Here is a 67,997-nt window from a genome sequence, read left to right as displayed (position 1 = left end):
GCTCTTGGCTAGTTCAGTCAGTAGAGCATGCGACTCTTGATCTCGAGGTCATGAGTTCAAGCCCCATGCTGGGCATAGAGTTTAATTAAAAAAAAAAAAAAAGGTAAAAGTAGGGGCGCCTGGGTGGCTCAGTCGTTAAGCGTCTGCCTTCAGCTCAGGTCATGGTCCCAGGGTCCTGGGTTCCAGCCCCGCATCGGGCTCCCCGCTCAGTGGAAAGCCTGCTTCTCCCTCTCCCGCTCCCCCTGCTTGTGTTCCCTCCCTCGCTGTCTCTCTCTCTCAAATAAATAAAATCTTAAAAAAAAAAAAAAGGTAGATACATGACATATTTCCACCCTCCTAACAACATACCATTTTATTTTGTAAAAATTACTAAAAAGTGAAAAGTAAGTAGTTGAGATATTCTAGGCACTATACTAAGCATTTTATATTCTTTATTAATATAATCCTTACATCAACTTTATCTTTTGTTTTATAGGAGAAACTGATAGCTAGAGAGATGAACTGTTTGCCTATAGTTACAGAGCTATTATGTGTAACAGCCAGGATTCAGAGTGATGTGCCTGACTCCATGGTCTGCCCCTGTGAGGTAATTTAAATGCTGTAAACAAAAAGTTTATTCCATATAATTCAGAACACTTAGAAGTGCCAAATAAACTAGGGTAAAAACCAGCTTACCATAAAGAATTACAATCTCCAGTGCCCAGAGAGAACTGAAAAGGAAACTAAAAACCCATATGGTACACCTAACTTTGGGGCTCAGAAAATAACTCACTGGCGAATAGCCAGGACCCTTATAAGGGCTGCACTCTGTGCCACAAAATGAACTAGAAAAACATTCTGCCTCCTCAGGAAGGAAAGGGGAAAACTTACCTAATCTGGCCAGGGCCCTGGATTGGAAGAGGGAGCTCTTCTCTTGAAAATGTTTAACTAGGAGCTTCTATTCATCTAGATTTGGATTTTGAATTTATACTATTTCTGAGGCCTGGAAAACATAAGCTCCTAAGTTAATATCAAGAATCTCCTTGGACTGGCTCTGCCTCTTGAGCACCTGGAAGAAGTAAGTTCTTTATGGAGATGACATCTCAACATAGGCAGCATAAATTGCTGAAAGTGAGCTCAACTCCCCCAAAGTACAAACCAGAGGAGGGAACAGTCTACCTGCCACAAATGATTCCAGGTGACACAAAAGCTAGAAAGATCATTAGACTCTCGGGAACTTAAGAAACAGGAAGTATGAGTATTAAGTGGAGACAAAAGAATAAACAAGTGTAAACACAGTACCAGAAATCGCAAGTTGGAAAAAATTTTTCTAGAAATGAAGAACAGCCACTCAAGTAAATATTTCAAATGAGAAGCACTACTTATGACAATAAAGTATTTGAAATAATGCAATGTGGAATTACAAAGACCATCAAAATAAACTATCCTACATCTATACAATTAGAATGTTACACAGCTATAAAGAAGGAATGAGGATGCACTACTAATTTGGAAAGGATTCAGAATACATTATTGATGGAAAAATAGTGTAAAAAACTAAAAGGGGTACAGGAAATAAGACCTATATTTGACTTGGTTAGAATTTACATTTTAAAAACCAAAATGCTAGAAGGACATTAAAAATCCAATGAAAGTGGTTATAGAGCATGAATGGGGAAGGAATGCAGTGGGTAAAGACTGGAGAGGAATAAGCCTGCCCTGGGTATCCTTTTTTTGTTCTTCAGATTTTTTATTGTGGTAAAATATAACAAAATTTTACCATTTTAACCATTTTAAGTATATAGTTCAGGAGCATTAAGTATATTCACATTCCTGTGCAACCATCACCATCCTCCATCTCCAGACTTCATCAGTTTCTCTGAGTGAAACCCCATACTCCTTATTGTTCAGATCTTTAATTGTGTTATGACCTCCACAGAATATTTAAATGGATAAGTTAGCTGTATTGGACACAACAGAATTGGTTTGAAATGGTGTGTGAAAGCTCTGGGGAATTTACTCAGGAAAAATCCCAGTAAGGAAAAGGAAGGGTAAGAAACTAGAAAAATAAAATTAAGAGGTCCAAAATAAAGCTAATGGAAGTTGCAGAAGGAGAGAACAGAATGAGAGAGAAGCAACGTTTGAGGATAAAATGGCTGAAATTTTTCCAGACTTCAGGAAGGGTAAGAAACCTCAGATTCAGGAAGCAAAATGAGTTACTAACAGGATAAACTACCTACCTAATGAGACATTCCATGATAGAGAGCACAACTGACCACCATAGAAAAAGATAATAATAGCAGCTAGGAAGAGCCTACTTAAACTGTCATATGCAGTACACTTAAAAAGAATGCCAGAGTCAGAATAATAGAATAATACCAGTTGTAGAGAAAATGGCAATTTGAAACTTTCTATATAGGCAAACTCATTTAAAAGAAGGGCAAAAGAAAACCATTTTTTAAAGATTTTATGTATGTATTTGAGAGAGCGAGCATGAGCAGGGGTGGGTCAGTGGGGAGAGGGGCAAAGGGAGAGGGAGAAGCAGACTCCCCACTGAGCAGGGAGACCCCACACAGGGTTTGATTTCAGGACCCTGAGATCATGACTTGAGCCGAAGGCAGATGCTTAACTGACTGGGCCACCCAGACGCCCCAATAGAAAACCATTTATAAGTAAGTAGAAAGTTTATAAGGAAGAGTGTACTGACAGAACCTTTAAAAGATGTTCTTTCAGAGGAAGGAAAAGGATCCAGAGAAGCATTGATTGCATAAAACTAATCCTAATTTGGGAGCTGAAACACTAGATAAAAATGCAAAAGTACATGCAAAAGAATATAAAATATATAAGAAAATATCAAATATAAAAGAATATAAAATTGTATCTTATATACCAGCAATATTTATAATTGCTCAACACAAAAAAGAAATACTTACGTGTAAATCTAACAAATCATGGACAAGATTTGGAGGTTGAAAACTACAAAAGGCTGATGAAAGGCATCAAAGGAGATCTAAATAAATGGGAATCTATATCATGTCCGTGGATTAAAGGACTTAACATAGTGAAGATGTTAATTCTCCCCAAATTGATAGTTTGACGCAATTCCTATTAGAAACCCAGCAAGATTGTTATAGCTGTACACAAGATTATTCTAAAATTGATATGGAAAGGCCAAGGAGCTAGAATACTTAAACTATTGAAAAAGAAAGTGGGAGGGGAGCCTGGATGGCTCAGTTGTTTGAGTGTCCGACTCTTGGTTTCGGCTCAGGTCATGATCTCATGGGTCTTGAGATCAAGCCCTGCTTAGGGCTCTGCGCTCAGTGGGGAGCCTGCTTGAGATTCTCTTTCTCTGGCCCTGCGCCTGCTTGCTCTCTCACTTTCTCTCTCTAAAAATAAATAAATAAATAAATCTCTTTAAAGAGAAAAGAAAGTGGGAGAAATCTATCAGATTTCAAGACATTATATAGTAATAAAACTATGTAGTATTGGCAGAGAGATAGACACAAGATGAACTGAACAAAATAAAGCAGAAATAGCCCCACACGAGAGCAGCCAAGTGATTTTTGACAGAGGTACAAAAGCAACTCAATAGAGGAATGATAATCTTTTAACAAATCGTACTGGAGCAATTGGATATCCATAGACCAAAAAAGTGAACCTAAATCTCATACCATATACAGAAGTAACTCTGTATAATGAATTAAGGATTTAAATGTCAAATATAAAACTATAAAAACTCTAGAAGAAAACACAGGAGAAAATATTGGGATGTAGGGCTCGAAATATTTCTAAATAAGACACCAAAGTAAAGACAACTAAAAGAAAAAAATTTACTTGGACTTCATCAAAATTTAAAACATTTTTGCTCTTTCAAAGCCCCTATTAAGAGGATGAAAAGACAAGCTAAGACTGGGAGAAAGTATCTCCAAACCACAAATCCACATGCCCAGTTTGTAGAATACATAAAAGAACTCTCAAAACTCAACTGCAGCCATCAAAAGGAATGAGATCTTGCCATTTGCAACGACGTGGATGGAACTGGAGGGTATTATGCTGAGCGAAATAAGTCAAACAGAGAAAGACATGTATCATATGACCTCACTGATATGAGGAATTCTTAATCTCAGGAAACAAACAGGGTTGCTGGAGTGGGGGGTGGGGTGGGAGGGATGGGATGGCTGGGTGATAGACACTGGGGAGGGTATGTGCTCGTAAGTGCTGTGAATTGTGCAAGACTGTTGAATCTCAGATCTGTACCTCTGAAACAAATAATGCAATGTATGTTAAGAAAAAAAAAAAAAGCAGGAGGGGAAGAATGAAGGGGGGGAAATCGGAGGGGGAGACGAACCATGAGAGACGATGGACTCTGATAAACAAACTAAGGGTTCTAGACGGGTGGGGGTTGGGAGGATGGGTTAGCCTGGTGACGGGTATTAAGGAGGGCACGTTCTGCATGGAGCACTGGGTGTTATACGCAAACAATGAATCATGGAACACTACATCTAAAACTAATGATGTAATGTATGGTGATTAACATAACAATAAAAAATTAAAAAACAACAACAACAATTAGAAAATAGGCAAAAAACACGAAGAGATATTGAAGATGCTACATAGATGGCAAACAAGCACATGAAATATATTCAACATTACTAAGCCATTAAGGAAATGAAAAATTAAAACCACAACGAGATTATCACTATATACCTATTAGAACAGCTAAAATTAAAAATGGCAATGCCAAATGCCTGTGATGCAGAGAACTCAGATCTCTCATATGTGGCTGGTGGGAACGTAAAATGGCATAGACACCTTGAAAAAGTTTGGTAGTTTCTTTAAAATCTAAATATAACAGCTATCATATGACCCAGTAGTTGTACTCTTGGGCATTTATGCCAGAGAAAGAAAAACTTACATCCACACAAAAACCCATACATGATTATTTATAACAATTTTATTCATAATAGCCAAAAAGTAGAAACAAAATTATGGTGCAACCATACCATTGAATACTACTTGGCAATAAAAAGGAATGAATTACTGATGTACACAACAATTTTGCTGGATCTCAATGGCATTATGCTGAGTAAAAATGGCTAATCTCCAAAGTTCACATATGGTCTGATTTTTTATATAACTTTGTCAAAATGACAAAATTATCTAAATGGAAAACAGATTAGTGGGTGCCAGGGGTTAGAGATGGCTGGGGAGAAGGTAGTAGGTGTGACTATAAAAGGACATCATGAATGAGATCTTTGTGGTGATGGAATACTTCTGTATCTTGATTATGGTGGTAGTTATATGAATTTATACGTGTGATAAAATGAGAGGACTATGCACACAAAAGCATCAATTTCTGGGTTTTGATATTGTATTATAATTATGAAAGATGTAACTATCTCTACAATTTCCTTTCAACTGTGAATGTTTCAAAAGAAGTTGTTTTTAAATGTACAATGGGAGGGATGATAGAATTTGAGATATTCTATGGTTCTTCTATTTTCTGAGAGTAGATAAGAAATATTTATTCCTTTTAGATTAGATATTCACAATGTAAAGCTAACTAAAAAAAAAAAAAACAACCCCCCCCCCCAAAAAAACCCCAAAACAAACGTATGTAACTTCCAAACCAGTGGGGATGGGGATGAAATAAAGAAAGCTCAATTTAAAAGACAAGGTAGGAGGAAACATGTAAAATGTAGAACAAGATATTTCATGGTATGATAGATATAAATCCAAAAATAATAGTAATTACAATTGTGAATGGACTAAATTTGCCAGTAAAATGATGGAAGTTATCATATTGGACAAAAGAATCACATGAAGCTACATCGTAGTTACAAGAGATTTTGTTTAATTACAGAAATATTGAAAGTAAAGGGATGGGAAAATATAAGCAAATATTCCCTAAAGTAAGCTGGCTTATCCTATATTAGTATGGTGTAAAGTAAGTTTTAAGGCAATGAACACAAGTCCACACAAACATGGATGTTCATAGCATTATTATTCATAATACCCAAAATGTGGAAAGACCCTAGATGTCTGTAACTGATGAATGGGTAAATAAAATGGGCATATCCTTACAATAGAGTAGTATGCAGCAATAAAAAAGAGTGTTATAACACGGATGAATCCTGAAAACATACTGCTAAGTGATAGAAACTAGTACGAATGACTTCATACTGTATGATTTCTTTCATATGAAAAAATAGAATAGGCAAAGCTGTTTTTAAAAATAGACTTTAATGCAAAGGGTATTATTAGAGATAAAAATGATCACTACATCACGATAAAAAAGGTAATTCTCCAGGAAGATATGCTAATTTTTAACATGTATGTACGCAATACAGTCTCAAAGCAGGTAAAACAAAAATGATGGTGACATCAGTGAAAGAGGTGGGGTAGGGAATTCCAAAGTCCTATGCTTCCAAACAAATACCAAAAACAAAACAAAACAAAACAACACTGGCCCAAACTGTCAGAATCAGCTTTATGGATCTCTGGAAAATCGTCAAAGGTTTCCAGTAACCAAGTGAATGCTTAAGAAAAACTTGATTAAAACCCCATACAAAAGTTTTGCATCATTTTAACTTACTTTTGCTTAGTCCCCAACTTCTAGGTCTTGAAGATGGAAGTCCATATTCCCAACGTAGGTTCCAGATATTGGAGAAAGCAAAGCAGATTTTTGTTTCCAAAAAATTGTGGTTGACTCTTAGGTGGCTCCTTGAAGGACTAACACAAAGGCCTCCCATCCCCCTTTATTTTTCTTTAGAATTTTTTTCTGGCCTAACTCAGAATTCTCAGGTTGGAGAAATAGCTACAAGAAGGTGATTCCTCAAAAAAATATTTAAATGCAAAGGAACCATCCACTGCCACCTGGGGAAAAGGATGTAAGTTGGGGCAAAAATAGATACACTGAAAAGCCTGGGAAGAAAAGGGTAGGGAATGAGATGCCTTGGGTAATAAAGGCTTTGAAAAGCTTGCACACATTCTGGTAAGTCTAGAAGGCCATGTGCATGTATGGGCAGCGTGCATGCTTAAAAAGACCTGAGAATGCTCTATGCGCTCAGCTCTGGCTGATCTTGAAGCCCTTGGCAAGCAAGATATGAAAGTAAAGGCAAAGTTGTAAGCTTCCCAGCTGAATATTATAGGCATGCCCCAACATACATGGAGCCCAGATGCAAACACTGGGAGTTGCTGCTGTCTTGTCTCCAGGCATTGAAGGAAATCTCTGAAATCACTAGGTGGACAGTAAGCCAACAGAGACTTAGGGATCACACATGACAATAAATTTAGTCTTTACTAAAAAGAGCTTAGAAAAGTCACTAAATCAAACACAACAACTAAACAAAAACTATAACCCACAACCAACAACAACTCTGATTTCCAAAGTTACATTATAATATTCAAAATGTTAAGTTTTCAACAAGAAACAAAGCATGCAAAGAAACAAGAAATTCTAGCCCATTCACATATAAAATAAAAGAATATTAACATAAACTGCCTCTGAAGAAGCTGAAATGTTGGAGTCACTAGACAAACACCTTAAGTCAACTGTCTTAAATATGTTCAAAGAACTAAAGTAAATATTGGACAAAGAATTAAAAGAAACCAAGGTGGGTGGGGGGATGGGGTAACTGGGTGATGGACATTAAGGAGGGCACTTGATGTAATGAGCCCTGGGTATTATAGGCAACTGATGAATCATGAAACTCTACCTCTGAAACTAACAATACACTATTTGTTAATTAGTTGAATTTAAATAAAAGAAAAAAATTAAAAAATAAAGAAATCAGGAGAGGGGAGGAGTTAAGATGGCAGAGGAATAGGGGCCCTAAGTTCATCTGGTCCCTGGAATTCAGCTAGTTAGTTATCAAATCATTCTAAACATGTACAAAATAAATCAGAGATCTGAGAAAAGAAATGCTGCAATTCTACAAATAGAAAAGCTATCACTTTTTGGAAGGTAGGAGGTGCAGAGAGAGAGATGTGAGTCCGAGGCAATATATTGGAGGATACCATATGGGGAGGAGCCTGCTTAAGGAGGCTACCACGAAGTATTATATACAGTGAAGCCCAAAATCAACTTTTAGAAGTCTACTGTGGTAGGGACCTTCCTGGCTTAAAGGCATTCAGGTGGCAAAGTGGGGCAGAATCCCAGGTGGGACAGCATGGTCTCAGGATACCTGAGGTCACAAGAAGAATGGGGGTGCCTGAGTGCAGCAGAGTTCCCAGGCATTGGAGCAGGGAAGCCAGCTGAAAATAGTCTAGGCACCAGTTTTCTTTTCAATGTTGCCATAAATTGCGAACAACTGCACAGTTGGCGACCGCTCTCTGGGCAGGGGCCCAGCAAAAGGTAGAAGAGTGGTGAGACCAACTTCCTCCCCCAGGAGGAGGGCGAGAGTTCACACCACAGGAGTCTGTAAAATTTGGAGCCTGGAAACTGGGTTGCATGCCAGAGATAAAAATGCTTGGTCACAGGCTGGGTGAACAGAGAGTTTGGATGCAAATCAGGGAGACAAGAGTGATTGACTGCTTTTCTGTAAGGGCTCACTGAAGAGTGGGGGGCACAAACTTTCAGCTCTGGGGCTAGACATGGGGCGCTTCCATTTTCATCCCTCCCATTGGTGCTAAAAAACCTCAGGGAGCAAAACAGCGCCACATAGTGTAATCCTGAGCCATTTACACTGACCTCTGGCAAGGGGAGTGCAATTCCCCAGGGCAAAGACACCTGAGAATCAGCACAACAGGCCCCTCCCCAAGAAGACCAGCAGGAACATCTGGCTAATACCAACTTTACTGATCACACAAAACTGCAAAACTCCAGGGCTAGGGGAAAACAGAATATAGCATTCATGTTTTTTTGTTTGTTTTTTGTTTTAGCATTCATTTTTTTAATTATTCTTTAGTCTTTAAGTTTTATTTTTTTTCAGCTATCACTTTTTTCAAATCTTTTTTAATTCTTTTTAAATTTTTATATAGTGTTACATATATATGTACTTTATATATGTATATTTTATAATATAAATACACATATTTTATGCATTATAAAATTATTGTTTATATGTATTATAAAATACATGTATTTATAAATTATATTCTACAAATATATATAAATATAAATACATATAAATATATAAAATATATTTTATATATGTATTTTATAATATATATATTAGTTTTTATTTCCATTCATTGTATTTTATTGTATTTTTGTATATACATGTTTTTATTTCTTCCCTCTTTTGAGATCTAGTCTCTTTAACAAACAGACCAAAATATACCGAGGATCTAGTTTATTGTTTCGTTCTGTTTTACTTCTTGTTTGATTTTTTTCTTATTTTGTTTTGTTTCTCTTTTCTTCTGTTTTGTTTTTTTTTTTTCTGGTGCTGTTATTTTTGTCTTTTCTCTCAATTTCTTCTATTCTTTTCTGGGCATAATGACAAGACAGAGAAACTCACCCTAAAAGAAAGAACAGGAAGAAGTACTCCCTGCCAGGGATTTAATCAATATGGATATAAGTAAGATATTGGAACTAGAATTCAAAACAACGATTATAAAGATACTAGCTGGGCTTAAAAAAAAGCATAGAAGACACTAGAGAAACCTTTATTGTAGAAATAAAAGAACTAAAATCTAATCAGGCGGAAGTTAAAAAATGCCATTACTGAGATGCAAAAAGAAATGGAGGCTCTAACAGCTAGGATTAATGAGGCAGAAGAGAGAGTCAGTGATATAGAAGACAAAATGATGGCGAATAAGGAAGGTGAGAAAAAGAGAGAAAAACAACTACTGGATCATGAAGGGAGACTTCAAAATCAGTGATATCATAAAGCAAAATAAAATTTGAGTAATAGGGGTCCCAGAAGGTGAACAGAGAGAGGGGCAGAAGGTTTATTTGAACAAATTATAGCTGAGAACTTCCCTAATCTGGGGAAGGAAACAGGCATTCAAGTCCAGGAGGCACAGAGAATCCCCCTCAAAATCAATAAAAATAGGTCAATGCCTCAATATATAATAGTGAAGCTTGCAAATTTCAGAGATAAAGAGAAAATCTGAAAGCAGCTCAGGACAAGAGGTCCTTAAACTACAAGGATAGAAACATAAGGTTGGCAGCAGACTTGTCCACAGAGACCTGGCAGGCCAGAAAGGACTGGCAGGATATAGTCAACGTGCTAAATGGGAAAAATATGGAGCCAAGAATACTTTATCCAGCAAGGCTGTCATTCAGAATAGAAGAAGAGATAAAGACTTTCCAGGACAAACAAAAGCTAAAGGAACTCATGAACACTAAACCAGCCCTGCAAGAAATATTAAAGGAGATCCTTTGAGGGAAGAGACAGCCCCAATGTAACAAAGATCAGAAAGTAACAGAGACAATCTACAGGAACAGTGACTTTTTAAAAAAATCTTATGTGTTTGAGAGAGAGTGAGGGAGAACGAGATAGCACAAGCAGGGGGAGAGGCAGAGGGAGAAGCAGGCTTCCCGCTGAGCAGGGAGCCTGATGTGGGGCTCAATCCCAGGACCCCAGAATCATGACCTGAGCCAAAGGCAGATGCTTAACCAACTGAGCCACCCAGCAGCCCCAGGAACAGTGACTTTACAGGTAGTACAATGGCATTAAATTCATATCTTTCAATAATTACTCTGAATGTCAATGGACTAAATGCCCCAATCAAAAGACACAGGGTGTATCAAATTGGATAAAAAAAAAAACAAAAACAAGACCCATTGATATACTGCTTACAAGAGACTCATTTTAGATTGAAAGACACCTCCAGATTGAAAGCGAAGGGGTGGAGAACCATTTATCATGCTAATGGATATCAGTAGAAAGCTGGGGTAGCAATCCTTCTCTCAGACAAACTAGATTTTAAACCAAAGACTGTAATAAGAGATGAAGAAGGACACTATACCACAATAAAGTGGTCTATCTGACAAGAAGATCTAACAATTGTAAATATTTATGCCCCTAACTTGGGAGCAGCCAATTATATAAACCAATAAATAACAAAAATAAAGAAACACATTGATAATAGTACAATAATAGGGGAATTTAACACCCCACTCACAACAGTGGACATCATCTAAGCAGAAGGTCAATAAGGAAACAAGAGCTTTAAAGGACACACTGGACCAGATGGACTTAACAGATTTATTCAGAGCATTTCATCCTACAGCAGTAGAGTACACATTCTTCTCAAGTGTACACAGAACATTCTCCAGAATAGATCACATACTGGGTTACAAATCAGGTCTCAACTGGTACAAAAAGACTGAGATTATACCATGTATATTTTCAGACCATGATGCTTTAAAACTTGAACTCAATCACAAGAGAAAATTTGGAAGGAACACAAATACATGGAGGTTAAAGAGCATCCCACTAAAGAATGAATGGGTCAACCAGGAAATTAAAGAAGAATTTTAAAAATACATGGAAGCAAAAGAAAATGAAAACAATAGTTCAGAACCTCAGGGATGTGGCAATGGCAGTCCTAAGAGGGGAGGGACGTACATAGCAATACAGGCCTTTCTTAAGAAACAAAGGTCTCATACACAACTTAAACTTACACCTAAAGGAGCTGGAAAAAGAATAGTAAATAAAGCCTAAATCCAGCAGGAGAAGAAAAATAAAGATAGAGTTTAGAGCAGAAATCAATGATATAGAAATCAGAAAAACAGGAGAAGAGATCAACAAAACTAGGAACCGGTTCTTTGAAAGAATAAGATCAATAAACCCCTAGCCAGACATATCAGAGAGAGAGAGAGAGAGAGAGAGAGAGAGAGAGAAAGGACCCAAATGAATATAATCCTGAATGAAAGAGGAGAGATCACAACCAACACTGAAGAAATACAAATAATTATAAGAGAATATTATGAGCAATTATATGCCAACAAATTAGGCATATAATCTTTCTGGAAGAAATGGATAAATTCCTAGAAACAACTAACTACCAAAACTCACACAGGAAGAAATAGAAAACCTGAACAGACCCATAACCAGCAAAGAAATTGAAGCAGTAATCAAAAATCACCCAACAGGGGCACCTGGGCGGCTCAGTTGGTTAGGTGTCTGTCTTTGGCTCAAATCATGATCTCAGGGTCCTGGGATCAGGCCCCACATCAGGCTCCCTGCTCAGCGGGGTGTCTGCTTCTCCCTCTCCCTCTGCTTCACCCTGCTCATGCTCTCTCTGTCTCTCTCTCTCTGTCAAATAAATAAATAAAATCTTTAAAAATTTTTTCCCAAAAAACAGGAGTCCAGAGCCAGATGGCCTCCCAGTAGAATTTTACCAAACATTTAAAGAAGAATTAATACCTATTCTTCTGAAACTGTTTTTAAAAATAGAAATGGAAAGAAAACTTCCAAAATCATTCTATGAGGCCAGCATAATCTTGATCCCCAAACCAGACAAATATCCCACCAAAATGGAGAATTACAGACTGATATCCCTGATGAACATGGATGCAAAAATTCTCATCAAGATACTATTAGAATCCAACAGTACATTGAAAGGATTATTCACCATGATCAAGTGGGATTTATTCCTGGGCTGTACGTGTGGTTCAATATCCACAAATCAGTTGATGTGATATACCAGATTAATAAAAGAAAGGAGAAGAACCATATGATCCTCTCAATAGATGCAGAAAAAAAATTTGACAAAGTACAGCATCCTTTCTTGATAAAAACTCTGCAGTATAGGGCTAGAAGGAACATACCTCTATATCATAAAAGCCATATATGAAAAAGCCACAGTGAATATCATCCTCAAAGGTGAAAAACTGAGAGTCTGTCCTCTAAGGTCAGGAATACAACAGGGATGTCCACTCTCACCACTGTTGTTCAACAGAGTACTGGAAGTCTTAGCCTCAGCAATCAGACAACAAAAAGAAATAAAAGGCATCCGAATTGGCACTCTTTACAGATGACATGATACTCTATGTAGAACGCCCAAAAGACTCCACCCCGAAATTGGTAGGACTCATACAGGAATTCAGCAAAGTGGCAGGACATAAAATCAATGCACAGAAGTCAGTTGCATTTCTATACACTAACAATAAGGCAGAAGAAAGAGAAATCAGGGAATTGATCCCATTTATAATTGCACCAAAAACCATAAGATACCTAGGAATAAACCTAACCAAAGACATAAAGCATCTGTACTCTGAAAAGTACAGTATACTTATGAAAAGAATTGAAGAAGACACAAAGAAATGGAAAAACACTCCATGTTCATGGATTGGAAGAACAAATATTGTTAAAATGTCTATGCTACCCAAAGTAATCTTCACATTCAATGCAATCCCTATCAAAATGCCATCAGCATTTTTCACAGAGGTGGAACAAACAATCCTAAAATCTGTATGGAACCACAAAGGACACCAAATAGCAAAAGTAAAGTTGAAAAAGAAAACAAAACTGGAGGTATCACCATTCTGGACTTCCAGCTGGATTACAGAGCTTTAATCATCAAGACAGTATGGTACTGGCAGAAAAACAGACACACAGATCAATGGAACAGAATAGAGAGACCAGAAATGGACCCTCAACTCTACGGTCAACTATTCTTCGACAAAGCAGGGAAGAATGTCCAACAGAAAAAAGACAGTCTCTTCAACAAATGGTGTTGGGGAAATTGGACAGCCACATGCAGAAGAATGAAACTGGACCAATTTCTTACACCATACACAAAAATAAACTCAAAATGGATGAAAGACCTAAATGTGAGATAGAAATCCATCAAAATCCTTGAGTAGAACACAGGCAACAGCCTCTTTGACCTCAGCCACAGTAACTTCTTACTAGACACATCTCCAAAGACTAAGGAAACAAAAGCAAACATGAACTATTAGGACTTCATCAGAACAAAAAGCTTTTCCACAGCAAAGGAAATAGTCAACAAAACTAAAAGGTAACCTACAGAATGGGAGGAGATATTTGCAAATGTCTTATCAAATAAAGGGCTGGTATCCAAAATCTTTAAAGAACTTATCAAACTCAACACCCAAAAAACAAAAAAATCTAGTCAAGAAATGGGCAGAAGACATGAACAGACATTTCTCCAAGAAAGACATCCAAATGGCCAACAGCTACATGAAAAAAATGCTCAACATCACTCATCATCAAGGAAATACAAATCAAAACCACAATGAGATACCACCTCACACCAGTTAGCATGGCTAAAATTAACAACTCAGGAAACAACAGAGTTGGCGAGGATGTGGGGGAAGGAGAACCCTCTTACACTGTTGGTGAGAATGCAAACTGGTGCAGCCACTCTGGAAAACAGTGTGGAGGTTCCTCAAAAAGTTAAAAATGGAGCTACCGTATGACACAGCAATTGCACTACTAGATATTTATCCAAAAGATACAAACATAGTGATTCGAAGGGACACATGCACCCCAATGTTTATAGCAGCAATGTCCACAATAGCCAAACTGTGGAAAGAGCCCAGATGTTCCTTGACAGATGAATGGATAAAGAAGATGTGTTATGGGCACCTGGGTGGCTCAGTGGTTGAGCAACTGCCTTTGGTGCAGGTCATGATCCTGCAGTCCTGGGATCGAGTCCCGCATCAGGCTCCCTGCTCAGCGGGGAGTCTGCTTCTCCCTCTTACCCTCCCCCCTCTTGTGCTCTCTCTCTCTCTTTCTCTCTCTCAAATAAATAAATAAAAATCTTTAAAAAAAAAAAAGATTTGTTATATATATACAATGGAATATTACTCAACCATCCAAAAGAATGAAATCTTGCCATTTTTAAAGATGTGGATGGAACTAGAGGGTATTATGCTAAGTGAAATAAGTCAGTCAGAGAAAGAGAAATAAAGATTTCACTCATATGTGGAATTTGAGAAATAAAACAGGTGGACATAGGGGAAAGGAAGGAAAAATGAACTAATATGAAAACAGAGAGGGAGACAGACCACAAGAGACTCTTAACTATAGAAAAGAAACAGGGTTGCTGGAGGGGAGGTAGGTGGGGGGATGGGATAACTGGGTGATACACATTAAGGAGTGCACTTGATGGAATGAGCACTGGGTGTTATATGCAACTGATGAATCACTAAACTCTATCTTTGAAACTAATAATACACTATATGTTAATTAAATTTAAATAAAAAATTTAAAAAAAGAAACCAGGAGAACAATATCTCAATATGAATAGAGAGTGTCAACAATAAAGAGATAAAAATTATGAAAAGTTACCAAATAGATATCTGGAGCTGAAAGAACAATAATTGAAATGAAAATTCACTAGAGGGAATCTACAGCAAATTGGAGCGGTCAGAAGAATCGGTAGACTTGAATTTAGGACAATTGAAATTAGCCAGTCTGAGGAGCAGAAAAAAGAATGAAAAAAAAGAAACAGAGCCTAAGTAATTTGTGGAAAACCATAAGTGTACCAACATACACATGATGGGAGTCCTAGAAGGAGAAAAGAGAGTCAGAAAGAATCCATGAAGGAATGAATGGCAACTTCCTCCACCCCTGACACCCACCAAATTTAATGGAAGTTATGAATCTGCACATCCAAGAAGCTTATTGAACTCCAAGTAGAATAAACTCAAAACATATACACACTCAGCCAACTGAAATCAAACTGTCAAAAGACAGAATTTTGAACACATCAAGAATGAAGCAACTCATCATGTCCAAGTTTCCTCAATAAGAATAACAGCCAATTTCTCAGCATAAATTATGGAGGCTAGAAAGCAGTAGGATGTTATATTTAAAGTGTTGAAAGAAAAAAATTTCAATGAACAATTCTATCTAGCAAAACCATTCTTCAAAAATGGAGAAATAATAACATTCACATAAACAAAAGGTAAGGGAGTTCAATGCCAGTATACTTGCCATTAGAGAAATCCTAAAGGAAGTCTTTCAGGCTGGAATGACATTAGACAGTAACTTGAAGCCATATGAAGAAATAAAGGAATAAAGAAATAAAGAAATAAAGATACTTACTTGGGTTAATATAAATGCCTGTATTATTGTATTTTTGGCTTGTGACTTCTTTCTTTTCTACCTCATGTAAAAGACATGCATAAAATATTAATTATAAGTCTATGTTACTGGGCATGAATTTTGTAAAGATTTAATTTGTGACAACAACTCCATAAAGGGGGAAGGACAGAGTTGTATAGTAGCAAAGCATTTGTATACTACTGAAGCTGAATTGGGGTTATTAAAACGAGAATGCTATAATTTTAAAATGTTAATTGTACTTTCAGAGATTATGAACTTGGGCAGATCCTGGCCAGGCTGAGGATATCGGATCTCATTGTCCTCTTAGCCCTTTGACCCTTCCCTGAAGCAGAAAAGGAAGTGAGAATGGAGTAAAAATGGTATACTGGAAGAAATCAATCACAGAAGAAGGCTGGAATGGAGAAACTGAGGAACAAAAAAGGTATAAAGTATAGGAAAAAAGTAGCAAAATGGCAGAAGTATGTTCTTAACTAATAATTACCTTAAAAGGATTAAATTATTCAATTTATGAATAATTGAATTTAATAATAATTTAACAATAATTTAAATAAAAAATTTTTAAATAAGAAATCAGGAGAACAATATCTCAATATCAATAGAGATTATCAACAATAAAGAGATAACAATTATAAAAAGTTACCAAAATAGATATCTGGAGCTGAAAGAACAGTAACTGAAATGAAAATTCACTGTAGTTGAATTACTCCATTCTCACTTCCTTCTTTGCATATTTTAAGTTATTTTCTTAGTGGTTACTCTGGGGATTACAATTAACTTTATCAACCCATTTTATTGAGGGGCTTCAGGTAAGGGTTGAAGGATTACACTCCATGACCAAATGAGACTTATGTCAGGAATTCAAGAATGGTTCATCATAAGTAAATCACACAATGTAATCCACTATGTTAATGCAATGAGGGAACACTTTGATGTGATCGTGTCAATTGACACAAAAAAACCTTTGACAAAATTTAATAACTATTCAAGATAGAAATGCTCAACAAACTAGGACTAAGGAAACTTCCTCAACATGATAAAAACCACCTATGAAAACACCACAGCTAACATCATACTCAATGTTGAAAGACTGAAAGCTTTCCTTCTAAGATCAGGAACAAGAGAATGATTTCTGCTTTCACTATTCTATTCAACATTGTATTGGAAGTTTTGTCAGAGGAACTAAGTGAGAAAAAGAAGTAGGGGTACCTGGCTGGATCAGTCAGTAGAGCATGCAACTCTTGATTTTAGGGTCATGAGTTCAAGCCCCATGTTGGGGATGGAGCTTACTAAAAAAAAAAAGAAAGAAAGAAAAAGAAATTTAAAAAAGCATGAAAATTGGAAAGGAAGAAGTAAATGGCTTTCCCAGATGAAGTAATTTTATTATGTAGAAAATCCTAAAGAATTAAAAAAAAATTAGAGCTAATAAACCCAGCCAATTTGCAGGATACAAAATCAACATACAAAAATATATTGTATTTATAAACACTAGCAATGAACAATTTGAAAAGGAAATTCAGAAAACAATTCCATTTTCAGTAGCATTCTAAAGAATAAAATATCTAGGAATAAATTTAACCAAGGTAAAAGATTTGTACACTAAAATCTACAAAATATTGTGAAAGGCACTTAAAGTAGATCTAATTTAGGAAAGACATTCCATTTTTTAAACGATTTTTAAATTTTTTTTTATTTTTAAGTAATCTCTACACCCATCATGGGGCCTAACTCTGGGGGCTGCCCCTGTGGCTCGGTCTAAGTCACAAACCTAAGCCTGCACTAAAGGGAAACACCTGTCAGGGAAACCTAACACACACCAATCACAATTCTCCAACTCAGCTTTAGCTAGCCTAATTTACCCTAGAAAACAGGACCTGCTATGTTTATAAGGAAATTCCCTGCCTCCTAGCCAATGGTGCCTTGTTCCCTCTTTGTCTCTTCATTGCTCCATAAATCTCGCTCTTGCCCCAAATCCCTCATGATTGGTGCTCCACTGCTTGTGAGTTATTGTACTCCCCCAATCCAGAATTGTTTTCACTAGGATAAAGGATATCAAACTCGTTACTAAATTGTTTTAGTTTTGTCATTGGATAACATGCGTATTTAACACAGTAAAACAAACAAACAGGGGCGCCTGGGTGGCTCAGCGGATTAAGTGACTGACTCTTGATATTGGGTCAGGTTATGATCTCAGGGTCCTGAGATAGAACCCCATTTGGAACTCAGGTTCCAAGCTGAGTATGGAGCCTGCTTAAGATTCTCTCTCTCTCTGCCTCTCCCCTGCTTGCGCACTCTCTCTTTAAAACAAGCAAAACAAACTGATTCTTTGGGGGAAGAGAACAAAAATCACAATTATTAGAGTAAATGTACACATCCATAATCATAAAGCAAGATTTTTACACACTCATTAATAGAACGCAACAAAGTGAGATATTAAGTGTTTGAACAATAAAATTAATTTGTGGCTAATGAGCCTATATGGAACCTCCTATCTGCTATTACAGAGTACAAATTATTTATTTATTTTTTAATAAGATTTATTCATTTGAGAGAGAGAACAAGCGTGCGGGGGGGGGGGGGTTGACAGAGGGAGAGGGAGAGAGAGAATCCCAAGCAGACCTCCCACCCAACCCAGAGTCATGAGGGACTCCAACCCGGGACCCCTGAGATCATGACCTCGGCGGAAACCAAGAGTCAGAAGCTCAGCCGACTGACACACTCAGGCGCCCCTAGAATACAAGTTCTTTTTCAGTACACTAGTATATTTATAAAAATTGACAAAACAGATCTCAACAACTACCTTAGAACCAGTTACTTCCCAATCATACAGTCTCACTGTAAGTTGGGAATCAATAATAAAAAGATAATTTAAAAATGAAACAAAATACATGAAATAAAGAGAAGGGGAAAAGGACAAAATTCCTCTTCCTCCCAAATAACTGACTAAAAGTAGGAAAAATTTGTCATCTTAGTACAGAAAAAACATTATTAGGTGGTGAATTTTGATTAATGATAGCTAAATATGGTGTGGGGATATGTTCGCAAATAGCATGGGATATGTCTGCAAACAGCATGAGTTGGTAGTAAAATGTATAATTGGGCAAAGACCTATTGAAGGAGACTATACTCTCCAGTATTAATAATACAGCTATTTCAATTTTCTACTTTGGCTTAGGCACAACCCTTAAATTAAAGATGTCAACTTCCTCACTGGTCTTCAGAAGCAGTTGAGGTGCTTATTTCTTTGTTGAGAACGTTTCTCTCAACTATTACTCAACTGTATTCAAATACTGTGTTCAACATTCTGAGTCAGGAAACAAACCAGATTGAGTCTTGGTTCTCGAGGAGCTTACAAACGATTTGACTTTTAAAAAAGGCACGCTTAAAGCCATCGAATCCATATTATATGCACTATTTAAGGGGGAGTGGGTGGTGCTGGTTTTCACGGTAGCCGCCTCCCACGGAAAAAAGTCTCGGGTTTTGACTGCCTTTAAAAACCGCCAGTGTTTCGCTCTCCGAACACCCCTCGATTCAGAGCTCGGTGGGTCTCTGAGGATGTAAAACTCACCCTGGGCAGAGACTGGGCCGGAGGCGCACGCGCGGCAAAACTCGGCCCCGCCTCCTACAGACTTACAACCGCCTGGCGGGAAGCCGGGCCGCCCAGTTTGCGTGTCAACTCATTGACAGCGCCTCGGTCGACGCCCGTCTGGCGGGCGCCTTGGCGCGCGGTTTCCCAGCGATCCGCTGTCGATTGGCAGTGCCTGCACGGTGCGCGCGAAGCTCGATTGGCGCTGCCTGTGGGGGCGGAGTCGCTGTCGCAGCCGCCGCCGCTGCTGCGGGCTTGGTTGTGAGGAAGGGCCTAGGCCCGGGCCTGCTGTGGTGGGCTAGTCCAGCGCTTGGCTCTCGGCCTGCCGTCCCCTCAGCTCCAGCTTCGCCCACTTCCCGACCCAAACGGGCTGGGCGCGGGGAAGACCTGCGGGAGCCATGGAGGACGAGGTGGTCCGCATTGCCAAGAAGATGGACAAGATGGTGCAGAAGAAGAACGCGGTGAGCGCGGCCGGCGACGCGGGCCGGGAGGGAGGCTGGGCGACCGGCCGGGGCCGTACGCGGCTGGCTTCGGGCCGGGCCCTCGCGGGCTCCCGGCCCGCCCACGCCAGCCTTCCCTGCGCGGGAAGCCGGCGTGGACCGTGCCCGCGTCCTGGGGAAGGCGTCCGGGAGGAGGTAGCGCGGCCCCACGGCCGCCGGCGTCAGTACCCGTTCTTGGTACTCCAAGTCTCTCTCGTTAGTACAGCGTAGTAAACCTGATCGGGACATTCTCTTTATTTTAAACTTGAGGAATAGATTTACTCGCTAATTACCTCTTCAGTTTAGCTTAAGAATTGAAGAGTGTAGAAAGCCCTTCACAGTTTGAAAGAATTCGTTCTCTTTTCCGTGATCGCTAGCTAACAACTAGAAATAACATCACATAGAGGTTTGTGATAGTTTTAGACATCAAACTGGTACGTTAAAATTTTTGGATTTTTTTTGAAGAGTGCTAAACATTCACTTGATCTCGTCTACGCTACAGGTTTGTTTAGCAATTAAAAAGGTAGAGTATGCTACTGTACTTGGCAAGTCGCTAAACGTTTTTTAGAAAGTGGATATTGTCAGGTGGTAGTGTGTAAAGAGCTATGATTAAAACGCACACACTGAGGTGTGCTGGTAGACGCGTTTGACCAGATGTCATTGCTGGGTACTCTTAAGTGGTTTACAGTTAATACCAGTGGCATTATCTTGTTACTGATAAAGTGTTTATATAAACATGTTTTCTTTGTGGTTTGTATGAAGTCTTCCAATTTCTGCATTTTTGTCCACCAGTGTGTGCTACTTTCAGTCCTCTGATTCAGTCAGCTGTTTTCAGCTTCAGCTCCATGACTGTCTTCACCTGAATTTGTTCCACCCTGCTCAGTACATTTTCAGTATCAGTGTACCTGAAATAACTTATTCATATCTATGAAATAAATTCCGTGTCAAACTAATGTGAAGGAGAAAAGGGATGTTCTGATTTGTACAGCACTTTAGAGTTAAAAAGCATCTGTGTAAAATTCCTTTGAGACTCAACACAGCTATTGTGTACCTATTTTGCAGAATAAGAAGCTGAGAGAGATTAAGTAGTTCACCCACTTAAATTAAGTACTGAGCAATTTGGGTTAAGCCAGGACCCAGGTTTTCTACTGGACAGCATTCTAGAACAGAAAATAGTGTTAAAACAGTGAATTCTTAAGACTTCGTACATAGTCTGTTCCTCTTTCCTTTAACAGGTGCGTTGCCTAGCCTGTAATTTCATACCCTGTTAACCCGTATTTGCAATTTTGGCCTTTTAAAGTATTTCCTGTTTGTTTTCTGGTCCAGACATTACCTTTGCCATTTATTTTTCTCATTGATACAGCCCAGTGCAAGTGATGAGATCTGATTATTTGATAGGCTGAACATTTCTGTTATTTTGTTTAAACTGGAAAGTTTTTTCTTTACCTGGAGATATCCCTAGATTCGCACAGTAGATGCTCTGAGGGAAAAAGGCCTTTTGTTGGGTAATTTTTTTTCTCTAACTCAGGCTATAATGTGTATCCATTAATCATGTAATACATTAGCGACTTGTTTCCTTTCCTTGTAATAGATGTTTCCTAAAAATGAGTAATTCCTTAGTGGATAAAGATGGAGAAGACCAGTTTGTATTTACCTGTAGTTCTCAAGGTATAAAGGAATAATGATGAGTCTGGGGGAGAATGAGTATAAACTCCTTAGATACTCCTCAAATCTCATTTTTCTGATAGTTCAAAACTTGACCAATATGGAAACTTGCTCCTCAAAAAGAAAGATAAAATTGACTGGCTCTTTTATGTTTTTTCCTTCTCCCTTTTCCTGTATATCTTTCAGAAATTCAAATTGGCAAATGAAATAAAGAGAAAGGGAAGTGGTCTGAATGACTCTCCCTCTTTGCCCTCCAAAGCACATCAACCCACAGATAGCTTTTTAAGAGGTCAGTAATTTCACAGAAGTTGTTCTGGGGGTTGTAGGATTATGGTAGATTTGTTTCTCCCTCTCTCTCTCTCTCTCTCTCTCTCTCTCTCTGTGTGCATGTGTGTGGTTTCCAGATTTTCTCTGTGAGCTTTTTAAAAATACTATTTTTATACTATGAAAAAGTAAACTTTACTTGAAAAATAGTAGTTTTCCTCTTAAATTGGCAAGTTTAAGTGTTGTTATTGGATATTTAGTTTAATAAAGCGTAGGTGTCACATTTAAGTAATAATAATAACAGCTACCATTTATTGAACTATTACTCTGAGCCAGGCATTCGGCTAAGTACTTATCCCTGGGACAGTTTTGCATGATAAGTAATATCCCCATTCTAAAATAAGGAAACTATTTGGAAGGTTAAGTGAATTGTCCTAAGCCAAATAGCTAGAAAGTGGGCAGATGAAGACATGAATCTAAATGTTTTGCTCAAAGTCTGTACTACTCTCTTAAGGTGCAACATCTCTCTAAAAGACCCCTTTTTTGAACCTTGTGTGGGTACAGTTAGGTGAATATAAGACCAAGAAGTAAGGGTATTTGCTCTTCTGGGGGAGGCAGGTTTCCCTAATATCCAGTCAATATCCTGACCCTAGTACTATCCAAAATGCTGCGCCATGTGTGTACTTGATCTTAAACAATATTAGCAGTTTTACAAGTGTATACTTTGAGTCCTTGGTGAACCACATAAGTTAGTTCCAAATTTTCAGGTATTAGCTGTTTTTTATGTCATTTTAACTTTTTTTTTTTGAAATGTCATTTTGACTTGATGTCAATAAGCAAGTCTGACTCCTAATCTGAGTTTAAATCTTGGCTCTTCTGAACTTTAGCGTTGTGATCTTAGGTAAGATCCTTAACATCTCTAAAACCATTTTAGGTGTTTTTTTTTTTTTTTTGGTGGTAAATTGGAGGTAATATAGTAAAAATTAGATGAATTAAAAATCTTGGCAGTCCCTAAGATATGGTAAGGGCTAAAAAACCTGTGTATTCTTTTTTTTTTTTTTTTAAAGATTTTATTTATTTTTCATGAGAGAGAGAGAGAGAGGCAGAGGGAGAAGCGGGCTGAGCCGGGAACCCTACACGGGACTCGATCCCAGCACCCTGGGATCATGACCTGAGCCAAAGGCAGACGCTTAACCATCTGAGCCACCCAGGTGCCCTGTGTATTCTTTTTGTAAAGGATTTATTACATGACTCTAGAAGAAGGAGTGAGGTAACTTAGAATTTTCAAATTCATAGATTTTGTCAGTGGTGGTGAGCTTTGTTTAGTATTTCTTCATTGAAGGCTCAGGGCTGAGTAGAATTAAATTGTTGGGAGAGAAATTGAAATTAGATGTTAGAATATCCTAGGAACTGCGATACTTGGAATGTGTAAATTTCTAAGTTTTATACCTGGGTTGAAGAAAAAAACTTTGGTTTTCATATCAGGGTTAGATTAATTAATATAAATTGAAATTTAGAATGACTACACAATTTTTTATAGCAGCCTTATTGAAATACACAATACAGTTCTCCCTTTTAAAGTGTACAATTCATTCACAGATTTGTACAGCTGTCACCACACTATCTAATTTAAGAGCACTTTCATCACTCCAAAGAAGCCACCTGTGCCCATTAAGTAGTCATCATATATCTCCCCCCGCCCCCAATATGTTTTCTGTCTCTATGGATTTGCTATTCTGGACATTTCATATAAATGGAATTACACAACATGTGTTTGTATAAGTGGAATCATACAATATGTGTTCTTCTGTGATGGGCCTCTCACTTAGTGTTTTCAGGATTCATCTATGTTACAGCAGGTATCAGTACTTCATTCCTTTGTATTACTGAATAGCACTACTGTACTGGTGGATATACTGCATTTTGTTTTTTCATCATTTGATGCCCATTTTTGGCTGTTTCCACTTTTTGGTTATTAATAATGCTGCTAAGAATATTCTTGTGCAGGTGTTTGTGTGGACATATTTTTTTTTTTCTCTTTTGGGTATATACCTAGGAGTAGAATTGCTAGGTCATATGATAGCTGTGTTTAACTTTTTGAGGAATTGCCAAACTGTTTTCCAAAGTTGCTGCACCATTTTACATTCTTACCAGCAATGGATGAGGGTTCCAATTTTACCACGTCTTCATCAACACTTGTTATTTTGTCTTTTTTGATTATAGCCATCACAGTGGATGTGAAGAGGTATCTCGTGATTTTGATTTGCATTTCTCTGATGACTGATGATGGTGAACATTTTTCATTGTTTGCTGGCTATTTATTTTTGGAGAAATGTTCAGATCCTTTGCCCATTTTTTAACTGAGTATTTGTATTATTGAATTGTAAGAATTCTTTACATTCTGAATACTAGACTCTTATCAGAGACAGGATTTGTATATATTGTCTCCCATTCTCTGGGTTATCTTTTTACTCTCTTGATCGTGTCTTTTGAAGTTCAAAACCTTTCGTTTTTTATGAGGTCAAATTTATGTATTTTTCCTCTCATTGCTTGTGCATTTGGTTGAGAATAACTACAAATTTGAGATGACACAGTAAAATTATAATCCTAGTATATTGTGATGTTGCTGAGCCATAATGTAAATATTTACAGTGTTTCCTTTTTTTTTTTTTTTTAAGATTTTATTCATTTATTTGACAGCATGGGCACAAACAGAGGGAGGGGGAAGGAGAGGGAGAAGCTGGCTCCCCACTGAGCAGAGAGCCCAACATGGGGCTTGATCCCAGGACTCTGAGCCAAAGGCAGACGCTTAACCAACTGAGCCACCGAGGTGTCCCTGGAGCTTTTATTTTAAAAACACATCCATACAGGGCGCCTGGGTGGCTCAGTCAGTCGTTAAGCGTCTGCCTTCGGCTCAGGTCATGATCCCAGGGTCCTGGGATCGAGTCCCACATCGGGCTACCTGCTCGGTGGGAAGCCTGCTTCTCCCTCTCCCACTCCCCCTGCTTGTGTTCCTGCTCTCGCTGTCTCTTTCTCTGTCAAATAAATAAATAAAAAAATATTTAAAAAAAATTAAAAAAATAAAAACACATCCATACAAAAAAAAAAATACACAGGTACCCCTCCTTTTTTTTTTTAAAGATTTCATTTATTTGAGAGAGAGAGACAGCAGAAGAGGGAGGGTCAGAGAGAGAAGCCAACTCCCCGCTGAGTGGGGAGCCTAATCTAGGATTCGATCCTGGGACCTTGGGATCATGACCTGAGCCAAAGGCAGTCGCTTAACCGACTGAGCCACACAGGTGCCCCAGTGTTTCCTTTTTTTTAAATAGCACCTTAATTTTTTAAACCTTGGGATCTCATAATTCTAAGAGGTGTTTGAGTTGATTGAGCTTAAATAATACTTAAAATGCTGGCTTATGGCTCTTTGAGAATATTGTTATGATGGAAGTAGATAAATTTTTTTATTTCTTTGTACCCCTTATCAACCATCTTCTATGTGTCAGGCACTCTATTTCAACACCTCTTAGTGTTATATTACTCCATTTGACCATTTTAACTGTTTTAGGTCAGTGTATTGTGCTCTCCTACATATAAAGAAGCTGAAGTTTGAAAAGGACAAATAACATTCCTAGGATCTTATAATTAGGAAATGGCAGTGCATGGATTTGAATTTAGATCTGTTATATATATAGCCCATGTTCTTCATTGTATATTCTGTGTTGCTTCCTCCTCCTTACATCTCCTTGAGGAGAAGGATGTTTGTATCCTATACAAGCTCATATATGCTGGGTGCTCAATACAAATTTGAATACCATATTTTGTAAAAGTACTTGTTTCTGATGACAGTACCAGCCATGTAATAAAGTCATGTGATAGCTGTTATTTATTATTCAGCCAGTAATGTGAACTAGATTTGACTCTGAAAGATAAGGTAGAATCTTTCTTTCTCTTGCATCATTATCTGTAGGAGATGCTGCAATCTAATAGACCTGACCTTTAGAGGCAGGTGATGATTGGGGAAGGATGGAATATAGTTTCTTGTTTGGCAGTGCTATTCACCCCAGTTCACTGATTAGAACTGCTACCAGTGGACCTATGAAATGGAGAGAACAGTGGTGTGAGGGTCAGGAGATTATAGTTCTTGTCCTTTTATATTACTTATCAATTGGCCAAGTCACTTTCCTTTTCTGAGTTTGTTTCTTTGTATAATTGAGGGTTTGAAGTAGATGTTCAAAGATTTATGTTTATTTTTAAATTCCCTGTAGTCAGAAAGGATTTCTGTCTTGCTCATTGCTGGATTCCTCAGAGTTTCGTACACAGTTAACAAGTATTTGTTGAGAAGTCTAAGTGTAATTTGACAGAACTGGGTAGGTCTCACCTGTTTTAGTTAGTAATAATCATATGACAGCACAAGTTCCTAAATTATCTGGGTTTTCAATTCCTTTTATGTAAAATGGGGATAAAAAGATTACCTGCTTCTATAGGGTTTATTGTGAAGATGAAATAATACATATATATTTAACAAAGTTCTTGGCACATAGTAATATTCAAAGAAGCTTTTGTCACTGAATTAATATATGATCATTTGTTTTCACCTTTTTGCTCATTCAGATCATCATAGTTGTTTATTTCTTAAAGAACTTTAATTGAAATATTCATCTTATTTGGCTAGAGCATAGTATAATTATGAGAAAGGTCATAGTTTCATCCCATGAATGGTATTTAGCTTTTTCTTCTTCCATAGCTTGTATCTCTGACTCCAGTCTCACCAAAGAGATCTGAGTAAAAAAGGAGAGTGTGGTGAAATTAATGCAAATCTGTCTATTGCTTCTACTTGGAAAACAGCTTATGCCACATTGCTGATGTGTTAGAAGAATCAACTTTATATGTGACAGCACTGTGTAAGTCTAAGGACTCCTAGAAGTGTGATTCCTTCTCTTCCTTTCTAATTGATCCTAGGTCAGAAATGGATCAGAAAGTCCATGGAGACATGGGTAGAAGAAAAATGTCTATGGTAGTTATAAAAGTCCACAATCTCTTAATGAAAACCTTTTAGAGTCTGATATATTTGAGAATTCCTCAATTTTCAGATTTTATTAAGATAATATGATACACACATCATATATCCTCAGCAGATCTGGGCAGTTCCCATTAATCAGACATTAACATTTCTGTAGTGAAATGTAGTACTCTCACATGAAGTGGGATATATAGAACATAAATGGCTTTACATATGTTGAGATTAGGTGTTGCTGGCAAATGAGTTTATTGAAAATCTTTAAGAAATCTTGATTTTTTTTTTTTTAAAGATTTTATTTATTTATTTGAAAGAGAGAGTAAGCACGCACAAGCAGAGTGGGAGAGGGAGAAGCAGGCTCCCCGCTGAGCAGGAGCCTGAGGCGGGGCTTGATCCCAAGACCCTGAGATCATGACCTGAGCTGAAGGCAGATGTTTAACCGACTGAGCCACCCAGGTGCCCCATGAAATCTTGATTTTCAAAGGGTTTTGGTTTTGGGATTTGCAGATGAGGGATTGAAGACCCCATTTGCTCACAGAGATGTCATTCCTGTAAAAATTCCTGATTACTTGTAAATTTAAAGTCAATGTTAGTTTTCTTACCTAACAACTATAATGTGCACTGTTTTTGGTTACCTTTAAATGAAAAGAATTTATAGAATCTTAAAATCAGAAGGGATCTTTAAGCAGTAAATCATTAAAATCCTTCATAATAACCTGTTTCATAGTTGCTGTTGAACTTTTTATTGATGAGGTATTGGGTGAAATTAAAATGATATATATGTTTGTTACCAGAAGAAAACTTAATACTTTTTTATTCTCCACAGCCAAGTCTGATGTCTCAACTTTAAATGGAAAAATTACATGACTGGAAGCCTTTACTCAATTTTATATTTAAGAAATGTGACACCATAAGGTTCCATGCTTGTTTTTTCCTTTGGGGTGCATAATGAGGGACATGCTCTAGGGTTTTCTATTTTCCTGGAATATGCTGTGTTTCATTGATTCATAGGGTGCCTAGTTTTCATATTTTAACATTTGAGAAAGCAGAATGAGTTACACATATATTGTCAACCAGATGGCTGTTGGGATGTAGTTTCACAGGCAGAATATCAAACCCAGTATCAACATTTGCAGAGTGGGTGTCAGTGGCTTGGAAGAAACTCTGAAAAACATTAGTAGAGTGCTCTTTGAACCTCAAGGAACCAAATGGTTGAAGAGCAGTGGGGATGAAAAACATCTAGCTCTACACACTACAAAGCCAGCTAAGAGCTAAAGGCTTTAGCTCTTTGATGGATTCTTTTATGAAATGCTGTATTACTAGTGTTTTTTTTTTTTTTTTAAGATTTTATTTATTTGACACAGAGAGACCTAGCGAGAGAGGGAACACAAGCAGGGGGAGTGGGAGAGGGAGAAGCAGGCTTCCCGCGGAGCAGGGAGCCCGATGCAGGGCTCGATCCCAGGACCCTGGGATCATGACCTGACCCGAAGGCAGATGCCTAACGACTGAGCCACCCAGGCGCCCCTATTACTAGTGTTTTTGACACAACTTTTTGTGGGATAAAAAAAAGATTTTATTGAATCTGAGTCAATAAGTTATTCATAAGCATTGGGGACTCTGAATGTGACATAGTTTTAGAAACACCTTAGCCAATTTATTTTGCTTATATTTTTCTTTTATATATGTAAAGGGTGATACATGATAAAAATTTCAAGTCTAAAAGAGTTACAAAAATAAAACAAATGATAAGGAAATACTATGCCATAGTTTAATATTTTTTCTTTATTAGTGGCATATAGACTAATGATGTGTCTAAATATAGTACAGTAAGTGAATATTAAACTAAATATGACTAAGTGAATGTATCATATGAAATATGATACATTAAATGAGTATCAAATTGAAATATATGGCCATAAGGTGTAGGTGGTGCTGTTGCTTCTCATCTTATTTCATTCCTTTTTTAACCTTAGGTGGTTTATGTAATTCTTCCAGGAGCCTTATTTTGTTCCCTCTTCATTATCAACATGCGAGCCTTTGATTCTAGATGGCAGTGGACAGGTCTATGAGCTTAACATCTTAATTCTGAGTTTTCTCTCAGAATTTGCTTTTTCCTACTTTGTAAGAATCAGGTAGACTGCAGTTTTTGTGACAGACCAGGAAGATACAGAGAGACCTCAAAAGAATTCTAGTAAAGATATGCCCTTTCCCACTCTTCCTGTGTGTGAGTGAATGCTAGAGGTGCTGAAGCATTTTCTGACCCCCATTCCCACTTTCTCAGGGTTGGCTCCTTAATCAGATAGATGTTCTCTATGGAAATCTGGGGTGTGTTATGCCACCACAGTAAGAAACACATTTCACATTTCTAATTGGGACACATAAACAAATACTATATTTAAAATGAACTTTAACAAAGCAGGACTTAATAAGTGCTGGTCATAACCCAGTAAATGGATTTTATATTTCTTTAATGAGTTGCAGCCATAATTTGGGAAACTCTTTCCCTTTCCCCCTTTTATATATATACTATTTCCACACAAATAAATGAGCCATAGTGAGTTGTGGATAGGAAGACATAAATTTAAATCTCTAGTTAGTCCTTGCTTTATCATTTGGGAAGTTCAATATGCAATTATTTTATTTTATAGGCTGGAGCATTGGATTTACTGAAGGAGCTTAAGAATATTCCTATGACCCTGGAATTATTACAGGTATGTGCTAATATGTCATGATTTGAATAGATAATTGTCATGAAATACCAAAACATTTTTAATACTATTAAGTTTTTTGTATTGTCCTGTTATGGAGTAAACCATTATTAACTTCTGGGATTTTTTTAAGATGGTAACATAAATCAATACTCAGTTACCATTATAGAAAAATGTTGCCTTCCTCAAGAAGAATAAAACCTGAATCTCCAAGTTTGAAATCTGTGAAAGGAAAAGAAGTTGGACTTTTGGCCCTGATTTGATCTCCCTAGATCTCACTTTCTTGGTCTGGCATTGACAGCTGCTGCCAGCATGAAGCTAGCCTCTGGGGTACCTTTTAGTTGTCATTCCTTATTTCTCCCCAGTTGAACCACCTCTTCTGCCCTAGGCAAGCACTAATCAACGTACCTTCTGTCTCTTTAGATTTACCTATTCCAGATATTTCATATAAATGAAGTCATACAGGGCGCCTGGGTGGCTCAGTTGGTTAGGCAACTGCCTTCGGCTCAGGTCATGATCCTGGAGTCTCGGGATCGAGTCCCGCATCGGGCTCCCTGCTCGGCAGGGAGTCTGCTTCTCCCTCTGACCCTCCTCCCTCTCATGCTCTCTGTCTCTCATTCTCTCTCTCTCAAATAAATAAATAAAATCTTAAAATAAATAAATAAATAAATGAAGTCATACAATACCTGACCTTTTGGTTCTGGCTGCCTTTTTTTTTAGATTTTTTTTTTTTAGTTTTAAATACAGTCTGCCCCTCAACGTGGGGCTTAAACTCATGACTCCCAGGATCAAGACTCACAAGCTCTACCAACTGAGTTAGCCAGGTGCCTCTCTGGCTTCTTTTACTTAGCATAATCTTCAAGGTTCATCCATGTTGTAGCATGTATCAGTACTTCATTCCTTTTAAGGCTGAATAATACCACATTTTGTTTATTCATTTGTCAGTTGATGGACATTTGGGTTATTTCTACTTTTTTGGTTGTTATGACTCCTGCCTTACACATTCATGTATAGGTTTGTGTGTTTTTGTTTTGCTTGGGTAGAGATCTGAAAGAATGGAAATGATGAGTCATAGGTAACCTTATGTTGAGTATTTGAGGACCTGCCAGAGTGTTTTCCCAAGTGACTTTACCATTTTACATTTCCAACAGCAAGTAAACAAAGGTTCCAGTTTATCCACATTCTTGCCAACACTTGTTATTATCTTTGATTATAGCCATCTTAGTGGGTGTGAAGTGATACCTCATTGTATTGATTTCCATTTCCCTAATGACTAATTATGTTGAACATCTTTTCATGTACTTCTTAACCATTCATATGTTTTCTTTGGAGAAATGTCATTTCAGATCTTTTGCCTGTTTTTAAGTTGGATAGTTTTTTTTTTTTTTATTAACATATAAACATATTTGTATTAGGGGTACAGATCTGTGATTCATCAGTCTTAACACAATTCACAGTGCTCACCATAGTACATACCCTCCCCAGTGTCCATCACCCAGCCACCCCATCCCTCCTGGATAGTTTGTTTTTTATTACTAATTTGTAATAGTTCTTTATATATTCTAGATATAAGTCCCTTAATCATATACAGGGTTATCTCCCATTCTGTGGGTTATTTTTACTTTCTTAGTGGTGTTCTTTTGTTGTAGTCTGATTTATCTCTTTTTCTTTGGTTGCTTGTGCTTTAGGTGTCAAATCTCGGTTACCTAATTCAAGGTTATGAAAATTTATTCTTTTTTTTTTTTTTTTGGCTCTTTTATTTAGTTCTGTGATTCATTTTGAGTTAATTTTCATGTGTGGTATAAAGAAGAGGTCCAATTTCATTCTTTTATATGTGGATATCTACTTGTTTACTTTTTAATATTCTCTCTAATGAATATCTTGACATCCTTATTGAAAATGACAAAAAAATGTAGGAGTTTATTTCTGGATTCTTAAGTCTATTCCATTAATCTACATGTCTCTCCTTATATAGGACCATATTGTCTTGATTATTGTAGTTTTGTAGTAAGTTTTGAATTTGGGACTTTTGAGTCCTTCAACTTTATTCTTCTTTTTTAAGATTGTTTTGGCTATTCTTGTATTTCCATATGAACTTTAGGATAAGTTTATCAGTTTCTGTACAAAAGGCAGCTGGGATTTTAATAGGGACTGCATTGAATCTGTAGCTCGATTTTATTAGTGTTGCAATCTTTAACATTTAAGTCTTATGATCCATGAATATGGGGTGCCTTTCTATTTATTTAGGTCTTTAGTTTCTTTCAACAGTGTTTTTAGTAGCTTTATATTTTTTACTTTAAGATTTAGTGGCTATCTTAAATTATCTTGGCAAAAACTCATGAGTGATCATAAACGTGATTTTTCTTCTAGAACATACAAGTCTGCTTAGTTCCTTTGATGCTGACAGTGTCTCTTAATCTCACTACTCATTCCTTTCTGCCTTACCATCAATGCGCAGTTGATTCCCTAAGTCTGCTTAATGCCCTCCCCATCTTTCCAAGGTAGTGTCTTTCTTATTGCATAGCTGGTATTCTATAGAAACCAGATGGCCAGACATGGGCAAAGGCATACATTTTCTGTCTAGAATTTCACAATGTATAGTGGATCTCAAAAACCTTCATTAGTTCTGCAGTCAAGAAGCCTGTTTAACTCTCCAGTCCTTTTTTAAAAAACTTATTTATTTATTTTTAAAGATTTTATTTATTTGAGAGAAAGAGAGAGCATGGGGGAGGGGCAGAGGGAGAGTGAGAAGCAGACTCTCTGCTGAGCAGGAAGCCCAGTGCGGGGGCTCAATCCCAGGACCTGAGCTGAAGGCAGACACTTAACCTACTGAGCTACCCAGGCGCCCCTAACTCTACAATTCTTAATGTTATTTGAGCACACAACACTTTTTTTATAGACCACCTGTTATATCTTGTAAATTATAGTGTACTGGTTTTAGGAAAAATCCAGAGTCTAGAGAATTCTTAGAGGTACATCTAGACTTGGTTATCAAAGTAAAATAGCTTCATAATCCTTTCCTCTGTCTAGTTTTACTCTTCCCCAAATATCCTTTTTAAAAAAGAGGGAAAAAACCTCCCCAGGTCTTTGTCAGTCTACCTTAGCAACCTCATTTCTTACTTTTGACTAGACAGTCTCTTCCTTAAGTAAGCATATTACAGATGCCTAATCTCCATAGGGGTTTTCGTGGGTTTTAAGCAGGTAATTATTGACTCTTTAGTGATGAAAACATCCTATGGTAATTAAAAAGCAATCACCCATAGCACACGATTTGTTCATGCTCTCCTTGTATCTTTGCTTGCCTCTGACTACTTCCTAAAATTCCATTTTCTTTTCCAGTCTGTGTCAGTTGTATTTTCAGAACTATACTAGTAACTCAGTGATTTCCACCACCCATTCCAAAAGTAGGTTTTCTTCTAGGTTGGTGGGGTGGGTTGTGGGGTGGTAGTGAGGAAGAGCTGTGAATGGGTGCTGAAGAAGGAGTGCTGAAGGCATCGGGATAAGGAAGTCAGACTTGACACTTGGTATGGTGGCTGCAAGTGCAAGCCTGGCTTCTAAGCAGTTAGCTACATCCAGTCGGACAGCTCTGGGTCCACACGGTTGTAGGCTATGCCATCCAGCCCAGGCACTTGCTTCTGGAAAATTTTCTATATTCAAGTGTTTTAGAAAAGTTCTAAAAAGTTTTAAAGTTCTCAGAGTATTTTCTTCTCTAAAAAAAATTCTGAGGGGGCACCTGGCTGGCTTAGCTGGTTAAGCGTCTGCCTTCGGCTCAGGTTATGATCCCAGGGTCCTGGGATCGAGCCCTGCATCGGGCTCACTGCTCAGCGGGGAGCCTGCTTCTCCCTCTGCCTATGCCTGCCTCTCTGCCTATTCTCTCTCTCTCTCTCTCTCTCTCTCTCTCTGTCAAATAAATAAATAAAATCTTTAAAAAAAAAAAATTTCTGAGAGCATTTTATTAAAGCAATAAACTTCTTTCTTTGGGGGAAAACCCTCCCAAAACATAAATCTCAAAATATTTTTGGATTTTAGAATTGTGGACTCCCCTTTATCTTTCTGCTATGGAACCTTACCTGCCTTGCATAGCCTTCCATAGGTAAGCCATTCCAGCCAAACCCATATTCTAAATTCTTGAACCAAATTTCTCTCCTGAATCTGTTTGTTGAGAAGATTAAATAATTTAGCAGGAAAAACCATAAGTACCCATTTATTATTCTGCCTTAAAGTTTACAGCAGGGGTTCACCTCTTTTTTTTGCCACTAACAATTCCTTTTGTTGTTTTTTTTCTTCCATTGACCGTATGTTTTGAAAGATTGTCTACTAACAACTTGAACTTACTAAATAATTTACCATTTTTTTATTTATCTTCCTTAATTGGCTTGTCATAGCTTTTGTGTTCTTTGAGCACAATTTGAAAACCATTGATGTGCTGGAAAGAGCATGGACTTTGGAGGTGGGCAGACCTGCATTAAAATCCCAGTTTTGCCAATTAGGAATGGTGTATTGCTGGACAAATAGGGATAATGATCTCAACTTTATTTATTTTTAAGATTTTATTTATTTGACAGAGAGAGACACAGCGAGAGAGGGAACACAAGCAGGGGGAGTGGGAGAGAGAGAGAAGCAGGCTTCCTGCCGAGCAGGGAGCCTAATGCGGAGCTCAGGCCCAGGACCCTGGGATCATGACCTGAGCTGAAGGCAGATGCTTAACAACTGAGCCACCCAGACGCCCCTGATCTCAACTTTAAAGTGTTTTTAGGAAGATTAATGAATGTGGATGCTTCCAGCATAATCCTGGGCATAATAATATTATTACTACATGATATATTACATGTATATTACATATATTATATGTAACATATAATATATGCACGTATCTTAATTCTATAGTATACTATTATAAGAATTCAAATAACTGAGATTTTTTTCTTTTCTACAGTAGAAACAGGAAAATGGGAAAGAAGAAAATGAAACACTAAAATGTCTGAAATAAAACAGCTTGTACAAATTTTTTTTGTCATTGCCTTGCAGTCCACAAGAATTGGAATGTCAGTAAATGCTATTCGGAAGCAGAGTACAGATGAAGAAGTTACATCTTTAGCAAAGTCTCTCATCAAATCGTGGAAAAAGTTATTAGGTATATTGATCTTCCCTTATATATATTTATGATCTGGTTTATTCAAACGTTTGGTGTTTGCATTTTTTCTGTTTACAATTATAAATGTATTGAAATCAATGTCTTATATTAAGAGGGAGTGGCATTAGTTTGACCTCCTTGAAGGTTTTGCTTTTTAAGTTAGTCAAATTTAGCTTTTTTTGTCTTTCAGCACTTATAACTGGACTGCCTCTTTAAAAAGAAATTTTCCCCCCATGGGGAAGTTGTCATACTTTTTAAAAAGGTTTTTGAAATAATTTTCTAACTTACAGAAAGTTTACAAGAATGATAAAAATAACTCATGTATCTTTTTCTAGATCATTAATTTTTAATATTTGCCATATTTGTTTTGTCATTTTTCTGTCTTCTCGTATGTTTATACTCATAAAAGCACAAGTTATCTTTGCTGAACCATTTGAGAATAGTTGTATCTATCGTGCTTTACCCTTTAATACCTTTAAGTGTGTATTTCCTTGGAACAAGTTTATTTTCTTATGTAATCATAATATAGGGAATTCAGGAAATTTAACATTGGTATAGTACTGTAATCTGCAGTGCAGGTTCCTGTTTTGTCAGGCGTCCCAGTGATGTTCTCTATAGCTTTTTTTTCCCTCTCAGAACAAGATCTAGTCTAGGATCACAGACATAATCTTCTGATCTGGAATAGTTCTTAAGCCTTCGTACGTTATTTATGACATTGACAATTTGAAGAATATAAGCACTCATCTTTGTTTTTATTTTATTTATTTATCCATCTATTTTTCATCTTTGTTTTTAATAGCAGATTAAAATAGTCCTGATTTGGACTTTATCTGTTATTTTCTCATGATTAGATGTGAATCTGTAGTTGGAATACTACTTAAGTGTGTTGTGTCCTGAGGTTATCGCATCCAGAGGCATTGATGATGTTGTTAATTTTGATAACCAAGTCAAGGCATACACTGTATAGTTTATCATTTTTCTTCTTGTATCTAATAGGCATTCTGTGAGAGACACTTTAAGACCCTGAAACTATCTTGCTTCTCATCAGACCTCCCCCCGCCCCACATTTAGTATCCACCAATTCTTGCCCAAACCGCCCTATAAAGGCAGTTTTGGTAGTTGCAAAATTGTGATTCTCTAACTCTTCCACTTTTTCAGTATTTATAAATCATTCTACTACTACAAGAAAGAACCCTCCTTTTACTTCCCAGCTATTTTTCTATTAGTGGATTCCTATTTTTTTTAAGATTTTTTTTTTTTATTTATTTATTTGAGAGAGAGAGAGAGAGAGAGAGCACAAGAGGGGGTAGGGTTAGAGGGAGAAGCAGACTCCCCGCCAAGCAGGGAGCCCGATGTGGGACTCGATCCCAGGACTCCGGGATTATGACCTGAGCCGAAGGCAGTTGCTTAACCAACTGAGCCACCCAGGCGCCCGTGGATTCCTATTTTATAACATGGATTATAATCCATTACTGTTAATATTAATTTGATATTTATATTATCCCAGATTTGACCAGTGGGCGCCCATTCAAACTGGCTCTTGTGTCTGCTTGACAAACTCCTTCAGTTTTATCTCTTTTATATCCTGGAACCAAAAAATGTGTTGGGTTCTTCTCTCTTCCCTTCCCCAGCCTGGAATCAGCCATTTCTCTAAGCAGTTATTAGCCTTACAGGGAAGAGAAAAACCGAAAAAGTTGAACCTTTTAAAATTTCAAAGGAAACAGGAATAATAACAAAAAACCTATTACTTCCAAGAGCTTGGAAACTAGGAACTAAAAATTGTAAGGCCCCTAAAATTTAAAAAGTTTAGTCTTAAGAAAATGAAATCAGATCTTCCTGTATTGGATTCTGGACCAGAAAAGAAAAATTGCTATAAAGATCATTATTGGGAAAATTGACAGAATTTTTGTAAGGGCTGTAGGTAAGTAAACAGTATCGTATCATTGTTAAATTTACTAAGTATTTACTGTGGTTATATAAGTGAATTTCTTTTTTCTTGGGGAATACATAGTGAAGTATTTTGGAATTAAGGAGCCTGATATTTGCTGCTGATTTTCAAATGGTTCAAAAGAAATATGTGTGCACACAATAGTGTACGTGTTTGTGTACATGCAGCACACATGTATGTGTATAGTAGGGGGCAATGAATGAATGAGGAAACAAGTATACCACACATTAACACTTGGGGAATCTGAGTGAAGGTTTTTTTTAAAGTTTTATTTATTAGAGTGCAGGGGGAGGGACAGAGGGAGAGGAGAGAGAAACTCAAGCTGACCCCACGCTGAGCATAGAGCCCGATGTGGGTCTCAGTCCCAGGACCTGGAGATCACTACCTGAGCCAAAACCAAGAGTCGGACTGTTAACCAACTGCTCCACCGAGGCGCCCCTGAGTAAAGTTTTTTGCACCATTCTAAAACATTTGTGCAAGCTTCAGATTATTTCAAAATAAAAAGCTTTTAAAAAAAATCTAGTCTTTAAAGATAAACTGAAACTTTATGTTTATAATTCATTTAAATTTTAAATCTAGGGGTGCCTGGGTGGCTCAGTCATTAAGCGTCTGCCTTCAGCTCAGGTCATGATCCCAGGGTCCTGGGATCGAGCCCCGCATCGGGCTCCCTGCTCCGTGGGAAGCCTGCTTCTCCCTCTCCCACTCCCCCGCTTATGTTCCATCTCTCACTGTGTCTCTCTCTGTCAAATAAATAAAATCTTAAAAATTTTTTTTTTTAAGATCTAATTCCATATTCTAAAGTAATTAGAATTTGCCATAGAAACTTGACTGAGGGAGGGAGGAGCAAGATGGTGGAGGCATAGGAGACCTAAATTTCTTCTGACCCCAGGAATTCAGCTAGATAGGGATCAGACCATTCAGAACACCTACAAATCAACAGGAGATTGAAGAAAAGAATAGCAGCAACTCTCTGAACAGAAAAGCGACCACTTTCTGAAAGGTAGGACATGCGGAGAAGTGAATCTGAGGCGATATTCGGGAAGACGGACTGCAGAGGAGGGAGCCTCTATCACCGGCTACCGGCAAGTGACAGAGCACCGGAGCACAAAATTGGAACTTTTAGAAGTTTGCTCCGGTGAGGGACGTCACTCCAGTGGCTAAGTGGGGGGTGAAACCCTCGGTGGGACAGTGTGGTCTCAGGACCCCCGGAGTCACAGAAAGACTGGGGGTGCCTGAGTGTGGCAGAGCTCCCAGGTATCAGAGCAGAGAAGCTGGTTCCAAAGACAGAGCTGAGGAGTGAGTTCGCAGCTTGGGGTTGCCATAAACCATGATCTGAGCAGGATCCTGCTCTTTGAGCAGGAACCCAACAAGCAGCAGATCCGGGGAGACCCCGTCCTCCTCCCCCTGGAGGAGCGGCACGGGACCGCACCGCAGGGATCTGCTGGGTTTGGAGACTCCAAACGGGGTTGTGTGCCAGAGATAGAAATGCTCGGTCACAGGCTGGGTGAGTACGGAGTGCAGCCAGAGACCAGGAAGACAGGAGTGACTGACTGCTTTTCACTGAGGTCGCACTGAGGAGTGAGGCCCTGAGTTCTCGGCTCCTCTGGGACCAGAGATTGGGAGGCTGCCATTTTCACTCTCATCCTCCAAAGCTGTATGGAAGGCTTTCAGGGAACTAAAGCTACCAAGAGCAAATCTGAGCAGATGACTTAGCCTGGCCCCTGGCAAGGGTGTTGCAATTCCGCCTCAGGCAAAGACATTTGAGAATCACTGCAACAGGCCCCTCCCCCAGAAGATCAGCAAGAACATCCAGCCAAGACCAAATTTACCAATCAATGAGAACGGCAAAACCCCAACACTAGGGGAATACAGCACATAGAATTTACGGCTTTTTTCCCATGATGCTTTAGACTTTCAAAGTTAATTTTTAAAATTTTCTTTATTTTTTTCTTTTTCTATTTTTTAGTTGAATTTTTCTTCTTTTTCAACCAACATCTTATCAATTCCTTTTTTAAGTCTTTTTAAATTTTTCATTTTTACAGTCATATTCTATCTCTTCATTGTATTTAACCTTATTTTTTGTATATATAGAAGTTTTTCTTTAAAATTTTGGGATACAGTTTCTTCTAACAGACCAAAATATACCCTAAATCTAGTGTATGACATTCTCCTAGTCTCCCACCTGATCACATTCTCTCTTTTTTAAAAATTTTTTTCCTTTCTTTTTTCAACCAACTTCTTATCATCAATTCCTTTTTAAAGATCTTTTTTTTTTTTTAGAGATTTTATTTATTTGACAGAGAGAGCATAAGCAGAGGGAGGGAGAGGGAGAAGCAGGCTCCCTGCTGAGCAAGGAGTCCGATGTGGGACTCAATCCCAGGACCCTGGGATCATGACCCAGGCTGAAGGTAGCCGCTTAACTGACTGAGCCACCCAGGCGTCCCTAAAAATCTTTTTTAATTGTCATCTTTACAGTCATATTTCATCCCTTTATCGTATTTACCCTTATTTTTGTATATATATGTTTTCTTTTCTTTAAAATTTTGGGAGGCAATTTCTTCTAACAAACCAAAATACACCAGAAATCTAGTGTGCGGCTCTGTTCTACTCACCAGCCTGATCATATTGCCCCCCCCCCCCCCCCCCGGTTTCGGGTCTCTTCTATTTACTGTATATTTTTCTGGGGTCGGTGTTAACATTTTAGCATTTTTTTTTAGCATTTTGTTCTCTCATTCATCTATTCTCCTCTGGACAAAATGACAACATGGAAGCACTCACCTCAAAAAAAAGAACAAGAGGCAGTACCGACTGCCAGGGACCTAATCAATACAGACATTAGTAAGATGTCAGAACTAGAGTTCAGAATGAGGACTATAAAGATACTAGCTGGGCTTGAAAAAAGTATAGAAGATACTAGAGAATCCCTTTCTGGAGAAATAAAAGAACTAAAATCTAACCAAGTCAAAATCAAGAAGGCTATTAATGAGGTGTAATCATAATGGAGGCTCTAACTGCTAGGATAAATGAGGCAGAAGAGAGAATCAGTGATACAGAAGACCAAATGATGGAGAATAAAGAGGCTGAGAAAAAGAGAGATAAACAACTACTGGATCACGAGGGCAGAATTAGATAAGTGATACCATAAAGCGAAACAACATTAGAATAATTGGAATCCCAGAAGAAGAAAGAGAGAGAGAGGCAGAATGTATATTGGAGCAAATTATAGCAGAGAACTTCCAGAATTTGGGGAAGGAAATAGGCATCAAAATCCAGGAGGCACAGAGAACCCCCCCTCAAAATCAATAAAAATAGGTCAACACCCCAACATCTAATAGTAAAACTTACGAGTCTCAGAGACAAAGAGGAAATCCTGAAAGCAGCTCGGAACAAGAGGTCTATAACTTACAACAATCGAAACATTAGATTTGCAGCAGACCTATCCACAAGAGACATGGCAGCCCAGAAAGGACTGGCATGATATATTCAGAGTACTAAACGAGAAAAATATGCAGCCAAGAATACTATAACCAGCTAGGCTGTCATTGAAAATAGAAGGAGAGATAAAAAGCTTCCAGGACAAACAAAAACTAAAGGAATTTGCAAACACCAAACCAGCCCTACAAGAAATACTGAAAGGGGTCCTCTAAGCAAGAGAGAGCCTAAAAGTAACATAGACCAGAAAGGAACAGAGACAATATACAGTAACAGTCACCTTACAGGCAACACAATGGCACTAAATTCATATCTTTCAATAGTTACCCTGAATGTAAATGGGCTAAATGCCCCAATCAAAAGGCACAGAGTATCAGATTGGACAAAAAAGCAAGACCTGTCAGTATGCTGCCTGCAGGAGACTCATTTTAGACCCGAAGAGACCTCCACATTTGAAGTGAGAGGATAGAACACTGCTTACCATGCTAATGGTCATCAAAAGAAAGCTGGGGTGGCAATCCTTATATCAGATAAATTAGATTTTAAACCAAAGACTATAATAAGAGATGAGGAAGGACACTATATCTTACTTAAAGGGTCTATCCAACAAGAAGAGGTAACAATTTTAAATATCTATGCCCCTAACATGGGAGCAGCCAATTATATAAGCCAATTAATAACAAAATCGGACAGACACATCGACAATAATACAATAGTAGTAGGGGACGTTAACACACCGCTCACTGAAATGGACAGATCATCTAAGCAAAAGATCAACAAGGAAATAAAGGCTTTAAATGACACACTGAACCAGATGGACTTCACAGATATATTCAGAACATTCCATCCCAAAGCAACAGAATACACGTTATTCTCTAGTGCCCATGGAACATTCTCCAGAATAGATCACATCCTAGATCACAAATCAGTTCTGAACTGGTACCAAAAGATTGGGATCATTCCCTGCATATTTTCATACCACAGTGCTTTGAAACTAGAACTCAATCACAAGAGGAAAGTTGGAAAGAACTCAAATACATGGAGGCTAAAGAGCATCCTACTAAAGAATAAATGGGTCAACCAGGAAATTAAAGAAGAATTTGAAAAATGCATGGAAACAAATGAAAATGAAAACACAACTGTTCAGAATCTCAGGGATGCAGCAAAGACGGTCCTACGAGGAAAGTATATAGCAATACAAGCCCTTCTGAAGAAACAAGAAAGGTCTCAAATATACAACCTAACCCTACACCTAAAGGAGCTGGAGAAAGAACAGCTTAATAAAGCCTAAATGCAGTAGGAGAAGAGAAATATTAAAGATCAGAGCAGAAATCAATGAAATAGAAACCAAAAGAACAGTAGAATAGATCAACGAAACTAGGAGCTGGTTCTTTGAAAGAATAAATAAGATTGGTAAACCCCTGGCCAGACTTATCCAAAAGAAAAGAGAAAGGATCCAAATAAATAAAATCATGAATGAAAGAGGAGAGATCACAACCAACAGCAAAGAAGTACAAACAATTATAAGAACATATTATGAGCAACTTTATGCCAGCAATTAGACAATCTGGAAGAAATGGATGCATTCCTAGAGACGTATAAAGTGCCAAGAGTGAACCAGGAAGAAATAGAAAGCCTGAATAGACCCATAACCACTAAGGAAATTGAAGCAGTCATCAAAAATCTCCCAAAAACAAGAGCTCATGGCCACATGGCTTCCCAGGGGAATTCTGCCAAACATTTAAAGAAGAATTAATACCTATTCTTCTGAAGCTGTTTCAAAGAATAGAAATGGAAGGAAAACTTCCAAACTCGTTTTATGAGGCCAGCATTACCTTGGTTCCCAAATGAGACAAAGACCGCATCAAAAAGAACCAAAAGATCAATATCCCTGATGAACATGGATGCAAAAATTCTCACCAAAATCCTAGCCAATAGGATCCAACAGTACATTAAAAGGATTATTCACCACGACCAAGTGGGATTTATCCCTGGCCTGCAAGATTGGTTCACCATCTGCAAATCAATATGATACAATACATTAGTAAAAGAAAGAACAAGAATCATATGATCCTCTCAATAGATGCAGAAAAAAGCATTTGAGAAAGTACAGCATCCTTTCTTGATTAAAATGTTTCAGAGTGTAGGGATAGAGAATACATACCTCAATATCATAAAAGCCATTTATGAAAAACCCACAGCAAATATCATAGTCAATGGGGAAAAACTGAGAGCTTTTCCCCTAAGGTCAGGAACATGACAGGCACGTCCACTGTCACCACTGCTGCTCAACATAGTACTAGAAGTCCTAGCCTCAGCAATAAGACAACAAAAAGAAATAAAATGCATCCGAATCAGCAAAGAAGAAGTTAAACTCTCACTTTTTGCCAATGATATGATATTTTATGTGGAAAACCCAAAAGACTCCACCCCAAAACTGCTAGAACTCATGCAGGAATTCAGTAAAGTGGCCGGATATAAAATCAATGCACAGAAATCAGTTGCATTTCTATACACCAACAACAAGACAGAAGAAAGAGAAATTAAGGAGTCAATCCCATTTACAGTTGTACCCAAAACCGTAAGATACCTAGGAATAAATCTAACCAAGGAAGCAAAGGATCTGTACTCCGAAAATTATAGAATACTCCTGAAAGAAATTGAGGAAGACAAAGAAATGGAAAAACGTTCCATGCTCTTGGATTGGAAGAACAAATATTGTGAAAATGTCAATGCTCCCTAGAGCAGTCTACACATTTAATGCAATCCCCATCAAAATACCATCTGCTTTTTTCAAAGAAATGGAACAAATAATCCTAAAATCAATCAATGTGATACAATACATTAACAAAAGAAAGAACAAGAATCATATGATCCTCTCAATAGATGCAGAAAAAGCTTTTGACAAAGTACAGCATCCTTTCTTGATCAAAACTCTTCAGAGTATAGGGATAGAGGGTACATACCTCAATATCATAAAAGCCATCTATGAAAAACCTACAGCAAATATTATTCTCAATGGGGAAAAGCTGAGAGCTTTCCCCCTAAGATCAGGAACGCGGCAGGGATGTCCACTAGCACCACTGCTCTTCAACAGTATTGGAAGTCCTAGCCACAGGAATCAGACAACAAAAAGAAATCAAAGGCATCCAAATTGGCAAAGAAGAAGTCAAACTCTCACTCTTTGCAGATGATATGATACTTTATGTGGAAAACCCAAAAGACTCCACCCCAAAACTGCTAGAACTCATACAGGAATTCAGTAAAGTGGCAGGATATAAAATCAATGCACAGAAGTCAGTGGCATTCCTATACACCAACAACAAGACAGAAGAAAGAGAAATTAAGGAGTCGATCCCATTTACAATTGCACCCAGAACCATAAGATACCTAGGAATAAATCTAACCAAAGAGACAAAGGTTCTGTACTCAGAAAACTATAAAATACTCATGAAAGAAATTGAGGAAGACACAAAGAAATGGAAAAACGTTCCATGCTCATGGATTGGAAGAACAAATATTGTGAAGATGTCCATGCTACCTAGAGCGATCTACACATTCAATGCAATCCCCATCAAAATACCATCCACTTTTTTCAAAGAAATGGAACAAATAATCCTAAAATTTGTATGGAACCAGAAAAGACCCCGAATAGCCAGAGGAATGTTGAAAAAGAAAAGCAAAGCTGGTGGCATCACAATTCCGGACTTCAAGCTCTGTTACAAAACCGTAATTAATCATGAAGACAGTATGGTAATGGCACAGAAACAGACACATCAATCAATGTAACAGAATAGAGAGCCCAGAAATGGACCCTCAACTCTATGGTCAGCTAATCTTCGACAAGGCAGGAAAGAATGTCCAGTGGAAAAAAGACAGTCTCTTTAACAAATGGTGTTGGGAAAATTGGACAGCCACATGCAGAAGAATGAAACCGGACCATTTCCTTACACCACACACAAAAATAGACTCAAAGTGGATGGAAGATCTCATTGTGAGACAGGAATCCATCAAAAGTCTTGAGAACACAGGCAGCAACCTCTTCGACCTCAGCCACACCAACTTCTTCCTAGACACATTGCCAAAGGGAGGCAAAGCAAGGGCAAAAATGAAGTTTTGGGACTTCATCAAGATAAAAACCTTTTGCTCAGCAAAGGAAACAGTCAACAAAACCAAAAGACAACTGACAGAATGGGAGAAGATATTTGCAAATGACATATCAGATAAAGAGCTAGTATCCAAAATCTATAAAGATCTTACCAAACTCAACACCCAAAGAACAAAGAATCCAATCAAGAAATGGGCAGAAGACATAAACAGACATTTCTGCAAAGAAGACATCCATATGGCCAACAGACACATGAAAAAGTGCTCAACATCACTTGGCATCAGGGAAATAAAAATCAAAACCTCAATGAGATACTAGTCAGAATGGCTAAAATTTACAAGTCATGAAACGAGGGATGTTGGTGAGGATTCGGAGAAAGGGGAACCCTCCTACACTGTTGGTGGGAATGCACGCTGGTGCAGCTACTCTGGAATACAGTATGGAGATTCCTCAAAAAGTTGAAAATGACCCAGCAATTCCACTACTGGGTATTTACCTGAAGGATACAAATGTAGTGATCCGATTGGGCACATGCATCCTAATGTTTATAACAGTAATGTCCACAATAGCCAAACTATGGAAAGAGCCTAGATGTCCATCAACAGATGAATGTAGAATGTGTTGAATATATATATATAATGGAATATAATGCAGCCATCAAAAAGATCAATTCTTGCCATTTGCAATGATGTGGATGGAACTAGAGGGTATTATGCTATGCGAAATAAGTCAGAGAAAGACAAGTATCATATGATCTCACTGATATGAGGAATTTGAGAAACAAGACAGGATCATAGGGGAAGGGAGGGAAAAATGAAACGAGGAAACCAGAGGGCGAGAGAAACCATAAGAGACTCTTAATCTCAAGAAACAAACTGAGGGTTGCTGGTGGGGAGAGGGGTGGGAGGCATGGCATGACTGGGTGATGGACATTGGGGAGGGTATGTACTGTGGTGAGCACTGTGACTTGTGTAAGACTGATGAATCACAGACCTGTACCCCTGAAACAAATAATACATTATATGTTAATTAAAAAAATTAAAAAGTTGACTGAGAACCATATATATATGTGTTTTTATTTCTGGAAAGATGGTTTACATTTTGTCGGACATTGTAGTTATGTTTATTTAATCTTAAATTTAAAGAAGTACTCTTTTATACTTACTGGAGGTATCTGATCTCATTATAAGTTCTTTAAAAACTTTTTTTTAATATTGACAGGTTTCCATGTTCATTAAATATGGAGAATTCGAAGAGGAAAAGAAATAATTCTTAAGTCTTTCTTCAAATACAACTATCAGTTAATATCTTGTTGCATTTCTTGTCTTTTTTTCTTTGTGTATGGATTTTGTTTCAACTGTAATTCTTTTTAATGCTGTATGTATATTTACTTATATTGCCTTTTTTAATGAAAAAATTTTTGTATTTTTATATCATCATTAACTCACTTTTATTGGCTTCAGAATAATCCACTGGGTGATTATGCCATAATTTAATCACTTACCTGTTAGATGTGTTTTTTCTTAACTTTGTAGCTATTATAAAGAATATCTTGATGACTATCTCTCTGCCTAAAGATTTTTCTTTAGATTATTAGCTAGATTTCCAGATTTACTACTACTGCTACACTGGAGCATAGTTTTGAATACTTAACATATGAATGTATTTAACCCTCCCAGGAGCCCAGTGTGCTAGGTGTCATTATATTTCCCATTTTCTTTCTTTTTTTTTTTTTTAAAGATTTTATTTATTTATTTGAGAGAGAGAGAATGAGAGAGAGCACGTGAGAGAGGGGAGGGTCAGAGGGAGAAGCAGACTCCCTGCCGAGCAGGAAGCCCGATATGGGACTCGATCCAGGGACTCCAGGATCATGACCTGAGCCGAAGGCAGTCGCTTAATCAACTGAGCCACCCAGGCGCCCTATATTTCCCATTTTCTAATGCGAATGGAGACACTGAGAAATTAAGCATCTTGTGCACAGTTGGATTGGTTATGGAGTGTGATCTGCAGATAGTCTCAGTCCAGAGCTGGATCACTTCTCTGTGGGTCTGCTGTATTGCCCATGACACTATGTTCATATAGTAGGAATGCTTTTAAGGCTGTTTACGCCTCTTACTGCTCTGCTTCCTCAAAGGATTGCACCAGTTCACACTGCTAGAGCAGTATGTGGGATCCGTATGATGCGTTGGATCCTGGTTAGATAGTATTGCATTGTTAGATCACCTTTCACATGCTTTCTACCCTCTTAATTTTGGAGTATTTCCTAGTCCTTGTTATATTCTTTAATGTCATTATTAATCTTTGTTTTCTACCATCTTTATGCTTTGGGGCCTTCCAAATGAATTGTAGAGAATAAAAGGGGGCAATAAAATTAGTATGTGAAGACTTAACACATTATCATAGGGGACTTGAATTGTATTTTGGATTTGGTAACCCTAACATTTACAAGATGAGTTCTAGAATTGTGATTTAGACCATTCTCTATCAGTTAGCCTCATCCAGATTAGCATATTAGAGTCATCTGGGGAACTTTTAAAGATTCTGATGCTCATGCTTCACTGACAGAGATTTGGATTGAATGGATCAGAATAGGAGCTTGAGCATAAGGATGTGCTTAAAATTACCTAGGTGGTCCTGATGAACAGTCAAATATATATACGTTCTTTTATATGCTATACAGAGGGATATGGAGAAGTAAAGTATTTATGTAGCTCTTATTACTTATGTAAGGATCAAAATATAGATAAGTGGGATAATTTGTGCAGTAGATCCAAACATTTTCTGAACCCGGCTTCAGAAGGCTGTTCTGGTTGATTTAAACACGTATGTTTCTTTTCATTGTTAAACAATTGCATTGGACCAATCTATTTTACACCTCCTTACCTCTTAAATTTAAGCTTGTGCACTCTATATTACTTTACAGATTATTTAAGATAGAGGAGGTGTTAGGCCTTACTAATCCTGAAGTCTTTTCTATGAAAATGTTCTTTGTTTACTATCCCTGAAATATTTATATACATTTTGAATACTACCTTAAATTTTTTTTTGACTTCGTGAAAAATTGTTAAAATAATATATATGCTTTGCACTTTCATTTTTAAAATGACAGTACTGATATTATTTCCGCATTCTTTCCTTTGTTCTATAGATTTTTCTCCGTTTCATTTATTTATTATTTTTTTAAAGATTTTTATTTTTTAAAGATTTTATTTATTATTTATTTGAGAGAGAATGAGATAGAGAGAGCATGAGAGGGTCAGAGGGAGAAGCAGACTCCCTGCTGAGCAGGGAGCCCAATGTGGGACTCGATCCCAGGACTCCAGGATCATGACCTGAGCCGAAGGCAGTCGCATAACCAACTGAGCCACCCAGGCGCCCCTAAAGATTGTATTTTTAAACATATTTTTCGCCATTTTAGCTTCTCACTGGCGTACGACTTTGTGCTTCCCACTAAATGAGGGAGTTTATTTGGGAATGCTAAGCATGCATTGTGAAAAATACCCAAGTACATATGCTAATAGGATAGATTATATAAACTTCATTTACTGTTGAAAATTTAGGATTTTTGTTTTTTTGTTGTTGCATCAATAGCCTGATAACATGCAGTAGTTCCATTTTGTAATTTTTTTAACAAATGCTAACAACTGAGGGATTTCATAATTTTCAGATGGACCATCAACAGATAAAGACCCTGAAGAAAAGAAAAAAGATACTGCAATTACATCACAGAATAGCCCTGAAGCAAGAGAAGAAAGGTATGTCACTTTATGGAAATTCATTTCTGTTGGAAGTCATAGTTGTATTTGACTGTCACTTCCTCCATGGTCTTATTTATGGTCTCCTATCTCCTATCTGTACTCCTTTTTCTATTTTCTAACCAGACAGAATTAGTAAATGTATATAGCCCAATAGAATATTCTAAGGTTTCTTTTTTTTTTTTTTTTAAAGATTTTATTTATTTATTTGAGAGAGAGAGAATGAGAGAGAGCACATGAGAGGGGGGAGGGTCAGAGGGAGAAGCAGACTCCCCACTGAGCAGGGAGCCCGATGCGGGACTCGATCCAGGGACTCCAGGATCATGACCTGAGCCGAAGGCAGTCGCTTAACCAACTGAGCCACCCAGGCGCCCTATTCTAAGGTTTCTTACAGGATTTTCGTGGAAATTTAAAAGAGACTTAGAAGACACTACATAAATAAGGAGAAATTACTTACACTGTATTCAACAAGCTTAATTGAATGGAATCCCTGGGATAGCACTAATAGAATTGATAAGGAAGATACTGATTAAGGATTCAAGTGGTTACTTCCCTTATTTACCACGTTTCTTTTTTAGATTTTTTTTTTTTTGGCCCTGTATCTGTTTCCCTTTTTATGCAAATTTTTTCCTTCTCAATTTAGCTATCTTTCATAAGAACTTAAAATGTGAAGTTCAGTAATGAAGGGTTCAAATTGTTCCTCAGCTTTCGTGAGGCCTTTGCATTTATTCTTTCCTGTCACGTATAATGAGTGAACTGTGTAATATCCAGCATGTTGATGTGGTAGGTGACATGCCTAGTAGGTTAAATACAGTTCCTCTGTTCTTGGGAAGCTTGTATTTTAACACTTGACTCTGATGTAGAGCAATAGTTCTCAAAGTGTGGTCCCTTTAAGAGCAGAGAACCTGGCAACTTGCTAGCAAAAGCAAATTCTTGGGCTCCACCCTCGAACTACTGAATCAGGAATTATGATGGTGGGGCCCCTAAATAGGTTTTAACGAGCTTTTTAAGTGATTCTGATGTGATAATGATGTGATAATGCACTCAAGTTTTAGGCTACCTATTTTAACTTCATTTATTTCTTAGTATTTTCCCCAAAGTGATAATGTACCCCTCATTGGTTCAGTAACAGTAATTAATATCCCATACACTATTGTCTTACGCATTAGAACTAACTAAACTTGATGATAAAAGAGGTAAGCTAAAGAAAGGGTAAACATCAGTTGTTAATAAAATGTATTCAGTGTTTTCTAACTCTTCTGAGATAGTTTTAGACTTTTAGAAAATTATAAGAACAGAACAGAGAACTCCCAGTTGCCACTATGTGTGTATATGCGTATATATATGTGTGTGTACATACTCAGACACATGAATAATTTTATTGTGAACCAAATGAGAGTCCTTTATATCCGTAAATACATCAGTGTGTATTTTCTGAGAGCAAGGACGCTTTCTCACATCTAAGCACAATACGGATACCAATGTCCAGAAGTTAGGATTAATACAGTACTTTTTTCCTAATCTGTAGGGCTTATTCATATGTTAGCAGTTTTTCCAATAGAGTATTTTATTGCAGAGGAAAAAGATTTTTCCATAATACCATCCAGGATCACATACTGCGTTTAGCTATCATCTCTGGTTTCCTTTAATCTGGAGTAATTCTTCAATCTGTCACGACCATAATATTTTTGAAAAGTATAGGCTATAATTTATGACTTTTTTTTTTTTAAAGATTTTATTTATTTATTTGACAGAGACACAGTGAGAGAGGGAACACAAGCAGGGGGAGAGGGAGAGTCTCGGAGAAGCAGGGAGCTGAGCAGGGAGCCCGATGCGGGGCTCGATCCCAGGACCCTGGGACCATGACCTGAGGCAAAGGCAGACGCTTAACGACTGAGCCACCCAGGTGCCCCAGTTTATGACATTTTTAACAAATGCTTTCAGTTGTGTTATATTCAAAGTCGCTGACTTTGTGCCTTGAATATAAAATATAAAAGTATAGGCAGATATTTTAAGTAGATACTGGAGTAGGAAGAAGTTCCTAGTATATTTTTATCTGTTTTATGTAATTGAAGTTTAGGGAGCGAGCCTATTGACAAATGCATAGAATTATCACATATGAAGTCTGACAAAGTGGTTGGTATCTATCCATACACACGCACAGTTACACTCTCTCTCTGAAGAAGACAAGGCTTCAGGAAGCAGGTGATTAAAGTAGAAGGTAAACAGAAGGACTGTTCTGTCCTTGGGGATCTTTTTGTGCAGTTTGATAGTGGGTTATGTGGAGGGAGAGGAGGAGGTATCTCCTTGGAGCAGTTCAGCAAGTTACTCCGTGGAGGGTGAATGGTGTCTTTGGAAAGGTTTGTGGCAGATATCTTCAATGTGATAAACATTAATTGAAACCCTGCAGAAAATATTTTGGTGAGACTCTAAGAAGTTAGAAGCAATTGAAATGATTAGGTTGACTGGAAAACTGTTAAGCTGTCCTGGTTGAGTTGATGTTTCTAGGGAGGAATTAGACATTTTCATATTCTTAGAACTCATTTCTCACTACACATGTTTTTTATCCAGAAGGGAGTGTTTTAAATATAAACGTCATTGGTTGTCTAATTGGAACAAGGTTTTTCAAACACTGTTTTTCCCCCTCTGGTCTTGGTTGAGAGTTGTCATATTCTCTGGTATCATCTCCTCGCCCTTCTCATAACCAAGATCCTTGTTTTCATTTATTGTATTGAGCTGTGATGTGTATTGTATTTATCAAAAATATTATTTAATGTTTAAAAGGATAATCAAGGTGTTTAATTGGTTAAAAAAACATGAAATGTGTCTCAGATTTCCTAAAATTTTAACTTTTTAAAAATCTATATGCATGCAATTTCTTTTTTCATTTAAGAGTCACTGAACATGATCCCATTTATTTAGTCCAAAAATTTTTGTTTTTAGAGAGTGATAGTAATGATGTAACTTTAAGAGAACTTTTCCTGTTTTCTTTTTGGTGTGTGTGTGTGTGTATGTGTATTTTAGTAGTTCCAGTGGCAACGTAAGCAGCAGAAAGGATGAGACAAATGCTCGAGATACTTATGTTTCATCTTTTCCTCGGGCACCAAGCACTTCTGATTCTGTACGGTTAAAGTGTAGGGAGATGCTTGCCGCAGCTCTCCGAACGGGAGGTAAGTTTAGTGTACCCTGTTTCATTGCCAAGTCCTTTGTTCCTCACCACTGCCGCCGCCATGTCCACCTCCATGATTCTGTTTCACCAGCGGCATCCCGGTGATAACTGCTTGCACTGCTTAGTTCAGGAAGACGTTGTGGCAAATAGGGGTTACTGATGGCAGAGAGCACTAGGCATGCTGGGGCCTCTGCTCACTACTGTATAGTTCCAAGAAGGAGATTCCTTCTAATATATGGATGTTTTCCCCTTGATTCAGAGTAACTTAAAGGCTTTTCACAAATCTTTTTTTCCCCCACTTTAATCCAAGTTGACCCTTGAATAATGAGTTTAAACTGCTTGGGTTTACTTATAATGTAGATTTTTTTTCAACAAAAACAGTACAATAATGTAAATCTGCTTTCTCTTATGATTTTCTTAATAACATTTTTTCTTTAGCTTACTCTAAGAATACAATGTATAGTATATGGAACATATAAAATATGTGTTAATTGTTTATGTTATTGGTAAGGCTTTTGGTCAAAAGTAGGCTATTACTAGTTAAAGTTTTTTGGGAGTCAAAGGTTAAATGTGGATTTTTGACTGCACAGGGAGTTGGCATCCTTAACCCCTGTGTCGTTCAAGGGTCAACTGTAATGACTGCTCCCCAGATTGAGCGTTAATGGTAATGTATTTGGGTCCTGTTGTTAAATGTTAGTATGACAAATAGTATTTGTTTTATATTCATAATTCCAGTTTTTACTTTTTTTAAGTGGAAAAGAGATCTTGATTTATGTATATACATGGGAACCTTAATCTGATTTGGTTGTTCTTAAAGTATCAGATACAGGAATATTTATCATCTTATACAAATTCACTCCTTTTCTATTATACTGAACCATAGTTAGTATGACCTATTTTTCTCTTTACTCTGCCCTTTCTATTTTGATTCCCTTACTGTTTCTTTATATATTTTTTCTTTTTCTTCCTAGTTTCTTTTTATTTCCTTCTATCTATTTGAATATTTGCATAGGAGTCTTGTGAGTGTGTCCGTATATGTGATTGGCAGATGAAATGAATGGTTTCTTTGCATTGAAGCCTGAGTCACAGGAGACAAGACAGTTCTTTCTATAACTTTCTCTACTCTCTGCTGGAGCAACCAGAATTTATGGAGTTGTGAAATGAGGAATTTCCTGCTAGATCAATTACTTCCCCACTCCTGAGGGATAAGGAGTCGTCAATGCAGAACCACTGTGGACATTAGGTGAATCCAGAGGAGGAGTCTAGTGGGTAGGAAAGAGAACAGATTCTAATGAAACTAAATAAAAAGGACTATTAGGGCAGTGGGGTTGAAATAGAAATACAGTTTAATTTACTCTGTATTGAAATTTTTTTTTCAATATGTCATAATCACTTATTTTTGACAATTCTTTGTGCCTGTATTTAGATGACTACGTCGCTATTGGAGCTGATGAGGAAGAATTAGGATCTCAAATTGAGGAAGATATCCTTTGTGTGTATATTCATGATTGTTTAAATAATCTGCTAGATTATATTTTTCTTTCTCCTGTATAGAATTTGGAGTTTCATTTTTCAGTTTCTATCTTCATTGTATTATTTTGCAAGAAAAGGATAGGGCCATCTATATCATTTTGTTCTTGTTTTCTTGTTATTCAAAAGTAAAACGTGTTGATAGTATTTTTATATTTCTTCCTTGCATATTGAGAATGTGGCATCTCAATTGAACTTGTGCAAAAGAACATGGAAGACACACACACACTATACATGTGAAGTAGGGTTTCACGTTTGGGGGAATCTCAGCAAAGCATGCGGGGTCCCCTGAGTTCATTACCCAGGAGGGAAGTGTGTTTGTCCTGGGCACCATGGAAGGGGCTTCGGAAGAGGTGTCGTGCACATCTGGGTGACCACGTGACCATGGAACTCTCCTAGTTTTGGAAATGGCCTTGTTGGAAAAAAGTGTGCTGCTCTTCAGGCTCGCCTGAAGTTTTTTTTCTCTTGAGAAAAGAAACTGCTAAACTAGCTTCTTGCTGAGCTGGGGGAGGAAATGAACCTTTGGGCCACCATGAATGGTTTCTTCCCAGAGGGCGCCCAAAGGAACTGTGTAGTCATCAAGCCTTTTGGGATCCTTTGTAGAATTCAGATTTGGGCAAGTGAAAGTTTATATAAATGCAGTCTTCTTTTCACAAGTTTTCTCACTCAGACGGAGTACCTAAGTTACTTTTTGAAACGTCTTTAATTTGTGTGCTACTGGCATTAAACATTAAGAAAGCATTGCTCATTCATAGTGTAAAAGTAGGATTACTGTTACTTGCCAGTTACAGATCAAGAAATGAGGTAGACACACTGCCTTGTTAGCTTAATCTAAATTGGAGACCATTTTGGAGAACTGCTTAGAAACTTCAGGAATTCTTATTTTGGTGAAATGGGAAAAAAAATACTCTGTATTTTAACTTATTTTCCTTAATGGCCTAGTACCTATATATCAAGAAATAAGGAATACAGACATGAAATACAAAAATAGAGTACGAAGTAGAATATCAAATCTTAAAGATGCTAAGAATCCAAATTTAAGGAAAAATGTACTGTGTGGAAATATTCCTCCTGACTTATTCGCTAGAATGACAGCAGAGGTGAGTATATGTGAATATTATGTTTTCATGATGTGATTATATGATGTCAAGTCAAAAGTCTGTGTAAATCATGAAGTACTGTATAAGTACTACATTTATAATAAATCATTATTAGCTATTCTGATATATTTATATGTATAATATATTAGATTTAACGTGATTGAATCTGTTGGTGTCAATACTTTGTCTCTTCCACAACTATACCATAATCTTTGGTTGATTGCCTTAAATCATTGTCTAAAAATGAAATTGTTTTACTTATTTTGGATTCATGTGGAATTGAAGATTTGAATATATAAATATATGAATATATAAATATATAAATATATGAATATATAATTGCAAGTTCTTTTCATGGTTAAACCCCATAAAATTGGTCACATCTTACTGACTATTCCTTAATTTTTAGGGAATGATGGAGAAAATGAAATTCAGAGCTTGCTATTTATAGACACAGCTGTTCAGTCTGCAGTCTCATTATTATATTACACATCCAAGAGAGTCTATTTGTCTTTCTATATAGCTAAATAAAAATGATTATATTTTTAACATTCACTTTTTTAAAACCTCATTAAAATAACCTAAAACTTTAAATTAGAGACCATAGTGTAATGAACTCCTATATATCTATCACCCAAGCTTCAGGTAGTTTCAAGAATTTGTCACCCTTGGGGCACCTGGGTGGCTCAGTCGGTTAAGCGTCTGCCTTTAGCTCAGGTCATGATCCCAGGGTCCTGGGGTTGAGCCCCACGTTGGGCTCCCTGCTCTGTGGGGAGTCTGCTTCTCTCTCCCTTTACCCCCCTCCCCAACTCATGCTCTCTCTCTCTCCAAATAAATAAAATCTTAAAAAAAAAAATTGTGACCCTTTTCAGTCTATCCCTTTTTTCTTTTTTCTTTTTCCTTCTTTTCCCCTGAATTGTTTTCAGACAAATTGCAGACATTATATCTTTTTACCTTTTTTCTATAAGCTATCATCTTTTTTAAAAAAGATTTTATTTATTTATTTGACAGAGCCTGAGAGAGTACAAGCAGGGGGAGCGGGAGGGGGAGGGAGAGGGAGAAGCAGAATCCCTGCTGAGCAGAGAGCCTGACGTGGGGCTTGATCCCACGACCCTGGGATCATGACCTGAGCCAAAGGCAGACACTTAACCATCTGAGCCACCCAGGCACCCCTCTTTTTACCTTTATAAACCTAAGAGCGATATCTTTAAAAATTTGATGATTTTAAAAAATAGTTTTCTTACATAACTACATTGTCATCACTACATCCAACAAAGCTAAAAGCAATTCCTAATTTATATATTCATATTTTCCTGATTTTACATTTCTTTGTATTAGGATCCAAGTCTGCACATTACCTTTAGTTAAGTTTCTAAAGATTTTGTATATATATATATTTAAATCCCTTGCAGTCTCTTTCCTGCCCCTGACCCCTTTTTTTTTTTTCATGACACTGACCTGTTGAAGAAACCAATTTATTTCTTCTGTATCCCACAGTATGAATTGTCTCTTTTTTCCTCAGGATGTTATTTAACTTTTCTGTCCCCTCTCTTGTCTGTGAACTGGAAGCTAGTTCTATAGGCTCGATTACATACAAATTCAACTGTGTTTCCCCACATAAATACTTGTAATTGGTGCTTTTTACTTCGTATTGAATTAGGAGACACATAATGTCTTGTTGCTTTACTGTTAGCATGCTGAGATTGATCAGTGGGTTTGGATATTAACAGTCTGATTCCTCCATTGTAAAGTTCTCCTTTGACCTTTCATCTAATGTATTCATTCATCCACTGATTTCCTTACCTGAATTGGTTAAATTATTAGGAGTTGCAAAATAGTGATTTATAAAGTTCTGTCCTTCCTTTGACATTTATTAGCTAGATTCTTTAATAAAGAAGCATTTTCCTTTGTAAACTCAGGCACTTGGTGACCCCTTTGGTTTGGATAGGAAAGGCAGGTAAATGTTGTCTGTTGTCTGAAACTCTTTCCCTTTAGTTAACAGCAGAATGAGGAGTTGGTGCCCTAGTAACTGCCAGGGGGGACTTTGTTGCTTTTTTTGCATGCTTGTGCTCTCCTTTTTCAGTATCATGGACTTGTGACTTTTTTTTTTTTTTTTAAAGAGAGAGACACAGAGAGGGAACACAAGCAGGGGGAGTGGGAGAGGGAGAAGCAGGCTTCCCACCGAGCAGGGAGCCCTATGCGGGGCTCGATCCCAAGACCCTGGGATCATGACCTGAGCCGAAGGCAGACACTTAACAACTGAGTCACCCAGGCGCCCCAGGACTTGTGACATTTTCATCTATCCAGTGGGGATTGGTTCTTTACAGTAATTTATTTTGATAGCTGAAGAAATTGTCCTATCTTTGGCTAATGGGAGCTCCTTCATGGTAGCCCCTCGTCCATATGACTCAACCAACAAAAAAGTCTTTGGTAGCTTCCATGCTTCTCTGGCACAAGAGGATGACCTTGGCTTATCCTGTACATTTCTTTTCTTTTCTTTTTTTTTTCTTTAAGAGTGTGAGCAGGGGCGCGGGGGTGGGCAGAGGGAGAAGGAGAGAGAGAATCCTAAGCTGACTCTGCATTGAGCAGAGTTAATGGGCTGGATTTTACAGCCCTGAGATCATGACCTGAGCCAAAATCAAGAGTTGGATGCTCAACTGACTGAGCCACCCAGGCACCCCAAATCCTCTGCATTTCTTGATTCAAAATGGAAACCAGATATTCCTCCAAAGATGCCTGGTTCCTTTTTCAGGAGGGCAATGGTATAGACAACAATCTGGATACTAGAGGTGCTCATTGCTACAGTATTATTACATTGTTTAATAACCTTTAAGAGGTAATTAAATCTAATTTTCACATAGAAACTTACAAGTATTTGATGAAATTTTAAAAGAAAGCAAACTCTGAGTTCTTTGAGGAAAAATTTTTCACTTTTAAAACTTTAAAAGTTGGTTTATTGAGCTTATAGAACATAAAAAAAACATTCAGGATATATATAGAAAATGCCTATAACTGAGTGGTATTGCCACCTCCCTGACAGGAAATGGCTAGTGATGAACTCAAAGAGATGCGGAAAAACTTGACCAAAGAAGCCATCAGAGAGCATCAGATGGCCAAGACAGGTGGAACCCAGACTGACTTATTCACATGTGGCAAATGTAAAAAGAAGAATTGTACTTACACACAGGTTGGTGATTATTTATAGATTCTTATTTTCACGTAAGGATGCTTGAGGGTATTGTGCTAGTAAGTCAAGTAAGTCAGAGAAAGACAAATACCATATGATCTCACTTATATGTAGAATCTAAAAAGAAAAAAAATGACTCCGATACAGAGCACAAACCTGGTGGTGGTTGTGGTTGTTGGAGAAGAGGGGTAGGGGGATGCATGAAATAAATGAGGGGGATTAAGAGGTACAGACTTGCCAGTTATAAGTCACAAGGATGTAATATACAACATAGAAAATATAGTCAGTAATGTAGTAACTTTGTATAGTGACAGAGGGTAACTAAACCTATAAAGATAATCATTTTGTAATGTATAAAATACCAAATCACTATGTAGTACACCTGAAACTAATATAATATTGTATGTCAATTATAATCCAATTAAAACTAACTACATTAAGTAGAATGCTTGCAATTCCTGTTTCAAAACCAGTGGTAAAGATAATTACCAGTACTTTGATAATGCTTTCTTAATACTAACACATTCCAGTTAATTGAAAATAAGTTGATATATTTATACTTTCATGGAAGTTGTTACTGTGAAAGCTGTATCAATTAAATAAAATTTATAAAAATCATTGTAGGATTTAATGAAATGGCCACATTCTAAGAGTTGAGCAGTTGATTATTGGTTAGTATATAAACAGGTTATAATTCTTTTTATTTGGCAGGATCATATAATTTAAGGAAAGTTCTTTACTCTTCCTCACTTGGGTGTAGGTACTTTTTGCTTAATTGCTTTCCAGATACTGATATCCTTTTCTGCAATGTATTGATGACTTTTCACATATGATGCGACTAACCTTCCTTTTTGTTCTTGGACAAAAAGAAAGCTGAAAAGAGCCACATATGTGAAAATGGTTTATCACTGTCATTAATTTCATTTGTCAAGTAGGTATTTTTGTGCTGTGTCTGTAATCTACTAAACTCAAAATTTTCTCCTTAAAGAACAACTTACAGTTAATGTTTTAGGGTAATGGATTTAGGGAATTGAATTTTCTGATAGAAAATTAGGCAGTTAAGAAAGTAGTATTACTAAATTGTATATAAGTTGTACAAAGGAACCTTTTTTTTTTTTTTAAGTTTTAGAAGGTGTCATTCTCAAGGTTAAAAATTCAAAAGGTACAAAAGATTGTGAGTGGAAAATTCCCCTCCCACTTTTACCTGTAGCAACTTGGTCCCACCTCCCTGGAGGTAAACCAGGTTATTTGTTGTGTGGCTTTCTACGTGTTTTATGCATATACATGCAAATATGAATATATTTTTGTTTTCCCTTTTTTTACATTTGTTTTTTTATATATTTTTAGTAATCTCTACACCCAACATGGGGTTCAAACTTAAAACCCCGAAATCAAGAATTCCATGCTCTTCTGACGGAGCCAGCCAGGCGCCCCTGTTTCCCCATTTCCTAAACACATGTGGTAGCACATTATATAAACTTCTGCCTCTTTTAGTTTTTAAAGGTACATAACACTCCCATTTTCAGATATGCTCTATTTAACCAATCCAAAGTCCTCTTTTTGAAGTCTTTCATTTAATCATAGTTATAGATCTGATATTTCAGTATTTTGTTTTATGGAACTATTACTACCAATAGTCACTAAAATATATTAACATATGAAAGTGGCTTCAGAAATTTCTGAGTTTGGATTGCTCTGTTTTCTTTCGATTAGGCAGAAAAGTCTCAACAATAAAAATTCTGTCCTGAAAATGCTGCATAGTAGGAAGTATTAAGTATAAATAGAAAGGTATTTAAAGCCAAAGCATCTTTATTTTATTTTTTTTAAAGGTTTTTATTTATTGAGAGAATGATAGAGCATGAGGGGGGGAGGGTCAGAGGAAGAAGCAGACTCCTTGCTGAGCAGGGAGCCTGATGCAGGACTTGATCCTGGGACTCCAGGATCATGACCTGCACCGAAGGCAGGCGCTTAACCAACTGAGCCACCCAGGCGCCTGCCAAAGCTTCTTTAAAACATTTGAAGTCAGGGCGCCTAGGTGGCTCAGTTGGTTGAGTGTCCGACTCGCTTTCACTCCCATCATGATCTCAGGGTCCTGGGATCAAGCCCCATGTCGAGCTCGCGCTCAGTGTGGAGTCTAGTTGAGGTTCTCTCTCCCTATCCCTCTACCCCTCTCCCCTTGTGCGCGTGCATGCTCTCTCTAAATAAATAAATTAAAAAAAAAAAAAACATACGAAGAAGTGATATATTTACATAATCAGCTAGAATAAAATAGTTTCTTTTAATAGAAAGAACCTAGGGTGCCTGGGTGGCTCAGTCGTTAAGCGTCTGCCTTCGGCTCAGGTCATGATCCCAGGGTCCTGGCATCGAGTCCCACATCGGGCTCCCTGCTCAGCGGGAAGCCTGCTTCAAAAAAAAAAAAAAAAAAAAATAGAAAGAATCTAGTCTAAAGAGGAAGTCAGTATGATTTTCTTAGAATCAATTCTGTCAATAGATAGAAAATTTCCAAAGTTGGCAAAATAACAGATATAAAAGACTGAAGTTTGACTCTTGGTTAAGATGTACCTACCAGGAGATGAACATTTTTCCCAGAGGGCAAAAGTTCCTCCTATCTATGTACTTTTAGGGCCCTAGTTAGCAAGTATCTAGGTATAAATACATGAGAATATTTCAGAAGGATTTTTCAAACCATTTTTATCTGAAGGCCTTAAATAAGCAGAATGCTATTCTTTTGAGAATGCCTCTTCTTTTTCTCCCTTTGGGCTTTTGAGTTAAAAATCATGTTGATAGTTGACAAATATTGTGTGCTTCTCACCTTTGAGGCAGTAATATACTGGATTTCATCACCCCACACTAAATTTAAATAGACCTTATTCAGAATGCAATATTGTTGGTATTCAGGTTTTGCCTTCCCCCATCTTCTCATCTCCCCCGTAACTTAAACCTAAAAATAACTTACAACTTTATTTTTTTTGAGAACTTTGGAAGTCTATTATCTTATGTTGATAAAGTTTTAAAAAATCATATTAGCTTATTTATTATTATTTTTTCCTGAGTTCTCTTTTGTTTTAAAATTTTTAGTTGTGGCAAAATACACATAACCTAAAATTTACCACCTTCACCATGTTTAAGTATACAATTGAGTAGTAGTACATTCATAATATTGTGTCAATCTCCAGGATTCTTTTTCTCTTGCAAGACTGAAACCCTATACCCATTAGATAGTAACTACATTTCTCTAGCTCCTGGCATCCACCAGTCTCTGAATTTGACTACTCTAGGTAGTCAAAGGGATAAATGGTACCATATAACAGTATTTGTCCTTTTTTTGTCCCTGGCTTATTTCTGATACCTGATCTGTTCTTTTTTTTTCAAGATTTCACTCATTTATTTGAGACAGAGAGAATGAGAGACAGAGAGCATGAGAGGGAGGAGGGTCAGAGGGAGAAGCAGACTCCCTGCCGAGCAGGGAGCCCGATGCGGGACTCGATCCCGGGAGTTCAGGATCATGACCTGAGCCGAAGGCAGTCGCTTAACCAACTGAGCCACCCAGGCGCCCATGATTTATTCTAAGTTAGTAATTACAAACACAAAGAAATGTGTACAGATCAACATCACTAATCATCAGGGAAATACAAATTAAAACCATGTAATGTTCATAAATGATCATCCATATTATAGCATATATCAGAATTTCCTTCCTTTTTTTTTTTTTTTTTAAGATTTTATTTATTTATTTAACTGACAGAGAGAGACCACGAGAGGGGGAACACAAGAAGGGGGGAGTGGGAGAGGAAGAAGCAGGCTTCCTGCCGAGCAGGGAGCCCGATGCGGGTCTCGATCCCAGGGCCCTGAAATCATGACCTGAGCCGAAGGTAGTCGCTTAACCAACTGAGCCACCCAGGCGACCCCAGAATTGCCTTCCTTTTTAAGGCTGAATAATCACTGTACGTATATACCACATTCTTTTTATCTATTCATCTGTTGATGGACACTGGGTTGCTTCCACCTTTTGGGCTATTATGAATAATGCTGCTATGAACTTCTGTGTACAAATAACCTCTTTGAGACCCTGCTTTCCATTCTTTTGGGTATTTTCTCAGGAGTTGCATTTCTGGGTTGAGTGACCTTTTTTTTTCTTTTTTTTTTTAATTTTTATTTTTTATTTTTAAAGAGAGGGTTGGTGAGAAGCAGAGGGAAGGGGAGAGAGAGAGAATCTTAAGCAGGCTCCACGCCCAGATCCCATAATCCAAGCCAAAATCGAGTCAGATGCTTAACCAACTGAGCCACTGAGGCACCCCTACGTTAGCTGTTTTAAAGCAATGTAAAGGACCTATTTATAGAAAAATTGGAAAATGCAGAAAAATATGAACAAAAAATTTAAAATCATCCATTAATCTGCATTTAGAAAGAACAGTGGTCAGTATTTTGGTGCCTGCAGTATTTTGTGAAGTTTTTCTAGTTTAGTTGTAGCTAAATAATGTAAACCATTTTTTTAGATTTTTTTTTTTTTTTATTTTATTTATTTGACAGAGAGAGAGCGAGAGCAGGAACACAAGCAGGGGGAGTGGGAGAGGGAGAAGCAGGCTTCCTGCTGAGCAGGGAGCCCGATTTGGGACTCGATCCCAGGACCCTGGGATCATGACCTGAGCCGAAGGCAGACGCTTAACGACTGAGCCACCCAGGCGCCCTAAACCATTTTTTTAATGATTTTATTTATTAGAGAGAGAGAGCATGAGCAGTGGGGTGAGGCAGAGTGAGAGGGAGAAGCAGACTCCCTGCTGAGCAGGGAGCCCAGTGTAGGGCTCAATCCCAGGACCCTGAGATCATGACCTGAGCTGAAGGCAGACACTTAACTGACTGAGCCACTCATACACCCCTGTAAACCATTTTATGTACAGTTGACCCTTGAACAACATGGGTTTGAACTGCATGAGTCCACTTAACGCACAAATTTTTTTCAACAAATACATGTCCAATACTGTAAATGTATTTTCCTTATGATTTTATTAATCACGTTTTCTTTTCTGTAGCTTGCTTTAAGAATTCAGTATATGGGGTGCCTGGGTGGCTCAGTTGGTTGGGTGACTGCCTTCAGCTCAGGTCATGATCCTGGAGTCCCAGGATCGAGTCCCGCATCGGGCTCCCTGCTTAGCAGGGAGTCTGCTTCTCCCTCTGACTCTCCCCCCTCTCATGTGCTCTCTCTCTCATTCTCTCTCAAATAAATAAAATCTTAAAAAAAAAAAAGAATTCAGTATATGGTAGGTATAACATACAAAATATATATTAATCGACAGTTTGTGTTGTTGGTAAGGCTTGTAGTTAACAGTAGACTATTAGCAGTTGCGTTTTGGGGGAGTTAGATGTGGATATTCAACTGCATGAGGAGTTGGTGCTCTTAACCTCCACATTGTTCAAGGCAGAACTTTACTTCTTTTCACTTAGCTACTATAATGTAGGTATTTTCCTTTAATTATTAAAAAAAAACAACAACCCAAAACCTTTGTAAACATCTTAATAGCTGTATAATATTCCATCAGATGGGTATGCTCTTATTTCATTATTTCCCTGTTGGATATTTAAGTTGTTTCCAGTGTTTGCACTATTATAAAATTACACTTCAAACATCCCTGTACACAGATCTCCCACACCCAACTTTATGAGGAATAATTGACATATAATTGAATGTTTTTAAAGTGTACAGTGAGATGATTTGATGTATATATACATTGTGGAATGATTACCAAGATCAAGATAATTAACATATCCATTATCTCAGAGTTAACTTTTTTTTTTTTTTGTGGTGAGAATGCTTAAGATCTACTCTTTAGTCACTGTGCTGTATTTTAGATCCTCAGAAATTACTGTTTTTATACTTGAAAGTTTATATCCTTTGACCTTCATCTCTCCATTTCCCCCTTCTCCCAGCCCCTGCAACTACCATCTGTTCTCTGTTTCTATGAAATCCACATTTATTTATTTATTTTATTTATTAAGATGCCACATATAAGTGATACCATATAGTATTTGTCATTCTCTGGCATATTTTATTTAGCATTCCTTCCAGGTCCATCCGTGTTGTCTCAAATAGTAGGATTTCCTTCTTTTTTATGGCTGAATAATGTTCCATTGTGTATATATATCACTTTTCTTTATCCATTCTTCAGCTGAAGGACATTTAGATTGTTTTCATATCTTGGCTATCGTGAATAATGCAGTCAACACGGGTGTGTAGATAACTTTTTGAGGTATTGATTTCATTTCCTTCAGATATATATGCAGAATGGGATTGCTGGATCATAAGGTAGTTGATTTTATTTTATTTTTTATGCTGGCTCTACGATTTTTTTTTTTTTTAAAGTAAAGTCTACCCCGCAGTGTGGGGCTCAAACTCATGACCCCGGGATCAAGAGTTGCATGCTCTACCATAAAACTACCCTGTGTGGTAGTTTAATTTTTAATTTTTTGAGGATCTGCCATCCTGTTTTCCATAATGGATATACCAGTTTACATTCCCACCAACAGTGTACACAGGAGTTCCCTTTTCTCCACATCCTCAGCAATATTTGTTCTTGTCTTTTTGATAATAGCCATTCTAACAGGTGTGAGGTGATAATTCCTTGTGGTTTGCATTTCCCTAATGATCAGTGATGTTGATCTGTACACAGGTCTTTATTTTTGTTTCTAATTACCATGTTAGAATAGATCAGGTGTGAGGTTCCTAGGTCAGAGAGAATGGATGTTTGAGGCTCTTACCTTGTTGCTGCCTAAAGTTTAGAAAGGTTGTGACAGTATTTTTCAGAATGAAATTCATAATTTTTACATCTCTGCTAATTTATAAGAGAAAATTGACGTATCTTTTAATTAACATTTCTTATGCTTCTTATGATGAAATTTTTTAATATTTATTAGCCATTTATAAAAAGTATGTGTGACTTTAGATGGTTTTCCCACTTATCTGGAATAAATTAAACATGAAAAGATAAGGAATGACTTAGAAAAAGGAAGTTTTGAAATATGTATCCTTTTGACATTACTTAGCTTATTTGAACTTGTTTCAGGCTCTTATACATTTTATTGTGGTACCGCTGTGGTTACTGTATATCTTAATGTAGAATGTTCTTATTTAGGTCAGACTTTTTATAGTATTGTAAAAAGTAGTATTTTTCACTTTATTTTGCTGCAGGTACAAACCCGTAGTGCTGATGAACCGATGACAACATTTGTTGTCTGCAATGAATGTGGAAATCGATGGAAGGTATATGACTTTTTCTTATATTCATATTTTACCCATTTATAAAAGATTTCTTCACGTCTTTTCATAAGGCTACCGTGGTATCTAAATATATACATCTGCTCATTCTGTCCAGTACTACAGAAGTCCATGACGAACCATTTGTAAAGGAATATAATATATTGTGCTCTATTAGAAATTAAGAATGTTAACTTAATTTTCCTATTTTCATATTGTTTTGGTGCAGGAGTAACAGGATTGAATCTTAACTGCAATTACTGTATCATAGTCCTATATATACTATACTCATTTAATTGCTTTGACTCTTGTACTTCCAGAAAATCTGTCTTCATAGATTTTGGGTATTACTTGTCTTCATAGAGTTTGATTCTGGAAAGATTACTTTACCTTGTTGAAATCCAGCAGGATGGTTTTAGTGTTTATTTTAGGAATTAACAGATGAGTACTGTCATGGTTTGGTAGGCTTTTCACTGAGCCTTCATATCACCTCTATACTCTGAATGAGCCCCACACAGGCAAGTGTATGTTACTTAAATGATCCCTTCTTGAGTATTTTTGTGAGCCACAGAAATATAATTTAAGCTTGGGAGAAGAATTACACATCACTTCTGAGACCATTTTTATTGTTACCATAGATGGGGCTGCTAGGGGTGTGTGGTTGGGGAGGCTCACGTAGTAGGAATATAGTCTTTAGAGCCAAATAGTCTTTGAACTCTGCTGCTTGTCATTAGTGAACTGTGATTTTCTCACATATTACATGTAAATAATATCTACAACACAGGCGGTGGTGAAGAGTACAGATAATATATTTAAAAAGTGCCTGATAATTGTTGGTATTCCAAAAATGCTGGTTACATTTATTGGTTTTTGTGAAGCTTGTGTGATTCTTCTTCTTCTTTTTTTTTTAAGCTATACTTAGCTTTAGCCCTTTAATGCTTATTTTGAATTACTCACCCAAGTTAAAGCATTTTCTGAAAATCAGAAGTGAATTAAAAGCTAGACAATGGGGGAATATTCTACGCAAATATGGTATAGGACTTTGGCCCTAGACATTATTTTAGGGGTTGAGACCAGTACCCATTTTATTATACACAAAGGACTTAGTTCTGAGCTGGGAAGGTTACTGGTATTGAGAGTGTCATCATGATTTGAAACAGAGTCTCCTATCCTGAGTTGGTAGTTTTTTACATTGGTTAAGAGAGGAACATTCATTTTTTAATTATTTATTTTCGGTCCTCTTGAGCAAGTCTGGCTTTTCCAGCTAGCTCTTAGATTTATTTTGCATAATGGATGATGATGATGTTGATGATGATTTCTATATTATTGGGCATATTGCAGTTTGTTTTTAATACAGGCAGTTTGCAGCATAGTTCTGACAGTACTTCTTGGATTTAAGAAAGTTCAATTTAATGTAGAAAGCTGATGCCTAAGGATGGGTTACTCTAGAAGTTCAAGTTTGGAATTCATTTTTTTAACCTAAAAACATTAAGAAGAGGGGTAGTTAATAAAATATTTTATACTATTTCTTCAGTTATATATTCCTACTGATTCCAAATTGGAAAAGTCACTTAGGATAGGTGTCTGTTCATGTCTGAGAAATACAGCATCTTTTTCAAAAATGCCTCTTTCTTTAGCAGTATAAGGTGTATACTGTGTTAAATGGGGGTGGGATACACCCCACTGTATGTATTTAAAGGTCTCACGAAATACTTCTTTTTTTTTTTTGACAGTTCTGTTGAGTTGGAAGAAATGGCAAAGTGTCTGGACCATTAAAAAATGGATTTTGTAATTAGCTTTAAAACTAGGCCAAGCATCTAGTTTTCCTGCAAATCAGATTTTTAAAGTTAACATACATCCCTTGGGTTAGTCTTGGTTTTTGACATAGCATTCCTTCCTTAAATGCCTTCTGTAGTTTCAGATCAGTAGGGAGACCACATAATAATTATATGGTATCTGTTTCAAAACTTTTTTTTCATTTTTGTAGTAAGTTGGTATTAAACTTTTATCAGTTAAACTTTTGGCAATTTATTTTTACCTTTTTTTTCTTTTAAAAGAAAAATGTACCTTAACTTTTTTAGAGTCCAAACATACACAGTAGAAATACTATTCTTCTCAGTTAATATATAAATGGAAATTACATTTTTCCCCCCATATTGGCACATACCTGCAAATAGTAAAAGAGGAGAAGAGGTAATATAAGTTTATCACATGTGGTGTGTATTCAGATACTACTTGAGCAACTTATCTAAATTGTACATAATATTTGAACTAGCCTATGAGATTGATCTTAATTATTATGTTCACAAGTCTGGGATAATTAGATATTATTTTGCATTTGTAACTAATCGTGATAATCATTTCTTGTAATTTCTTGTACGTGTTTATGACTTGTTCTTAATAGATTTTACTTTTGGAAACATGACTTTGTTGAAATCAGTTTGGTTTTGTTGTTTATTTACCCGTTTGACTCTGTAGTGTATTTTAGTTTTGCAGAACACTGTTGTAGTTTAGTAGGTTTTTCATAAATCCCAGCATAGGCAAAGAATGAAAGCTTCTGACCATTTTTCCCCTCATAGGAAGACATACCTGGGAAGAAAATATTAGCATTTTAGTACAGTATAGTTACTATAAACAGTTATGACTTGATTTTGATTTGGAGATCTTTGCTGACCAAGGATTAAGTTTAAGGACTATATAAATCATTAAAGCTGTGGTCTTTCCATATGGAGGTTGATAGAACATATTTTTGTCCTGAATCAAATTTGCTCTTTTTCTGTTACACAATGAATGAGGTTGTTCAGCAAAATATATGGGCTATAATGCAATTGGTTTTATAATACAAATCTTATAATTAAATTTTTTTACATGTGTACCATTTGTTTTGTTAGGAATAAGAAAAATGATTTTCACATGGGTTCCTTAGGGTACACTTGCTCTAGCACATCTTAAAGGCCACTTTTACAAAAGCCACATTTTATTATGCTAAATCTGTATTCTATCAGACTCCTATAGGAAGACTTCAGTACACGTTTTGCACTCCCCTTTGCTCCCTTTTCCCATTTTTTTTAATGCAAATCAATTTGATGTAATATAGAAAGCAACATTAAAGGTCCATGTTATGACCTTATATATGAGCATTGGCCCACTGGTACCATCCTGTCTCTACTTTGTCATTTCACAGATTAACCTTTATCACTTGAAAAATAAAGTGCATTTTTGGAAGAATGAGTTTTGGAAGAATAAAACTAAAATAGTCCCACTTTTAAATTAAGTGATCCATTTTTAAATTTGTAATTCAATAAAGTTTCTTGTTATTAAACATGTATCACATTTTGTCATTTTATTTAGATACTGACACCCGCTCTACCTTTTGTTTCAAAAGTCTCTCCCACTACTAAGGTGGTTTTTAATTTATTTATTTATCTTAGAGTGTGTGTGCATGCGTGTGCGAGCAGGGAGAGGTGTGAGGGGGAGAGAGAGAGAGAATCCCAAGCAGCCTCCATGCTGAGTGCAGAGCCCAAAGCAGGGCTCGATCCCGTGACAGATCATGACCAGTCGGACACTTAACCGACTGAGCCACCCAGATGTCCCCAACTACTAAGGTGTTTTTTTAAAGGATAGTTTTAATTAGGTGATGCCTGCCTAGTTTTAAGTAAAGACTAGTATTGAGCAGTAGTATGGAACATGTTTTTCTC

The 67,997-nt window shown here is 37.3% G+C and overlaps 1 protein-coding gene across 1 annotated transcript; it reads left to right on the top strand.

The window, feature by feature from the left end:
* Positions 1-19,746: 19,746 nt before the first annotated feature.
* On the top strand, positions 19,747-67,627 carry TCEA1 (transcription elongation factor A1). Its single transcript, XM_035011155.1, has 10 exons — positions 19,747-20,015; positions 29,628-29,690; positions 34,716-34,821; positions 47,977-48,064; positions 51,089-51,234; positions 52,660-52,716; positions 53,709-53,863; positions 56,904-57,050; positions 64,234-64,305; positions 66,033-67,627. The coding sequence occupies exons 1-10, from the start codon at positions 19,953-19,955 to the stop codon at positions 66,039-66,041; spliced, it is 906 nt and encodes a 301-aa protein (XP_034867046.1). The 5' UTR covers positions 19,747-19,952; the 3' UTR covers positions 66,042-67,627.
* Positions 67,628-67,997: the final 370 nt, after the last annotated feature.

Source organism: Mirounga leonina, unplaced genomic scaffold, assembly GCF_011800145.1.
Source record: "Mirounga leonina isolate KUSES-001 unplaced genomic scaffold, KU_Mleo_1.0 Mir_165, whole genome shotgun sequence".
In the NCBI taxonomy this organism is placed as follows: Eukaryota; Metazoa; Chordata; class Mammalia; order Carnivora; family Phocidae; genus Mirounga; species Mirounga leonina.
Note: the sequence above shows the minus strand (reverse complement) of the source record. Positions and strands in the feature narration are given on the sequence as shown.

Coding starts and splice junctions, on each gene's coding strand:
- TCEA1 (XM_035011155.1), top strand. CDS start 19,953: ATGGAGGACGAGGTGGTCCGCATTGCCAAGAAGATGGACAAGATGGTG. Junction 34,822..47,976: donor ATCGTGGAAAAAGTTATTAG/GTATATTGATCT, acceptor CATAATTTTCAG/ATGGACCATCAACAGATAAA. Junction 53,864..56,903: donor TCGCTAGAATGACAGCAGAG/GTGAGTATATGT, acceptor CCTCCCTGACAG/GAAATGGCTAGTGATGAACT.